Raw genomic sequence first — 72,089 nt, 5'->3', positions numbered from 1 at the left:
ATGTTTTAGTTATTATACACACTACAATACACTACACTCAAGCGATGCCATAGAAGAACCATTTTTGGTTCCACAAAGAACCATTTAGTCAAAGGTAAGCAATAAATGGCTCTTTAAAAAAGTCTTTTTTATGTTATTTTTTTTTTTATTTATGTTAAGTTTTTTATAATCTGAAGAACCTTCTTTGCCACAAAGGACCTTTTGTGAAACAGAAATGTTCTTCAGATGTTAAAGGTTCATTATGGAACCATTTAGACAAAAAGCTTCTTCTATAGCATTGTGAAGCACCTTTATTTTTAAGAGTGTAGTTTTGGGTTGGTAAGATTTTTTAAACATTCTTTCAAAAGTTTAATGCTCAGCAATGCAGCATTTATTTGAATAAAAATACAGTAAAATATAGTGAAATATTCTAACATATATTTAAAAAATGTCATTTATTCCTGCATTTTTAGCAGCCATTACTCCATCATTCAGATAAGCTGATTCGGTGCTTACTTTATTATTATCAAAATTAAAAGTGGTTCTATCTAAAAATGGACATTTTCTTGAATTAGGATTTTTTAAAATTGTTTTTAACTGTCACTTTTGATCAATTTAATCCATCCTTAATGAATAAATGAATTTATTTATTACAACCAAATGGCATAAATGTTGCAACTGTTAACATTTGAAATTAATAGTTATCTCTAAGTCAATCTGAAATTGACAGAACAACGCTGTTGATTCCTAATGAGCTCTTCAGGGGTTTTATTCCCTATAGGATTAATGTCTCTAAGCAGTTAAACTGACAAAAACAGGCGTAAACCTGCTTTATTCAACCTACACCAAACCTTTCAAGTGCATTTCCTCATTTGAAAAAAAATTCAGTGCCATCTTCAGTAGATTTATGTGGTTTGTTGCTATGATTTCATGTGCAGAATTGTTTAATACGAACAGGAAAAAGACACTCCCACTTTTACTGGAACTCGAAAGCTGAGCTGACATCAGGCTCATGTAACATATCAAACATTATGCAATTTAAGACTCAGGGTCAATAATAAAATAAGCTCCATGGTCTAATGGTTGCCTTCTCTGCTCGACTGAGAGCTGTAATGGGCAACAGTGATTTAAAATGTGCTCAGACATCATTCAGCTTAGAGATGCTGGACATTCATCATTAGAGTCTCCAGACATTTTGTGGAAAGTGGGTCATGGCTGAGACAAACGCGTGCAATGGAGACTCACTCCTCACCACACAGATCTACCGTTCACACTGAATAACGTGTTATAAAAAATGTATGTACTTCATACAGTAAATTTTGTTTAGTATGTTGGCCTTTCAAGACAAAATTGTTAAATAATTGTAAACATTATATGGGTCATTCCTGGGATTCTGTAATATTTCAGTCCCCTATAGTTTCTAAAGTGGTGGTTCACCAAAATTAATTGCTCAAAGCTTTTTACAATTTTTTGGTGTGCCCATTTAATATTTTTTAGCATAAAATAATGTCTTATATATATTTTAACCCAAGCATTTTGTCATATCCTGGAGGCACTTCACTGAGTTTGTACTTTGTAAATGTGCATAGTGTCTATTTTTGTCAATAAAAAAAAAAAAAAAAAAAAACCTGCAGTCTGAACTTAGTCTGAACTCAACCACACTAACCATTCTACGCCTGTAATAATTTAGACTTTTCTCATATGTGACATTATTTAGCAGAAATGACATAATTCAGGGCTCTTTAACAGTGGTGCAGAAAATAATTAGTAGCATCACACTTTTTTGTTCATATTTTTTAGGCATATTATATTCAGGGAGGGTTCTGTCAAGCTTAACAATTCAACCCCGACACATAAACTTAAGATGGAAAATTATTATTTTTCAACATTTTATTTTAATAAGTATATACAATGTACTTGTTTTATTGCTGCCATATATGGTCTGATCTCCTAACTACATTAGAAGCAGTGGCCATTTTGAATGAAAAACCTCAACCCCGTCACAGATAGATATATTTTATTGTTACGGGGTTGTAAGCTTGAGATGGGGATACCAAGATCATGACAACTCATTTTTGTTATGAATACAGTTTGATGTAATATGTCCACTTTGACTTGACAAGCATCCTACAAACTTCACCCACATTTGCAGCAGAAAGACAGTGTGTGGCATGCAGATATGTTGACCCACAAATAAGGGGACAACATGAGAAAGAGACAAAACCAAAAAAATCAAATTTAAGCCAATGTATCCCTTCAAATGTGTTACAGACTTCAACCCAGTCACACCTTGTCACATTAATATTTTTAGAAAAATATAGGGAAGACAATTAAGAATGAAAGCATTTCTTGCTGATTACTATCAGGCATGCAAAGGACTAAAATAAAACTTAAACTTTTAAATTAAGAATATTTTATACAAAATAAACAGACCATAGACAAACAGTGTGTATTTTTTAGCTTCAGTCCTGTAAAAATGTGAACAATATGATAAACGTTACATTTGTTATCATGGAATTGTTATCAGGGACACATGAAGTTGTTGTTTATTTTATAACAAGTTCTGTGTAAAATCCTTTTTAAACCAATCCGTTTTTTTCCATTACGGGGTTGAGAAAAAAAGGTGTCTCAATCTAAAAAAAATGAAAGTGGGGAGGTGGGGAAATATGATTTTTTGGAGGTTTGACATGTGCCTAAATATTCGGATTATTTAGAAAATGAATCATACGTAGTTGAAAAAAAAATGTATATTTCAAGTCGAAATGTTACAGAATCCCAGTAATGAACCATATAGAAAGAATTTTGATTGAACTGAGTGATGCAATTGAATTGTTTTGTTCATGAGTATAGCCATTGCTGCTGACAAGGCGATAAATCATAACTAAACAATATTATTTTAAAAAAAGAAGAGCAATTCAACCTGTCAACTTATGTCAGAGGATAATCTTAACTAATAAGCTTTTTACTAGAAAATCCATACAAGTGACAGTTTGGTCAAGCAATAAAAATTTAAGAGAAGTGCAGATTTAATAGCAAACCAAATGCTTGATTCCAATTTTTGCAATTTTGTTTAGTCTCACTAATGGCTCCACCTTAGGCCTACATCATTCTCAAAGATTATCAACTGATATCCTGAGCTGTAAAGCTTCAGTTTTATGGTCTCTTTTATAATTTTAGAAGCAGATCCAACACATTCAAGCAGAATTAATGATCTAGTATCAGACTGACTCCAGATCATGGGCCAAGATCATAATTGGGTAGACCAGGCCTCCTTGTGGAGCCAAGGCTACCATTTAATAATTCCGTTATAATCTGAGCTTCACTCACCTTCATGTCAGAGGTTTCATTCTCGAGCTTGGACAGGTGATGTGAGTTGTCCTGAAGCTCACGGCGCAGGTGAGAGTTCTCCTTACGGAGATCCTCCACCTGCCGCACCAGCTGGTCATAGGAGGCCGTTGGGTAAGACATCATCACTCAATGGGATCCCTGAGAAGGTCAGAAGGCAGGGGTCAGTCAATGCAATCTTGATCACATCTCTAGGATTTATGAGGAATTCAGTGTATACAGTTGGTGCACAGTGAACACATTCATTGAGAACCATGTTCAACCATCTTAAGGCAGTCGATAGTTTTTGGAAAATTACTAAATCCTCTTATGTGATGGGTTACTTTATATTTTAAATCTATCAGTTCGACATATTCTGTTCTTGATAAAAAACCTGCAAAAGGTACTGTACTTGACTGAAAAATAGCTATTTGTTCAAGTTTTTAAGCTATGACAGGGTATACACTTCCTTACTGTTCTACACACAAAAAAAGTGAAACGACTAGGTCAACATCAGAATTTTTTTCGTACACTCTTAAAAATTAAGGTATTTCACGATGCCATAGAGGAACATTTTTGTTTAAATGGCTCCATAAAGAACCTTTAACATCTGAAGAACCTTTCTGTTTCACAAAAGGTACTTTGTGGCAAATAAGGTTCTTCAGATTATAAAAGGTTAAGCAAGAAATGGTTCTTTAAAAAACCTTTGCCTGAATGGTTCTTTGTGGAACCAAAAATGGTTCTTCTATGGCATCGCTTGAAGAACCCTTTGAAGCACCTTTATTTTTAAGAGTTTATGCATCTGCCCATGATCACCCAGGTGTGCAAGGGGCATTTATTATTTAGTCTACCAATTCTAATCAGGTTGATCAAGATGCTCTAACAGACTGAATCTTGGACCAACATCTGGTAGTCCACCTAATCAACCTCGTCAGCCAGTTTGGGCCAGCTAGGACCAGACAATAACTCAAAAATGGCTGGGGTGTTGTCAGGGTCAATGACCTCTCAGGAACAATCCATACTGCAGGCAGCAAATGCCACTAATGTGAATTAATCAACTGTCAAATTTAGTTAAGACCTATTTTATATTTCATCAGTGTTCACACTTGGCCAGGCCTGAATGAACTTCCTGTGGGGCCTCCAGTCAGATTGGCCACTATTAAACAGAAAAGTCATATAAAGCATAAAAGAGCAAGTGAGCGTTTGTAACAATGAATCTGGAAAGACCCTTTTTTTCTTTCTTTCCTTCTTTCTTTCTTTCTTTAAACTCTTTAAAATTATTTTTAAACATGATGGCTATGTCACAGTATCAAACTTACTTAATGTATGCATACCATAATCTGGTGTTTTCTGGAAATTCAGATGAGAAAATAATCAACAATACAAAAACTAATTTTAAAGTAGTAAAACGTACAAATTTTTCTAAAGCAACATTGTCTAACACACTGTAAAAAAAAATAAAAAAAAAATTGTTAAGTCAAATTAAAATAATTTGTTACCCAGCTGCCTTAAAATTTTAAGTTTGGTCAACCTGAAATGTTAAGTTTTACTAAGTAACAACTTATATATTTGAGTTGATTCAACTTACCATTTTAAGGCAGCCAGGTAATACATTTTTTTAGTTTAGTCAACTCGAATATCTCAGTTGTCACTTAGCACAACGTAAAATTTCAAGTTGACTGAACTTAAAATTAAGGCAAATGTAAAATTAAAGGTTGTATCAGCGATTTCTAGCCTGAAACATAAAGTGTCAAATTCAGCTGACCTTTCATCACGATCCTCTCGCTGCCTGCCCCATAAATTGTCTGTGAAAAAAACGCGTCTCTCTGGTCAGCCTAGGGTCCGAGATATGCCAAAAAAACAATCGGCACTACCAACCTTTCCACACATAAATAAACAGTGTTCCAGCCAATCAGCGTTAGGGGTTTGGTGTTGTGGACTTTCGCTCCGCCTCCCTCACATCCCTGCACCAGTAGGAAAGTCCACAACACCAAACCCCTGACGCTGATTGGTTGGAACACTGTTTGATTATCTGTGGAATAGTTGATAGCACCGATTGTTTTTTTGGCATATCTCGGACCCTAGGCTGACCAGAGAGACGCGGTTTTTTCACAGACAATTTATGGGGCAGGCAGCGAGCGGATCGTGAAGAAAGGTCAGCTGAATTTGACACTTTATGTTTTAGGCCAGAAATCGCTGATACAACCTTTAAGGGTAACAAATTATTTTAAGTTGGTGTTTTTTTTGTTTTGTTTTTTTTTACAGTGCAGTGATTAGTCACAGTGTATATCATAAGGGAAATGTGCAAATTGTTCCACAGCTTACTATGTAAAATTGGACATATATCTAACTTTATCTGCATACAGACCGTATATTTAAAGTGTTGTATACTATATAGTGAATGTCAACTGCTTGAGTGTTTAATCATCTCGAAATACAACTATATTACCACCCAAGCTCTTTATATAAAGTTGGACAGACTGTGTAAAGGGCTTTTTCACACTTGAAATAGTTAACCCTGGGTTATTGGGTAAATGGAATCATGGGTTATCTTGCTTCACATTTAAAACTGCTCAATTAATCATTGGTATTCATAAGCTGTCATTTTATACTGTGCTGTTTCATAATGTACATTTCATACAGTACAAGAGTACTTTAAGTATGTCCAAATTTATCTGCATACATACTGTATACCATACAGCAAATCCCAAATGCTTTAATGTTTGTATTGCCTTAAAATGTACACTACACTTTTAAAAATAAATGTGCTTCACGATACCATCGAAGAACTTTTTTCGTCTAAATGGTTCCATAAAGATCCTTTCACATCTGTTTCACAGAAGGTCCTTTGTGGCGAAAGAAGGTTCTTCACATTATAAAAAGATAGAGATGGTTCTATAAAAGAACCTTCTTTGTGGAACCAAAAATGGTTCTTCCATGGCATCGCTGTGAAGAACCTTTTAAAGCACCTTTATTTTTAAGAGTGTATATTATAATCTTTAATCTGCTGAATGTAACTAAGGCATGAATATATTAAGATATTAAAATTGAGTCTTGACTTTAATTAATATTCAATTCCAAAAACAAATACAGCATTCTTTTTTCAAAAAATATAAAAAGCAAAGCCATGTCTGGAAGACATAATGAAACCAAAGTCTGTCTTTAAGCTTGTGGATGATCAAGCTCCAAAAAAATCATCACCAAGCCATCTGTCTGTATGAGCAGAGCCTCCTTGCGGTTGATATGGCAGGTTTGCATTATTCACGGCTGTGTTAATTCTCTCTGTGACTGGTGCCAGCAGCTCCACCAACCCTTTATCACCATCCCCCACTTTAGTCCAGATCAGGGAGACATTAAGCATTTCTCCATGTCACTAGCCTTCTCCACTATCACTTGCTTTTCTGTCTATTTATTATGCTCCTGTCCTTCCAATAATAACACGTACCCTAAGCACATATTTTCATCAGTTGTGGCCATGTTTGTAGTTGAGACTTACAGTATGGAGGAAGAAAACAGATGCCTGTATTTGCGCCTGTCTTCAAACAGAGCTGGGGGATGGGGAGGCTTCAACCTCAAGCATCTTTACAGTGGGATCTACAGCACCAGTGTCATAATATAAATCTGCTGACAATACCACTATAGATCAGTTTAGTATTGCACAACCTTACACTGCTCAGTGCAACTTAACACACCCTAACACAGTCATATGAATCGGTTTCTTGTTTTCCTTTGTCTTTGTGTTACAAGCTGTTTGTGCATAAATAAGATCTGTAAAGTTGCAAAGCTTAAAGTCTCAAAACCAAAGAGATATTTATTATAAAAGTTAAGACTCAGCCACACCTCCCTAAAATGCCTCGTTCAAACACGCCCCCACTTGTTCATATTCGCAAATATTCGAGTGGATGATGTGCATTTCACAGAGGACTGTTTCCTGAACCTGAGAGAGCAGCTTACAATCCCAGCTGTACACAAAGGGTTAAGGCTATAAAGTGGGGCAATTCCAATGTTGCAAGAACAGTCTGCACTTCTGATTGACGGCCTGTAAGTACATTTTCATATTTGTGACCCTGGACCATAAAACCAGTCTTAAGTCGCTGGGGTATGTTTGTAGCAATAGCCAAAAATACATTGCATGGGTCAAAATTATTGATTTTTCTTTTATGCCAAAAATCATTAGGAAATTAAGTAAAGATCATGTTCCATGAAGATTTTTTTGTAAAATTCCTACTGTAAATGTATCAAAATGTAATTTGGGGATTTTGATTTTTTTGCACCCTCAGATTTCAGATTTTCAAATAGATGTATCTCGGCCAAATATTGTCCTATCCTAACAAACCATACATCAATAGAAAGCTTATTTACTGAGCTTTCATATTATATATACATCTCAGTTTTGTAAAATTTAACCTTATGACTGGTTTTGTGGTCCAGGGTCACATTTAAAGAATTCACTGACTATTCAAATGCGAGTTTTGAGCAGTGTAGAGTAGTGCTTGTTGTTTCTCGGTCTACGATCGCAATTGCAGACATAGTGTTATGTCGACGCAACGCAATGCGTAAAAAGACAGTATGAGGTATTATAATCAGTAGTTATGTCCTCATTGGATGCAACAAATGGCTCGTTTATTATGAGTTTTATTGTATCTGTCTCGTTGCGCAGAGAAACGGCATGGTAAGGGTCGTAAAATTTTCCGTCACACGCTTGAGGCATTCGGCCAATCACAATGCACCGGATAGCTGGCCAATCAGAGAACACCTCGGTTTCCATCAACGATGAGTTTTGTAAAAATCAAAGCGTTTCAGAAAGGCGGTTTAGAGAGGAGCAACAATAATGTACAGTATGTGGAAAATAATACGTTTTTTGAACCTCAAACTGCATAAACACATTGCATTACAACAAATACACAAAATAATGCTCTTTTTAGCAACATCATATGACCCCTTTCACGCAACTCAAAACTAACACCTTATAACATATAGTACAACAATATTAAAACAGTGCAACACAACAGACCCTGCCAGAGTCTAAAATATCTTAACACAACTTAAAATAGCTCAACGTAGCTTACCATAGCTCAGCACAGCTCAGCACAAGTAGGACTTCAACAATTATTTTTGATAATCAATTATTCTAACAGTTTATCAATTGTTGAATTTCACAGATTATCAGTAGGCTTTGATTGATTATTCAGCTTTTGCAATTAATTAAAACACTGAGTTATTCATATTCTAATGAATATAAAACAAGTTATAACTGTACCTTTTGAAAATGTCAAACAATTCTATTATTATTATACCATAACAACTATTTTTGTTTAACAACACAAACAAATATTTGGCACACAAAATGAAATGACAGACAGAGACATTCTCTGTCACCATTTTTATAACTGTATGAAAAATTAACTGATTAACACATCATTCTAGCCAACATTTCCTTTGGCAAATCATCTGGATATGGAACAAAACTGGATATAAACACAGAATAAACACAGTGAACCTTTACCAATAAAAATATTTAACATTATCTGGCTTCACACTGGAGAGCTGCTTTATAGTAGAAAATCAAGTTTTTATTGTAACTGAAAGTGACACTGGTACTTTAATACTACAAAGATGCTATAAAGTGGTTACACTGCCAAAAATGCTTTTCTTACTTAGGTTTTTGTCTTGTTTCTAGCCAAAATATCAAAAAATCAAGAAGGATTTTCTAGAGGAGTAAAAATTATTGTCTTGTTTTTAGAAAAAAAAAAACATCAAAATTAAGTGCATTTTTGCTTGAAACAAGCTAAATAATCTGCCAATGAAGAAAGAAAATTAATCTTTATTTCTGTTTGAAATATGTATATATATATATATATATATTTTTTTTTTTTTTTTTTTTTTTTTTTGCCTGGCATTATTAGCTGCCTAAAAATGCCTTGGTGGACACACAGCCTCATACTGTCCAACAAAACTTAAAACACCAACACCCTAACACCGGCCAAAACAGTTACATAACTTAGCATATATTAATGCTACCCTATCCTAGCTTATTATAAGCATGTTTGGGCTTGTTGTTGAAGTCAATAAGATGAGTCACAGATTGTGTTTGTAAGCTTATTTTCATAACACAATGATGAATTTGGACTGCCTAGTGCACAAAGAAGCACAAAGAAGTCTGACTACTAATAGCAACTGGTAATACATCCTAAAACCTACTGTTTGAGCTGCAATCAACATAATGATGCATAAATGAAATAGAGATGTACAGTATTTAATTATTATTGTCCACCCTATTTTTAACAAAAGAGCAGGGATGCGCTGATCTGACACATATCATATCATCTCCTATACTGCCATTCTTTGCCGGATCAGGTATCAGTAAGAAAGGGCCGATCCAAATCCAATATTGTGCATATTATTATGTGTTAACGTTAAGCTGCACAAAAGGCATAAAAGCATTATAAAGCACAAATATGTTTTTGTGGACTATATTCCATGTCTTCTGAAGCCTTCTGAAGTCGTTTCACTAAAGTTTTTTCCACTGCAACTGTCTGTCATTCAAAAAAATGTCTAATCTTAGTGTATATATTTATATATAAATATATTGTTTTGTCATAGATTATGAATATAGATTTATTTTTATTTTTTTATTTAGGGGCTAAGCACCGAAGGTGCGAAGGCACCTATTGTATCCGTTGGAATTCCTATTCTTATTATTTTTCTTCCGCTCTGGAAGTCTATGGCAGCCCATAGGACCGCTTGCAGATAGAGGACAGTCCCAACATTAGCCATAGCAATTTTGAAGTCTCTAACTCAAACCGTTGGTCCGATTTTCACCAAAATGACTCCAATCATTTTCAGACCATGCTGGCAAAAAGTTATGGATTTGGTGTCGAAATAGGAAACGTTTTTCGTTTAACGCATCAACAAATTTGCTGGAACGATGCCAAACTGCATCTAAGGCTGTATCTCTGCAAAGCTTTGACATATTTGCACCAAACTTTGTATGTGCCATTGTCACCTTACACTGACCACTCACATCCATTTGGTAACAGCGCCACCTATTGGTCAAGAGTGATAAACCATTAATTAGATATTAATTATGAAATAGATACCAATTATTCCATAGTCGACCTAACTTTCAACTTTCAACAAAATCAACTCAGATAAATTTCAGACGGTGCTGACAAAAAGTTATGGATTTTGTGTTGACAGATGAAACCGTTTTTGTACAGACCCACTACAAATTTGAGGCATGATGCCAAAATGACTCTGAGGCAAAGTCTGAGCAAAGCTTTGACCTATTGACAAAAACTTCTTGTCTGGCATTGTCACCTTACACTGAACACCCCACATCAATTTGATAACAGTGCCACCGTTGGTCAAAAGTTATAACCCATTAAATTATATTTACTAGTGGTTGTTTTTATGATTTTTCAGCCATTTTGACTAAAATCATCTTAAAATTTCCTCATTTACTCATTGCTTCAGTTGTTCTAATGCTTTCTGCCTTGCTTGCCTAATGCTTGGCCCTGTAATTGCTGCTTGCAGCTATATTTATTTTGATTTTATTTTTTCTTTAGAATGAAATTGTCTGTATTTAGTATTGTCAAAGAATGTAGAAATTCTACATTGATTTAAAAGAAGAAACAAAACTGCACTGGATCGGATCGGTATCTGGATCTGCCAATACTGAACCCCAGATATCAGAATCGATACTGGAGGCGAAAAAGACAGATTGGAGCATTGCTATTTTTAACTTTTAACTTAAATGTGGCAGATCAAATTATTTTACCTGTACAAAAGGATTTAATTATATATATATATATATATATATATATTTGATCTCTTAATGCTACAGTAAATAAAATCAATGATGCAAGCATCTTACCCACCCCCACACACACCCAGACGCCCTAATACAGCCTAACACAATGTAACACACCTCAACACAGCTCAATGCGTCTTAACACAGCACAGTTTGACAGAACAAAGTACATCTTGGCACATGAACACAACACAAAATCTTGCTGAGTGATAATTTCTAATGCATTTATCCATTTAAATAAAGATTTTGGTTGAATAATATTCTTTATGGAGATGCCAGCACAGATACGAAATCCCAAGGCATTCACTGCAATCACGACAATCCTCTAATTGTCTAAATTAAGTCTCTGTAATTCTGCTCTAATAGCCCTCCATTAGTCAAATAAAGATTTACTCACAAACAGACTGCTGCTTTCTCCAGACCCGAACAGATTCCAGTCTCAGCTCGTGTTAAACTACATTACCAGAGCCGGCCAGACCCCAGCACATTCAATCAGACCTCTCTGGAGGACCACGTGCCTTTATATGCTCGGGTGAGGTCCATCTAAGGACAGGCTGGATTATGTAAAGATAATGCACAACCCCAAAATCAATCAATTAAAATTCAGACCCACAGATCAATGAAGAAAACCAATTTACCAGGAACACGATGGCCAGAGGAGCAGCTGATTTTGACTGTCATGAGGACACAGTGAACACAGTATCTGACTGTAATTTTCAGCAGGATTTGGACAGCATGAAATATTCTGGACAGCACAGGAGACCCTAAATTGGAAGCTGCTGTGTCTCATAAGATATAAAAGGAGAGGGGGAGAGAGCTGAAGGATGGAGAGATGTTTGATGATGAAGCATGTGTGACCGTCCACAGGGATTTAAGCACAGCTGGTTCGTCTTTTTCATCTGGCTAGTCTCGTTTCAAATCTAATAGGCTGAATGCACGACCAATTGGGCACCATGCAGACACATTCGATGTTTCTGCATTTTAATTGGCTCCTGGAGGTGTTTCAATAACCGTTAAATTAATGAAGTCAGGAGAGGAAATGGCGATTCCTCCATTTTTTTTAATCTTTTGTGCTTTTTTGCTCTGCCGTATGTGCTGCAGTGGATGCTGGGTAATCTGCTCTAAGATCTATCCCTTGAGGAAAATAACTGGAAGAGTGTTAGCGAGCTGCCAATGCGGGGCAGCAGTTCTCGGCGGTTGCCATGGTAACACCCAATCCCTGCTCTCTTCAGGAGGGAACGCTCTAAAAATCACAGCATCTGATTTTGCATTGTGACGAGACATAAAGTGATACCCAAACGTACAGTTTGTCTCACCGTATGCGCTGATCCTCGGAAATACAGCTGTACAGCACACCTCCCAATATCTCATTAAACCACGTACTGAGGACAGATACACACAAGCCCAGGGCAGTAAATCTGTGCAGTAAATTTTGCACAAGGTGACCCAGGTTCGATCCTAGAGATCAAGACTCTCTGTTTTAAATAAATGCTGTTCTTTTGAATGTTCTATTCACCACAGAATCCTGAAAAAAGTTTAATGGTTTCCTCAAAAATATTATGCAACTTTTACATTAATAATGAAAATCGTTATTAATAATTCTCAACAATAATAATTGAAAATTAATAAGCATCAAATCAGCGTGTGTGGGGCCACAAAACCAGTCTTAAGTAGCACGGGTAAATTTGTAGCAATGGCCAATTTTTTTTTCTTTTATGCCAAAAATCATTAGAATATTAAGCAAAGATCATGTTCCATGAAAATATTTTGTAAATTTCCTACTGTAAATATATCAAAACTGACATTTTTATTAGTAATATACACAGCTAAGAGCTTGATTTGGACAACTTTAAAAACGATATCAATATAACCAAAATGGGAAAATAAGCCTAAAACCAATAAATCAGCTGATAGTTATTAAAAACACTAATATATAGGCAAATTTTAATAATTAATAAATTAAACCATATTAAATATGTGACCCTGGACCACAAACCAGTCTTAAGTAGCACATGTAGATGTGTAGAAATAGCCCAAAAATACATTGTATGGGTCAAAATTATTGATTTTTCTGTTATGCCAAAAATCATTAGGATATTAAGTAAATATCATGTACTAGGAAGATATTATGTAAATTCCCTACCATAAATATATCAAAACTTTTTTAAAGGTAATATGCATTGCTAAAAACTTCATTTGGACAACTTTTTCTGAATATTTCGATTTTTTTTTTGCACCCTTAGATTCCAGATTTTCATACAATAGTTGTATATTGATAGTTGAAGTTGTGAATAGTTGTAAATATTATCCTATCCTAACAAACCATACATCAATGGAAAGCTTATTTATTCATCTTTTAAAATTATTTTTGCACGGTTTTCAAATAGCTGTATCTCGTCTAAATATTGTCCTATCCTAAAAATTGACCCTTATGATTTCTCAAGGATCATGTGACACCCAAGACTGAAGTTATGGCTGCTGAAAATTCAGCTTTGCATCATAGGACTAAATTACATTTTAATGTACATTAAAAGCAGTTATTTTAAATTGTAATATTATTTCACAGTATTACTGTTTTTACTTTTTGATCAAATAAATGCAGCCTTGGTGAGCATTTGTAATATGCTCAATATATGCTAAATGCACTGCTAAATCCTTAGTATTTTGTCTTGTTTTCCAGTATAAATATCTAAAAATTCTTAAATCAGGATGCTTTTACTTGACAGGTAAAATTACTTAAGATATTTTGTCCTATTTTCTGAAAAAAAAAAAAAAAAATGTTGTTAGTTTTTGCTTAAAGCAAGCAAAAATATCTGCCAATGGGGTATAAAAAATAATCTTAATACAAAGGTTAAACAAGATTATTTTTCTTGCCCCATTGGCAAACAGAGAATCTGTGATATTGTGTGAGTGAGAAAAAAAATCCCAAACCAACAAAAAATAAATAAATAAATAAAATAAAATAAAATAAATAATAATAATTAAAAATTTATGAGCATCAAATCAGCGTATGTGACCCTGGACCACAAAACTTAAGTAGCACGGGTATATTTGCAGCAATAGCCAATTTTGTTTTCTTTAATGCCAAAAATCATTATGATATTAAGTTAAGATCATGTTCAATTAAGATATTTTGTAAATTTCCTACCGTAAATATATCAAAACTAACATTTTGATTAGTAATATGCACTGCTAAGAACTTCATTTGGAGAATTTTAAAAACTAATTTTCTCACTATTTTTTTTTTTTTTTTTTTGCACGCTTAGATTCCAGATTTTCAAATATCTTGTCTAAATATAGCCCTTTCCTAAAAATTGACTAGTTTTGTGATCCAAGGTCACATATTACAATGATTTCTGAAGGATGATGTGACACTGAAGACTGAAGTTATGGCTGCTGAAAATTCAGCCTTACATCACAGGAATAAATTACATTTTAATGTATATTAAAAGCAGTTATTTGAAATTGTAATATTATTTCACCGTATTACTTGGGGAGTATTTGTAACTTCATATATGCTAAATACACTGCAAAAATTATTTTTTTCCTTAGTATCTTTGTTTTGTTTTCTAATATAAATATCTAAAAATTCTTGAATCAGGATGCATTTACTTGACAAGAAAAAGTAAAATGACAAGATATTTTGTCCTGTTTTCTGAAAAAAAAAAATATATAAAAATGTGTTTGCTTAAAGCAAGCAAACATATCTGCCAATTGGCTATGAAAAAATAATCTTAATTCAAAGTCTAAACAAGATTATTTTTCTTGCCCTTGTTTTTTCTTGGCAGATATTTTTGCTTATTTTTTGTTTATTTTAAGCAAAAATTAACAAAATTTAGATAATTTCTTTTCTTTTTTTTCAGAAAACTAGACATAATATCATAAGTCATTTTACTTGTCAGGTAAATGCATCTTGATTCAAGAATTTTTAGACAACACTGTACTAGACAACAAGACAAAAATACTAAGGAAGAAAATCCTTTTTTGCAGTGTAAACAAAGCACAATTAGATTATTATTACATTTTTACCACTAACTTCTTCTATAAACTTTGACCCCTGAATATGTTGTGACTCCTGATGCAGGTTACACAATCTCTAAAAATATCAGGAACGATCTCAGAACATTATTTAGGATTAGGCAAGCTTCTGCATCATTTTACAGTATATTTAATTATAGGAAGTGGGCTTCCTGACATATGAAAACTGCAAACATAGACCTTTTAGTAATGAATACAATTATCAAAATTTTCTTAGTTTTTGCTTAAAGCAAAAAAGAAGAAAAAAAAAATCCTGTTTAGCCTTTGAATTAAGATTATTTTCTTGCCCCATTGGCAGATATTTTTGCTTGTTTTAAACAAAAATTAACATTTTTTTTTTTTTTTTTTTTAGAAAACTAGGCAATATCTTATGCCATTTTACTTGTCAGGTATGCGTCTTGATTCATACTAAGGAAGAAAATCTTTTTTTTGCAGTGTAAACTAAGCACAATTAGATTATTACTACACATTTTTTCTTTGTGATTCAAACCGCTAACTTCTCAGAACAAGTAAAACTAGACATTATTTAGAATTAGGCAACTTTTGCATCCTTTTACAGTATATTTAATTAGGAAGTGGACTTTCTGACAGATGAAAATTGCAAAAATAGACCTTTTAGTAATGGATAAGTGCTTCAGTTATAATTTCGCATTATGAATTACAGCACAGAAATGTTTCTGAAAATAATTCTGCCACAGGTTATGGAAAATACAATATAGGGTCAAAAGTTTAAACAGATTTTCCTTTCTCCTTTGATGTTGTGTGAGTGACTTTGGTTCACATGTGTGGCTGTGACTGTGTCCCAAAGTCCTCTGTAACTGTGATATAACAAGAGCCTGAGGCTCTTCAGTCATGCACACACAACAGACGAAAAACACGCTAACAGTACAAATGATGCAAAGGTCAGCCTCACTAAAATAATAAAAATAATCAATCTACTAAAATATCACAATAATATCCCTTTTATCGATTTGTTTAATAACTAGTATATATGTCTGTTAGATATTTTTATATTATATCATATAATACAGACCAGAGAAAAACTAATTAGATAAAAGCGATAGCAATTGAATGTTATGTATTAAACCCCATAATAGTAGTATGACTGAAGAAGAAATATTGCAACCATGTGTTGAGCAGAGGGTTTCTGATGCGATGAACTAAAGTAGGCCACAAGCAGCGGGAATGAGAACAAAGAAGATGGAGGATGCTTACCCTCCTCCCCCCTCCCTGACCACATCTCGCAACAACCATTCACTCCTAGACCGTCTGGTTACCAAGGAAACAGCACCTGCAAAGGAAGGCACCGTGCCTGAGAATCCCGTACCCGAGCCAGCAGGTCATGTGTTTGTTAAGAGACTGCGTTAACCCCACTGTAGCGCAGCTAGCACTGTATTGTGGACACTTTGTATAAAATGGTGGCTGCAAACTCAGGCAATTCACTCATCAGCCAAGAGGGGGATAGGAAGAGATTTCATTGAGAGTATGGTTTTAGATTGTCCTTTATTACCCTTTTCCAGCCAGTACGCTGAATTGCGTGGACTGCTTTAAAATTTAAATGAAGGCATTTCTCAAAGCTGATCCGGTGTGAGGGCTGTACAGTAGTCTCCCTGCCAAAGACCCATCAATCAACAATGTTTTTATAAAGTAAGGTAACTGAATTATTCAGATGACCAAGGGTCTAGTAATATTAATGACTCATCACAATGATTGCTAATAGTCAGCAGAATTTTGCAGGACAGGAGAGGTGCTGCATGAAATATGCAACCATACATTTTTCTGACCTTTGGTTAAACAAAAAAACAAACAACAACTGTGATCCTTCAACATATGCTCATAAATTCATCCTGGAAAATTAAATTAAAGCTCTGAAAATGTACAAGTACAGATCAACACTCTATTACACTCTTAAAAATAAAGGTGCTTCACAATGCCATAGAAGAACCTTTTTTGTCTAAATGGTTCCATAAAGAACCTTTGGCATTTGACGAACCTTTCTGTTTCACAAAAGGTTCTTTGTGGTGAAAGAAGGTTCTTCAGATTATAAAAAGGTAAGAAAGAGATGGTTCTTTAAAGAACCTTTGACTGAATGGTTCTTTGTGGAACCAAAATGGCATCGCTGTGAAGAACCTTTTAAAGCACCTTTATTTTTAAGAGTGTACGATCAGGCTTGAGCAAAAAAGATATATCTACACTGTAAACAAAATCTGTAGAAATTACAGTATTACTGGCAGCTGGTTGCCAGTAACTTACTGTAGATTTTAATTTATGCTATTTACTGGCAACAGTTTGTTCAAAGTTAATTGAACATTAAACATTAACAAGTCTTTATCTTTACAGAATAAAACTAAAATAACAGCCTCATGCAAAGCATTCTGGGAACCAAAATCTGAAGGAAAAAAACAGAAAAAGGTTGATGAAGGTTTCTGGTTCCCAGAATGCTTTGCAGTAGGTTGTTATTTTATAGTTTTATTCTGTAAAGACAAAGACTTATTAATGTTTAATGTTCATTTAACTTTGAACAAACTGTTGCCAGTAAATAACATAAATTAAAAATCTACAGTAAGTTACTGGCAACCAGCTGCAGAACTACAGCAAATTTTTTACAGTGTATATTTAAAATACAACCGACAAGTTTCGTTCCAAAAGAGTTCTCACATGTCTTTCAACAGAAATATATCTTATCTCATGGGACATATCAATCTATGCTGACCACAACCTGACTAAATCTTCATAAAAATCAGCTTGGACTTCATACATGTTGTGTATGGCAACACAATCTCATGGTAATTCATAACTGTTTATGTTTTGTAAAAATCATGCATTATTTGTAGGAAGCACAGGAAATGAATTCATACAAAAACTGACCTTTTAAAATACTTATTTTTCTTTACAAATACACAATCTGATCTCATGAGCAAGCATATTGCACATCAGCAGTTCAAGCCGTCTATTTAAACATAAATAGCATAATAAAATGTTTTTAAAATAAAAGCAATCTATTTTATGAGCAGCTGAAACACCTATATAAATCATGCCTTAAATGGTATATATACCTTAAAAGGTTACTACATAAACAAAACAAGTAAGCAAGCTCTTACACTCTTAAAATTAAGGTGCTACACAATGCCATAGAAGAACCTTTTTTTGTCTAAATGGTTCCGTAAAGAACCTTTAACATCTGAAGAACCTTTTTGTTTTACAAAAGGTTCTTTGTGGCAAAAGAAGGTTCTTCAGATTATAAAAAGGTAAGAAAGAGATGGTTCTTTAAAGAACCTTTGACTGAATGCTTCTTTGTAGAAGCAAAAATGGTTCTTCTATGGCATCGCTGTGAAGAACCTTTTAAAACACCTTTATTTTTAAAAGAGTGTTGGTTCGTAAAGCACAACCATAAAGTATCTTGTCTCTGAACAGCCAGGTTTTTACTAGGAACAACGTCACTCAGTGGCTGTCACTTTCTATAATACTCACATAACATTATGTAAGCGGTTCATGATTTATTTTTATTTTTTTGGGAAACACATCACATCCGTGTCCAGGGGAGGTTGAGTCACCAAGCTGTGCAGGGGTGGTCCAGACATTGGTTTGCAAAGAAACATCTAGATTTAATACTAGTTGGACAAACCCTTAGTGCTTATATCCACAGGTAGAAGATGTGACCTCAATTCAGCCCCATTTAATTTAAGGGAGTTTTATTAATGCAGACACAAAGTCTGCATTATAATTTCACATATTATTTAAAATCAATCCGGTGCAACATTCAGCTAAGGAATATTTTGAAATAATAATGGTGTCCATATACAATATTATATATGCTACATAAATATGCTTCCCAAATAGCTGTGCTCATGTTCTATCTCTTAGTATTTTCTACAAGTATGATAATAAAAAATAAATAAACTCAAATCAATATTTCATATACATGTATTCATTCCAGCAGGATGATGTACAGTAAGCTGGTCATTATAAAATAAACTCAAATAGGATGTCAGTACACTATCCTGCTTTACATTGCCAAGTGGTTGATGTAAAATATAATAATTCTTAAAACCCAGATTCATAAAACGATTTTTCCAATAGTTTTCCTTAACTCCGATGATCACTGAGAAACGTCTAAATCAGAGGCTGGTTTAGGATGAGCTCAGTTTGTGAAAGAAGACTATTTACAATAATATACTGACAAATCTAATAACATGTAATCAGCATCTCGAATAATCGTCACATTTTCTTTGTGCTCATGCAAAATTTACGGTAATGGAGGCCGAAACACATTTGCGGAAGATTCTTTTCTTTGTTTCTGCAGGCATCAAATAGCTTCAAATGACTCGGGAAGCTTTCATCATAATTTTCAATAAGAAAATAACCCTCACACTCGGGTTTCTGAATATTAAAGCCCATGCCTCGGGTAGAGCAGATATCCTTGCTGTTTTATTGTTGACCTTGGCCGTGATGTTTTAGCTACGATATTAGACAGAGGAAAGATTGGATTTTTATGTCCCTAAAACAACACCTTTATTAGCCTCATGCAGTTTAATGTAATCCTATTTGGACTCGTTAACGCGTAAGATTCGTGGGAAAACGCTTGTGGTGAACGGTCCTCTCTGGCGCCCTCATAAATATTCTCATCAGGACCTCACCAAGTCTCACGGACACACAGCTTATACCGCCGTTGGATTTATCGCATAAATATCCGCAAACATGCATATGCTGCGATGCGTCTGTTACCCGTGGTTTAACATATAGCCTAATAGACTGAATTAGTTTAAATCTTACCTCATGTTCAGCAGGGTTGGTGGTGTTTGCTGGGCGTGGAGGCGCTGCTGTCTTTCTCTGTGGGGATGATGCCCTGCATTCAGTGATGCTGCGCGCTCTGATGTCACGCCTCTCTCTCTCCCTCCCACACACATACGCTTTTCTCCTTCTCTCTCTTCTTATTTTTATCTCAAGCATAAATATTGGCAAGAAAATAAGCAACTACCTCAACGTGCAAGAGTAGCCCTGTCGATAAATGCGTTTGCAGTATTATTAATTGTGAAAATGTGTCACATTGTCTTGTATTTTTAATAAAACATATCCTAATAGTAATGTTTATTTTTAGAATGATTTAAAATGCATATATTATATATAGCTGACTCATATGTCCACCATGTTTTATTTTATGTATCTTTTTACAATAGCTGTTGTGTAAATAAGTGAACACAGTAAAACCACGTTCAGTCAAGAGTAAAGGGTGTTATGTGTTATGAATTTATAAGTTGATTTTATAAGTTGATTTTTTGCAAAAACTTTAAAGGTGCCATAGAATGGAAAACTGTATTTATCTTGGCATAGTTATATAATAACAGTTCAGTACATGGACATGACATACCCTGAGTCTCAAACACCACCATTTCCACCTTATATAAATCTGGTGTTTGCAAAAGACCACTGAAAAATAGGTCAATTCCAACATAACACCAACTATTACGCAATAGTCCCGATCGTTAATAGTTACAGCCCCAACATTTACATAGTTGAATCATCAGTAACGTCAGTACATCAGTAAAATAAGGAGAGCTACTGAAGGGACATGGTTAGCTTAATGCTAGCGGTAGCTGTTACATTGCAGTACAAAAGATTTCACTTACCACATAAACGGAGAGATGACTATGCTGATGATGGCGAATGATTTACAGATCCTGAGCATCACTAACAAGCATCTAAACTTGTGTGGTAAGTACTTGTGTCGCTGCATTATAACTTTAGGCAGAGCACATGCGATCACAATAGTGAGAGTAAAATGTAGCCGATTCAAAACGGCAGATTCAACAAACCGCATATTAAAAGCAGCTAGAGCTCCGTAATTAAATATATATATTTCCTCCATGTGCAAGCTATTGAGATGAGCAGCTCTGTGAAACAGCCAATCAGAGCAGAGCCCCTCATTAATATTCACGGACCTTCCAAATAAGGCAATAACAGAGCATTTCATTCTAGGGACAAATCCTAGGGTTGTAAATGGACTTGTAAAACCGTTTTTTTTTTTTTTTTACAATTTTAGCCCTTTCCTATGCCATATACCTTCTATGTAGATATCAGAGAACAATTTAAAATATTGTTTCAATGCATTCTATGGCACCTTTAAGGTTTGTGTCAATACAGAAATTGACTTTTTAAAATCAGTCTGAAGAGTATACATTGTCACTTCCCCTTGGACTGTTTGTGTTGGTTTCTCCCTCTTGTGCCCATATTTGGTTCTTCTTGTTCACGTCCTCCTCGTGCTAATTGTTAATCACCCACACCTGTCTATGTATCATTATCCTGACTATTTAAGTTGGATTCAGTTCTGTGTTGTTTGTCGGATCAAAAGGTTACTTTGGTATGTTTCCCTGCCTGTCTTATGTGGATTTACCTGTTGTGGATATCATTAAAAGGACTTGCATTTCGTCTTGGTGCGCCTCCTTCTCTACACACACCGTGACAGAAGATCTGACCAAAAAAAAAAAAACCCAACAACAACAGTTAAGCGGCGCATATCCCCACATTTTATTTCCGTTTTGTCAGTTTTCTTTTTCTTTTTTTTTTTTTTATGAATATCGCCTCCAAGAAGAAGGGGCAACACCGGATGGAGCAACGATCTTCATCTTCCAGAATGTCAGGGACCTGGAGGAATACGTGGAGGAGTTTATCAGCACACCGTGCCAGCTGCAATGACGTCTGCCTGATGGAGGGATTTTTGTGTGGACTGGATGATGATCTCTGCTTTGTCATGCCCAGCGGAGATCCCTGCTGGACCCTGCATAGATACATCAACTTCGCACTGTGGACACGCGGATCTATGTGCACAGTGGGCAAAGCGGAGGATGACAGCAGCCACGTCCAGCCACACCTCGCAGACGTCTCGCAGCATGACCCAGAGCCCAGCCAACCACCACCTCGCCGAGTCAACCGCAGATGGAGAGCCATGGTGCGACAGAGCCATCGCCAAAGGGAGCAACAGTGCAAAAGATCACCACGGAACCTGAGCCAATCAAGTCTGACCAGGTGCAAGAGTCGGCTACATCGCCCGCAACAGTGGATGTTTCAGTGGGGCGTGAGGGTGCTAAGGGCCATCACTGAGGGTGAGCGAGGTCTGGATCTGGAACTGTTATATGTGAAACAAGACTTGATCACTTTCCATGAGGATGTATGCAGACATGTCTCCTCTCCTGCCTCCATCATTTGACCTCTCTGCCTGCCCTGAACAATCTGTCTGCCTTGAACTGTCTATCTGCCTGAATTTCTCACCCACCCTCTCTCAGTTATCTTCATCTATCATCCCTGCTGGCAGCCCCTCTGCTCATCCTCAGCCCTCCATCCATGCAGTGGGCTCACCGTGGGTCTGCCAGTCTCCATCAGCATCATGGCTGGAGGATCCCTCGTCTTCACCTCCAGCCTCAGAGTCCCGGACTCCGTCTCGGCCCTCAGACCCTGCGGGTCCACCCCGGGTCTCAGCTCCCTTGTCTCCACCAGCGCCAGTTGGCCCACCAGTTCCATCGGGCTCCCTCGTCCCTCTGGCTCCACCTTGGTCGGTCGCTGTCATGCCATCTCCTCAGGACTTCACTCTTCCGGCTGCACCTCGTCACTCCGTTCCACCGGCTCTGTTGGGCTCCTCCCTCCCTCCGGCTCCACCTCAGTCCTTGGTTGCTCCAGCTCCGCCTCGGTTGCCAGATCCTTGGGCTCTGCCTTGGCCCTGCGGATCCTCTGTGTCGCCCGGGATCATCGGCTCCACCTGCTCCTCTTCCGTCGGTCGCCCCCTGGAGTCGTCAGCCCTTCCTTTACCATGGCTCCTCCCTCCGTCGGTTTCTACCATCATGCCTGCGGCCTGGGTCTCGCCTGGTTCCTCCTGCTCCGGGTCCCTTTTGTATCCTCACCCTTCGTCTGATCCACCCTGGACTCGGTTAATCGTCCTCCTCCTGGGTGTCCTCCGCCGAAACCTCCACCATTACATATTTCCTGTTTCCATCCCACATTCACTCCTTTGTCCACCTCTGTCCATCCATTTCCTGTTTCTACGACACAAGGTCGCGCCTTCCGGGAGGGGGGAATAATGTCACACCCCTTTGGGCTGTTTGTGTTGGTTTCTCCCTCTTGTGCCCATATTTGATCTTTCCTGCTTGTCCTCCTCATGTGTGCTATTTGTTAATCACCCACACCTGTCTTATGTATCATTATCCTGAATATTTAAGTTGCATTCAGTTTTGTGTAGTTTGTCAAATCTCAAGGTTACTTTGGTCTGTGTTTCCCTGCCCATCTTATGTGGATTTACCTGGTGTGGATATCGTTAAAAGGACTTGTTATTGCATTTTGTCTTGGTGCACCTCCTTCTCTACACACAGTGACATACATGATAAAGTACGTAAACGTAACCTCACTCTTTCAAATATAGATTTTATTATTATTATTATATTATTATTATTATTATTATTATTATGTTTTATTTTTTATATGTGTTGTCTTTGTTTTTTTTTTTAGTTTCTGTCTTAAAAGTGCATTAGAATGCATTGATACAATATTTTAAATTGTTCTGACATAGAAGGTATATGGCTTAAGAAAGGGCAAAGATTTTCCGGAAACGGTTTTACAGGTCCATTTACAACCCTAGGATTTGTCCCTAGAATGAAATGGTCTGTTATTACCTTATTTGGAAGGTTCATGAATAATAATGATGAGCTCTGCTCTGATTGGCTGTTTCAGTAGCTCACACAGCAGAAAAAAAAACACAGGGAGGATTTAATCAGGGAGCTGCTATTAATATGAGGGGGCATTGAAACTGCTTTTGAATGCACAATCACTTTTTACTTTCACTTTCGAGATTTGCGATCGCACATGCTATGTGTATACTACAGCGGCAGTACTTACCACACATTTTACAAGTTTAGATGCTTGTCAGTGGTGCTCAAGATCTGCAAAAATTATTCAGACACCGGATATAATTTTTGATATTTTTGTACTAGTGGGTGCAGGAAACTATAGTTCATTTATGTAAGTGGGGATAGTAAAATAAAGTAAAGTGCATGTGACATATGATACCAAAAACTTATTCATACATTGGACTACCAGTAAAATTTATATAAAAACTTTGGGACCAAATTTTTACCATGTTTTGTTAAACATATATAAGATGATTTTGTGGTTAGATACACTCTTAAAAAAAGGTGCTTCATGATGCCATAGAAGAACCTTTTTGTCTAAATAGTTCCATAAAGAACCTTTAACATCTGAAGAACCTTTCTGTTTCACAAAAGGTTCTTTGTGGTGAAAGAAGGTGTCACACCCTCAGCACGTTCCCTCAGCCCCAATCACCGTGATCCATCACCAACCAACCAATCACCACTGCACCACGCCCGTGAACCATCACCAGAGTTCTAATCACCCACACCTGGAACCACAATCACCACTCCCTTTATATACTCACCTCTGTCATTCACTCACCGGCTGGAATCGTAGTTACATGGACACCTCTCCTTGGATCTTCTCCTCCTACTCTCGATTCTCCTGTGCTCCTCACGGACTGCATCTGGATCAACCTGTGAAGCATACGTTAACCACTTTAAGGGAAGTGACTGTTACTCTTGCTGGCGATTGCCTATGAACTTGTGTTTACCTTATTGGACTGTGTTTGATGACTCGGATACCGAAGTCTATACTAACCTGTTTGAAGTGTGCACGTCTGTTAATAAATACCTTGAAATATACTTACCCTCTCCTTGTGTGTGTGGACGTGACAGGATTCCAGCCCGGAAAATTACTACAGCTCGCTCATGGAGGCGTCAACGTCATCAGCCACTGCTTCTCCCGATCCATTCGCCGAAATGGTGAATGCCCTCCGTCAAGCTCTGCAATCTGTTCCCCTTACGACCAGAGCTAACACCACGACGATCTCCAACACGCCCATCTCTCGCCCCCTGAATTATTCCGGCGATCCAGGCGGATGTGATGGTTTCCTCCTTCAAAGCTCTCTCTACATTGAAGCGAATGCTCACCATTTCCCTAACGAAATCTCCAAAATCTCCTTCATGGTTTCACTTCTCACTGGACCGGCACTTCAATGGGCCAATGCGCTCTGGGAATCAAGGAGTCCAGCGATAGCCTCACACAATGCTTTCACCTCGCACTTCAAGGAAGTGTTCGGAGCCGCTCTCACTCCCCTATCAGTGCACGATGAACTCATCACTCTGCGTCAAGGTACGGCCAGCATACACGAGTACACCTTGCGCTTCCGCTCTCTAGCAGCCCATAGTGGTTGGAATCAGATTGCTCTCCTGGCAGCTTATCGTCAAGGGCTCAAGCCACAAATTTGTAAACATATGGTCATCTATGATGATAATGTACCGCTAGAGACTTTTATAAAGAAAGCTACTGGTGTCTCGCAGCATCTCTCTGCCTGTCCCTCTACATTGTCTGTGGCTAGTTCTCTCCCATGCAGAGCTCCGTCACCCCAACGAGACAGTGAAGAACCCATGATCACCGATTCCTATCATCTGGATCCTGCAGAGCGGAAACGTCGCATTGACAACCGTCTGTGCCTATATTGCGGAGAAACCTCCCATCTCATCAACGTCTGCCCAGTTCGACCACCTCGTCCAATGGTGAGTACAGTAGCCATTTCTCCTGCCATATCTCACTTACCCCGTATTTCTGCAAACCTAACTGTGGACTCTCGTACTCTCCCCATACATGTCCTTGTGGATTCTGGAGCGGCTGGCAACTTTATCTCCTCACATTTCATTGCCAAGCATCAAATTCCCACCGTTAAAAATGAGATCAAATATCGCATCATTACCATTCAGAACTCACCATTGGGCGACGGTAAAATCTCCCGACAAACCAAAGAGGTAACACTAATTTCTCCATATGACCATCGTGAGAAATTAACCCTTCTCGTACTTCCCCGAGCAAATGTGGACGTCATCCTGGGCAGACCGTGGCTAGCAGAACATCAACCTCACATCGACTGGAGCACAGGAGAAATCCTAGGCTGGAGTACAGGATGCCAGAGCCACGGATACCGTCCTCCCTCGTCCGCTTCACAACAACCTCGTCCCGCTGTTTCCCTCAATGCAACCACCATAGAGAGTCCCAACACTCATTCCACAGTCACCATTCCCACCATCTATCAATCCTTTTCAGACGTCTTCAGCAAGGAACGAGCCACGCAACTACCACCTCACCGGCCCTGGGACTGTAGTATCGACCTACTGCCAGATGCTAAACTACCCCATGGAAAGGTCTATCCTCTTTCTCGTCCTGAGCAGGAGGCCATGAATGACTACATCCAAGAGGCACTCCAACAAGGGTTCATCAGACCTTCCACGTCCCCAGCAGCGTCCAGTTTCTTCTTTGTCCCGAAGAAGGATGGAGGACTCCGACCCTGCATAGACTATCGGGTGCTGAATGAAGCTACGGTAAAGTTTGCCTATCCACTTCCACTAGTTCCAGCAGCTCTAGAGGAGTTACGAGAGGCCCGCATCTTTACCAAGCTCGACCTCCGCAGTGCCTACAACCTGATCCGTATCCGAGAAGGGGACGAGTGGAAGACCGCCTTTATTACCCCGACTGGACACTATGAATATCAGGTGATGCCCTACGGCCTGGCCAACAGTCCATCCATATTTCAAAACTTCATGAATGAAATCTTCCGTGATTTCCTCCATCGTTTTACCATCATCTACATTGATGATATCCTGATCTATTCACGAAACCTAGAAGAACACCACGACCATGTCCGCCAGGTCCTTCAACGTCTCCGTGAATACCAACTCTACCTGAAGCAGGAGAAATGCGAATTCCATCAGCCCACCGTCTCCTTCCTCGGATACATGATCTCTGCGGAGGGAGTTCGTATGGAGCCTGGTAAGGTAGATGCAGTAACCACCTGGGCGGAACCCAAAACAGTAAAAGAACTCCAACGCTTCTTGGGCTTCGCCAACTTTTACCGCCGCTTCATTAAGAACTATAGTCTCCTCTCAGCACCTCTTACCTCCCTCCTGAAGGGAGGACGTAAGGTACTTCAATGGACCCCTGAAGCTCAACAAGCCTTCGACCACCTTAAGTTCATGTTTACATCAGCGCCTATACTCCAACATCCTGACCCGTCAAAGCCCTTCATAGTGGAAGTGGATGCGGCAGACGTAGGCGTCGGAGCTGTTCTGTCACAATGGTCTGGTGAACCCCAATCCCTCCATCCGTGTGCGTACTACTACAAAAAACTCACCCCAGCTGAACGGAACTACGGAATAGGTGATCGTGAGTTGCTGGCCATTAAGTTGGCCCTCGAAGAGTGGCGGCACTGGTTAGAGGGAGCCCAATTTCCTTTCACCGTGGTAACCGATCACAAAAACCTCCAGTACCTCCAACAAGCCAAGAGATTAAATGCACGCCAAGCACGCTGGTCACTATTCTTTGCACGCTTCAACTTCCAAATCACCTATCAACCCGGTCACAAGAACACCAAGGCAGACGCATTATCCCGTATGTATTCACCTGATCCTACTGTTGACACACCTGACCCTGTTCTACCTCCATCTGTCTTCCTAGCACCTATCCAATGGCAACTTGATGAGGACATCCGGACCGCCACCTTCGAGGAACCTGCACCTCCTGAACTTCCTCCAGGCCGTACCTATGTCCCTAACAATCATCGGCTTCCGTTACTGGATAGTACGCACACGTCTCCTGGCTCAGGACACCCTGGCAGTAGGCGAACCCTCTCGCTCCTCCAGCAGAAGTATTGGTGGCCCAACATGACCAGGGACGTGGATCGGTACGTCCGGGGGTGCTCGGTCTGCGCCATCAACACCACACCCCGTCGTTTACCTGAAGGAAAACTCCAACCATTGCCCATTCCCCGCCGACCCTGGACCCATCTAGGAGTGGATTTTGCCACGGATCTACCTCCCTCTCGAGGGTACACCACAATTCTTGTGGTTGTTGATCGTTTCTCTAAAGCCTGTAAACTAATCCCTCTCAAGGGTCTTCCCACAGCTCTAGAAACAGCTGAAGCATTGTTCCAGCATGTGTTCCGGAACTTCGGACTTCCTGAGGACATCGTATCCGACAGAGGGCCTCAGTTCATTTCCAGGGTCTGGCGGGCGTTCTTCCAACTGCTAGGCACCACAGTCAGCTTGTCATCTGGATACCACCCTCAAACAAACGGGCAGACCGAGCGGAAGATACAGGAGATCTCCCGTTACCTCCGGACGTACTGCTCCCAACATCAAGACACCTGGAGCCAGTATCTACCGTGGGCTGAGTATGCACAAAATTCCCTCCGTCAGACATCTACTGGTTTAACCCCGTTTCAATGTGTTCTAGGCTACCAACCTGCACTGTTCCCATGGACCGGAGAACCCTCCGAAGTGCCTGCGGTAGATCACTGGTTCCGGGTGAGCGAGAGGGTGTGGGACTCAGCCCATGTCCATCTTCAACGGGCAGTTCGGAGGCACACGGAGTACGCTAATCGCCACAGGTTACCTAATCCTGTTTACCTTCCTGGAGACCAGGTATGGCTCTCTACCCGGGACATCCGCCTCCGGCTGCCCAGTAAGAAGCTGAGTCCCCGCTACATAGGGCCATTCACCATCCACTCACAAATAAATCCCGTCACCTACCGGCTGAACTTACCTCCACGTTATCGGATCTCTCCCTCGTTTCACGTCTCCCTATTAAAACGTCACACTGACCCTCTGTTCCCTTCCTCAGCAGAACCGGAACCACTTCCTCCTCCAGACCAACCGGAAATCCTCGGTGACGACATCTACCAGGTCCAAGAGATCCTAGACTCCCGGCGGCGGAACGGCCGACTCCAGTACCTCGTGGACTGGGAGGGGTTTGGACCCGAGGAGAGATCGTGGGTACCCCGTGATGACATCTTGGACCCTGCTCTCCTCGAAGAGTTCCACCAACAGCACCCGGAACGCCCAGCTCCCCGAGGCCGAGGTCGTCCCCGTCGCCGCTCTTGGGTGCCAGGAGTCACCCGTGGAGGAGGGGGTGATGTCACACCCTCAGCACGTTCCCTCAGCCCCAATCACCGTGATCCATCACCAACCAACCAATCACCACTGCACCACGCCCGTGAACCATCACCAGAGTTCTAATCACCCACACCTGGAACCGCAATCACCACTCCCTTTATATACTCACCTCTGTCATTCACTCACCGGCTGGAATCGTAGTTACATGGACACCTCTCCTTGGATCTTCTCCTCCTACTCTCGATTCTCCTGTGCTCCTCACGGACTGCATCTGGATCAACCTGTGAAGCATACGTTAACCACTTTAAGGGAAGTGACTGTTACTCTTGCTGGCGATTGCCTATGAACTTGTGTTTACCTTATTGGACTGTGTTTGATGACTCGGATACCGAAGTCTATACTAACCTGTTTGAAGTGTGCACGTCTGTTAATAAATACCTTGAAATATACTTACCCTCTCCTTGTGTGTGTGGACGTGACAGAAGGTTCTTCAGATTATAAAAAGGTAAGAAAGAGATGGTTCTTTAAAGAACTTTTGACTGAATGGTTCTTTGTGAAACCAAAAATGGTTCTTCTATGACATCACTGTGAAGAACCTTTTAAAGCACCTTTATTTTTAAGAGTGTAGTTTGTGGAGGACAGTGCTATGCCATGGGTTACAATTTTAAGAAAAACAACAACAAAACATGCTGATGAAATCATAACTTGATTATTTTTCATTTAGTCCTTTAGATAAAAGTGTCAAATGCACAAATATCAAACTATTCGTCATAATTTTATATTCACACATCTTGGTCATCAAAGGATAAGCTGTACTGTAATTCTTGTTGTGTGAGAATTTCTGTTGAAAATACAATAACACGTTTTATAAATTAGACTAGTGATGCCATTTGTTAAGTCACAAGAAATCTGATAGAGGCCTATATCAAAAAATTGTGTGACTGTAAAAAATGATTGTGTGCAGTGTGTGAAAACGTATATTTAAACAGCCTGCCATGAATTAAATTGCAATGTTGTACTGATGACAGTGAATTCGAATTGAGTGTTAAGGGGCAGTGCACTGAACATTTGATTTGTGATGTCAGTGAGCTTTTGAATGTTTTATGCAAAAGCGTCAAATAGCTGTGAAATGATTGCTTTGTCGATTCATCACAAAACCATTGGAGGGAGACAAATACTAGTTCACCAGTGAACAAAAGGTTATCTGACGACAAGATGAGCACACCTTATAGTTAAGGTGTGTCAACGTGTTGTTGTAAGATGAAAATTGCTAAATGTTGTAATGTTTACGTATTGATTGAATTCTTATATTTCCTTTTTCTTTTTGCTAATATATTTATTTCTTTAAATTAAAACTACTGTCTTAATCGGAAGTAAATCATACAACCTGATTACATCAACAGGTGCACGCATGACAAAATGTGTTATGTATTCTATTATTCAACTGTTACAACCCAATATATTCTTAACCATAGAGAGAGGCGTTTGTAGACTATTTTTACAAGTGCTCCCCTTAAAGAACAGGCCTCTTGTAGACCTACAGCCATACCTAAAAATGTATTCCCTTTAGTTCTCATATTCTACAAAGTCTGAGAGCTGAAAACTTTTTTTTCCATAGCTATTTTAAAATACAGTACTATTTGCATAATTCCAGTGCCTCCATCCATCTCCATCAGTGTGCCCATAGAGGAAGTGTCGCGCACAAAATGGTGTTTTATTAATGTAACATGCCCCTTTAGTGACGGAACAACGTTGTATGATCAACATGGCGTAGATGAGAGCAGTTTAACGGTATAGAGCAGGTGGGGTTTTTGTTCTCGTCGTGTAACGGGACACAGGACGCGGGGGTGAGCCGCATATCGCGTGCTTGCGTGCGTCAGAGAGGACGTGGTAGGACAGCTGGAGCGCGCGCGCCCGCCCGCCAGAAGAGCAATAACAGCATTTTCAGCGACATCGCTCGATTTACGCCATGCAAATAACACGAGAAAATGAAACGGGACTGGTCCGGCAGAGAATGTAAGACATTTGTCGTGTATCTAATCTCCTAATGCTTCCTATAATTTATGACTAACAAGATTTGGGACGTTGCTACACAGTCGCCAGGTAAGAATGAATCGCTTTTCACCAGCTGTACATACATAATTGTTTCAGTATGTGAAGCGTTTAGACAAATGCGGCTTTCATGTATCGATACGCTCATGTCTTTGACGCGCGTCCTTGTAGAATTTCGTGTGACGGACCGCAATAGCATCTTTCGGCGCACAGCGACGTAATGACTTTGAGGATCCTTTGCGTTTTGATATTCATGTGAACGATGCTCTTTTGACGACAAACTAGCGATTATCGACTAAACGCGTGAAAAATCGTTCCGTTCCTTTTAAAAATGACGTTCGGTTCAGTGCGAATTCATGTGCATTACGCGCGGATGATGCATTTGTCTCTGCATGAATGTGAACGCGACATGTGATCAAGTTAAACGAAATTGTACATAGCGTGTTCTGTTATCCACGGCCTCCTATTGCTTCGAAGTGCTTGTTCATTCAGGTTGCATGGCCTATATGTGCTTTATTACCCAACTGGCTGAGAGAAAATAACAGGATGCCTGTTTTGATTGTTGCCTAATTACAGCTTTACGCGCAATATTAACGCCAGTTGTAACAGCAAACCCCGTTGATTAAGAGACGCGGTCCATCTCGGATCTGCATTCCATCAGAGCTCTGAGGGGCTCAGGATTGAGCTTATAGAGTAAGAATTGATGGGCTGTGGTATTTTTAGACATCACATGCAATAGACGTTTGCATGTCTCCTGTAAAAGCCTTTCAGGCCACCTTAGATACACATTTCCTCAAGCTGTAGATTTAAAATATGTCTTTGTAAAAAACAAAAATCCTACATATTGTCATATGAATATAAAAGAAATTCTGAACCCATCTGAGATGACATATTTTTCTTTAGTAATCATTCATCACTATAAATAGTTTCTTTCACCTCAGTGTATGAATAGGCTGCAGTGACGTAAATTAAACCCACTGTTTGCCAGTTGGTTACTAGGGTAACTGACAGACAGATGACATGCAACATTAGAAATATGTTTTTTTGGCTCAGTCTGTCTTGGCTTTCATTAGTATCTCTGATGACATTCTCTCACTCTTGTTTATGCTCGTTCTCTCCATCACCCTATACATGCCCTCGAGGTCTGTTTCCACAGTAACCGGAGAATTCCCAGAGTTCTAAAAACGATGCACAGCTGGGATGTTCCTCAGTAGCTCAGGGAGAATCTCTAGTGTACAGCTTAGGTGTTCAAAGGCATGATGTATCTACTGACATCATGCAAACTGGTACAAACCAGCAGAAAACAAATGCGATACCATCTACAGCGGAGCCTCATGGCCAACCAAACAGACACAGGCTTTGGAATATTAACTGTAGTAAAATCACCGTAAATTCATAGTTTTGAGTAGCTTAATGCTTTACCAAACAGAGCCAGCAGCAAACACCACTGTTCAATACACTTTAAAAGGTTCTTCACAGTGATGCCATAGAAGAACCATTTTTGGTTCCACAAAGAACCATTCCTTCAAAGGTTCTTTAAAGAATCTCTTTCTTACCGTTTTATAATCTGAAGAACCTTCTTTTGCCATAAAGAACCTTTTGTGAAACAGAAAGGTTCTTCAGATGTTAAAGGTTCTTTATGGAACCATTTAGACAAAAAAGGTTCTTTTATGGCATCGTGAAGCACCTTTATTTTTAAGAGTGCAGATAGTTATATTTACTGATATTAATAAGAGTAAAATGGCCAGGTCACGCACGGACTATAACTGTAATGATAATTATAACTCTAAAGTTTTCAAAATAGTTCTAATTCTAGTTGTCCACACCACAACAATAATAAAAATGAGACAAGAAAACAATAAAGTTAGAATCATTTTCTCAGACAAATGATAAAAATATTCTCAGCCAATCATAATCTTTAAGGAGCTCAAGCATTTAAAGCAGAAGATGATGATACTGCAGCGAGTGCTTAGAATAAGCAGAACATTATCATGTGTTGGTGTGGACTTGATACTAAGGCACTTGTATGGAAGCCTATTTCTGAAAAAAGTCATGCAAAAAACTGAAATGATAACATACTAAGTTGTTATGATATGGTATTTTGCATTTGTGAGATGACAAATCTAAATTAGGACACTGAGCATCATAACCATTGAGTAAAGTCATAACAAAATGTTGACAATATGACAGTAAAAAATATTACTGTAATTTGACTTGTATTTTATGATTTAGTATCTTATTATTTTGACTTTTTACATTACAATTATATATTAAATGTTATAATTAAATATTATAATTGTGACTTTTCAAGTGTTAATATGGTTTAGCAAAGTATGATTTTTTTTTCTCATGCCTTCAATACACTTGATCCACAAATGTTTATATAACAATTCTGAAATGTCCACAAAACTTCAAAACAACAACAAAAATTAAATGTAAAAAACTGGTTTTGATATATTTATGGTAGGAAATTTACACAATATCTTCACAGTACACAATTTTTACTTAATATCCTAATGATTTTTGGCATAACAGAAAAATCTGTAATTTAATGTATTTTTGGCTATTTCTACATATATACCTGTGCTACTTAAGACTGGTTTTGTGGTCCAGGATCACATATTTCATATGATTTCATTTATTAATTATTACTATTTTTCTATATATCAGTGTTTTTAATAACTATCAGATGGTTTATTGGTTTTATGCTTATTTTCCCTCTTTGGGATTTTTTTTCTTATGTGGCAGAAATTGGCTTCCAAACACTTGATCCATAAATGTTTATATGACAATGCTGAAATGTCCACAAAACTGTGAATATTCACTTTACTAGTGGCTGTCCTGAGCTGTGATTCACACTATTAACACCACTTCAAAACAACAACAAAAAATGAACTGTAAAAAACATCTACCGTAAATAACTTTGAAGAATAAATGGCTACATTAAATAATTTTTTAATTAAGAAGATGGTGTAGTTGCTACATTTTACCAGCAGGGTAGGCCCACACAAAATAATCAAACTCTGACCATATGGCTCATTCAATCAGTATCTATCACTATAATAACTGCCTGTTTTAGAAAATGTTACATTTGTAGCTCTATACTACATACACCTGAAATCTAGTAGCTGTTATTAAATCTATTGTGTCTGTGGAAAGGACAGAAAGTACAAAAATGGTATCCAGCCTCATCCAGAATTTTGGATCTCTTACAGTCTTGTGCATTAACTCCACTGGACAGGAAACAATAAGGCTCTTTTTAAATAGATAAAACATCCTTAATATTCAAAACTTGTTGTCTGCTGAGATTGCGTCCTATGCTGCCGGCAAACCAAAGAGGAAGTCTTTACTAAGAGGCTCATCTGGTCTCTGTTCATCTGAGTGATAATCATTACTGCTAATTCAGATGTACCGCTGAATTTTCCTCTGGGGCTGAGTAGATGTGAGCATTTTCGAGCTCTTAAATGCAGACAAAGTTCCTTGTTAATCAGATGGCATTGGTCTGGTCTGTGTATATTGATCTGTCATGTGAAAATTAGGCATTTGCGTAAATCTCTAGTGAGATAGTCAGGAAGTGGCTCCTGTCTCCAAATACTGTGAGAATCCAGTAAGGTGCCAGAAATATCTGGTGTGATCTTGCTTTCCACAGGAGACTGAGTCCAACGGCTGCTTCACAGCAAGATAAATGAGTCATTAATAGATGACCTTGATGCTGATGGCAGCAGAGACCGTCCTACTCAATTTACAAAGGCACACAGGCATACACTCTCATGTATACACTCACACACACACAAACATACATTCACATGAGACAAATGCTGACCATTCTCTTTCCATCCTTTCTATGTAAAGAATAATATCAGGCAACCATGTTACCAATGGTTTCATGTGCAGATCTCATGAAAACTGTCAAGAATATCACATTTCACTTCTAAATAGTAATAATAAAAAGAAATCAGCAGTTATGTTTTACTTTAAAACAATGATACCTATTTTTAAGATCAATATTTTTTTATTGCAATATTATGTCCTTCCAAACATCCCTTTATCTCTCGTTGGTCAGAAAATCTGTAAGTCCCGCCTCAAATGCATATTATTGGTTGAGCTGAGGCAGGGGTGTGTTTAGAGTTTTGGGGGCTCCCTCAGTAAAAATCGTGTTCATGGGGGGCCCTCCTGGACCGCGGGGCCCAATGCAATTGCATGGTGCCTAAACACGCTGCTGAGTTGATGTTGCTATATTGAGCTAGTCTGGGTGCTCAGACAAACAGATCAATGTTTTGATAGTGCCACAGTGTTTACACTTTTGGTGGAATCAGCCTACGCTTACTCAGAGCAATCTCTGCATATTAAACTGGGGTACAAAAAAAAAAAGAGTTTTAAAAACAGATTTCCCCAAATTTCTTATTGGCCTGATGCAAAACATACATCATGGTAGTATTTCTTGTACTGACATTAATTTTTGCAGATTTCCTGTAATTTTTGGGATAAAATGTGACTTGTTTTCATGTTCTTTACCCACGAGGTACACCTATATATTATTTGTGACCCTGGACCACAAAACCAGTCTTAAGTCGCTGGGGTATATTTGTAGCAATAGCCAAAAATACATTGCATGGGTCAAAATTTTAGATTTTTCTTTTATGCCAAAAATCATTAAGAAATTAAGTAACATTCATGTTCCATGAAGATTTTTTGTAAAATTCCAACTGTAAACATATCAAAATGTAATTTTTGATTTGTAATATGCATTGTTAAGAACCTAATTTGGACAACTTTAAAGGTGATTTTCTCAGTCTTTTTGATTTTTTTGCATCCTCAGATTTCTGATTTTCAAATAGATGTATCTCGGCCAAATATTGTCCTATCCTAACAAACCATACATCAATAGAAAGCTTATTTATTGAGCTTTCATATGTATAAATCTCAGTTTTGTCAAATTTAACCTTATGACTGGTTTTGTGGTCCAGGGTCACATTTAATTAATTGATTAAGTAATTATTATTATTAATATATTTTTTTAGATAGTTCTAGTATAATCACAGTACTATCTACGGTATAAACAGCCACAAAAATCTAAATGGAAGCACAGTACATTGCGTGAATGCTCACGAAACGTTATTTAACTGTAAAAATTTAATAACGTATGCCAAATATATTTATCTTCAAATTTAAATATATCTTAATCATGTGCACAGTATAATGTACTTAAGAGGGCACACATATAATAAAATTGTTCCCCATTTACATCATTAAAATATGTGACCCTTGACCGCAAAACAAGTCATAAGGGTCAGTTTTTTTTTAATTGATGTTTATACATCATCTAAAACACGAATAAATAAGCTTTCCATTGATGTATGGTTTGTTAGGATAGGACAATATTTACAACTATTCACAGCTACAACTATCAAGATACAACTATTGTATGAAAATCTGGAATCTGAGAGTGCAAGAAAATCTAAATTTTGAGAAAATTGCCTTTAAAGTTGTCCAAATAAAGTTAGTAATGCTTATTACTATCAAAAAAATAAGTTTGATATATTTATGGTAGGAAATTTACATAATATCTTCATAGAACATGATATTTGCTTAATATCCTAATGATTTTTACATAAAAGAAAAATCAATAATTTTGACCCATGCAATGTATTTGTGGCTATTTCTACACATCTACATATTCTACTTAAGACTGGTTTGTGGTCCAGGGTTACATATTTTATATGGTTTCATTTATTAATTATTAAAATTAATTATTAAAACTATCAGCTATTGGTTTTCTGCTAATTTTCCCTCTTTGGTAACATTGGTATCATCAAAATTTCTACGTTTTCAAATAAAAATAAGTTTTTTAAATAGAATAGATTAAAGGTATTTTGATGTCTGGAAATGAGAATGTTTCCGAAATCTCTCTTCATTTGTGAACCTCAAAAGAAAGATATATATGATATACTGTTTTATGTGCATGTGTACCAAATGAAACCTTTTTCCTTTTTCAGATCTCAGGGAATAATTGAGTCTTAACCGCCACATACCCCGACAAACCCAAGCAGCATGCCAGAGCAGAGCAACGATTACCGGGTGGTGGTGTTTGGAGCAGGAGGAGTGGGCAAGAGCTCCCTGGTTCTGCGCTTCGTGAAAGGCACCTTCAGGGACACCTACATCCCGACGGTGGAGGACACGTACCGACAGGTCATCAGCTGCGACAAGAGCGTATGCACTCTGGAGATCACCGACACCACTGGCAGCCACCAGTTCCCTGCTATGCAGCGTCTGTCCATCTCCAAAGGCCACGCCTTCATCCTGGTCTACTCCATCACCAGCAGGCAGTCGCTGGAGGAGCTGAAGCCTATCTACCAGCAAGTGCTGGCCATCAAAGGTAACGTGGAGAACATCCCCATCATGCTTGTTGGCAACAAGAGCGACGAGACCCAGCGCGAGGTGGAGACCAAGGAGGGCGAAGCTCAGGCGAACACCTGGAAATGCGCATTCATGGAAACATCAGCCAAGACCAACACCAACGTGAAGGAGCTTTTTCAGGAGCTCCTGAACCTGGATAAGAAGCGTGACATGAGTCTGAACATGCGCTCCAGCAAGCAGAGACGTGCAGACAAGCTGAAGGCGAAGTGCAGTGTGATGTAGGAGGCTGATCGCATCGCTCGACGTCCAACTGACTCCTCGAAAATGTACATAAGTCCCTCAGCATAAAGGAACAGTACGCACAAAAAACGAAACTTCTGTCATTGTTTACTTATTGTCCTGCCATTTTAACCTACGTGAGTTGTTTCCACAATTGAAATACAATTGTACTTTCCATTGCACTGGTCGCACTTGTCCACGCAACCAAAAAATCTTGAAAAAAGTTGTCCATATGACTTTTGAGGTGCATTCCAAGTCTTATGAGGGAAATCTGTCGAATTGATTCATAAGACTTGGAAAAGGGCACTATTCATATGGACTACCTTTATGATACTTTTCCGTTGTGTGTGTTCAATGAAAGAAAGCGACACGAGGGTGAGTAAATGATGACAGAACTTTCATTGTTGGGTGAACTCTCCCTTTAACTCTCCATCCCTCTCAGTCTCAATCAGGTAATCTTTAGTGCGCATCCAAACCGTCAACCATCTCCCTTTCCCTGTATGTTCTGGCTCCTGTAGTGACTCTGTGTACTATAAGACTATAAGAGCTGACACATGAAGCAGGGAGGACGTCCCACGATTCTCACCCTTGCTCTCTCTACTGCTTTCAGTTGACTTTTTATTGAATTGAAGACAGACCAAATCATCAATGTGGCCATTTTTATGTCAGGCTGTGTCTTTAATGGTACGGTGTCGAAATGCAGACATAAACTGGCTCTGCGTTGTACGGGATTCTCATCCAAAGGAGGAAAAGGCCTGGGCACAGCTGAAGAGGCGACACTATCCGCTCTTCCAAATGACATATACTATAGCAGCACAAAAGAAGCCTACTACAAATTCGGGACGAAGGACATTCTTAGTTAACCGGCTTGCCAGTGATGTAACCTGGTATAACAGAGTAAAGTGCATAATGCATGTCTGATGATATTAACTACCTTCATATTTAATGTGATTGAGATCTTTTCATCGAGAACAGAGCTATACCTTATTGAAGCACAGTGAATAAGTCCTAAATGTGATCATTTCTAAAAGCTATTTTTTTGTGACGGGGTGGGGTTCGGGGTGACGATCGGTGTTTTGTTTTACTCTGTTTTGTTTTTCAAGTGTTGATGGCACTCGGAAACCTTAATATATGCATTTCATCATCTAACTGAAAACATATATCCTGTATGTGAAATCTATGTGTATTATGAGCACTAATGAAAGCCCCTGTACAGCCCCTGTTTTTCTGTCAGTGTCTATATTTCCTCTGATAATTTAATGCCATTTGCTTTAGCAATACATGATATAAAAGCACTTTTAGAATCTTGAGCACATTCAAAACACAGAGCGTTAACCTTTACAAAAATGTTCTTGTCAAACACTCTGCGTTTACAACTTTACTGCAGATAAAGTGTTTATTCAATAAATATTATGTGAGGGACCAGAAAAATAAAGAAGCACAAACAAAAGGGAAATAATTATTGCTTGGTTTCTTTTGTGGTTCTTAACATCTATAGTTTTCACGTGACGTCACACCCTTATAGGAACGCCCACCTGGAGGGCAAAATGAGGCTTTGCTTCACTGACCACTAGTTATTTTTATGTGGTTTGCATTAAGTAGTAGAAATTCAGTATACACCTTATTCATGATGCATACTTTGTACAGGCAAGCAGATGAACCCAGAATGTACATGCAACATACAGTCTTGGCCAAAAGTTTTGAGAATTACATAAATATTGGAAATTAGAAAAGTTGCTGCCTAAGTTTTTATAATAGCAGTTTGCATACACTCCAAAATGTTATGAAGAGTGATAAGATGAATTGCATAGTCCTTCTTTGCCATGAAAATGAACTTAATCCCGAAAAAAAAACTTTCCACTGCATTGTTAAGGCTTCAGGGCATCCAAGAAAGTCTAGCAAGCGCCAGGATCGTCTCCTAAAGAGGATTGAGCTGCGGGATCGGAGTGCCACCAGTGCAGAGCTTGCTCAGGAATGGCAGCAGGCAGGTGTGAGCGCATCTGCACGCACAGTGAGGCCAAGACTTTTGGAAGATGGCCTGGTGTCAAGAAGGGCAGCAAAGAAGCCACTTCTCTCCAAAAAAACCCATCAGGGACAGATTGATCTTCTGCAAAAAGTATGGCGAATGGACTGCTGAGGACTGGGGCAAAGTTATATTCTCCGATGAAGCCTCTTTACGATTGTTTGGGGCATCTGAAAAACGGCTTGTCCGGAGAAGAAAAGGTGAGCGCTACCATCAGTCCTGTGTCATGCCAACAGTAAAGCATCCTGAGACCATTCATGTGTGGGGTTGCTTCTCATCCAAGGGAGTGGGCTCACTCACAATTTTGCCCAAAAACACAGCCATGAATAAAGAATGGTACCAAAACACCCTCCAACAGCAACTTCTTCCAACAATCCAACAACAGTTTGGTGAAGCAGATGTAAAACTGACAGGCTTGCGTTGTAGTTCCATGGATGCTTTAGATACTTTTGGACAAGTCATGCATAAACATTTTTGAATTTCACTGCATTTAGATTCAAAATATTAAACCAAGTGGCATCCTGAAACAAATTACGTTTTAGCTTTTTTTTTCTTTTTTTTTTTACAAGTGATGACATTTTTATTTGCCATTTGTGAATATTTTATACCAACAGGCCTCAGTGTGACTTTCACATGGGTTTTTTTTAATACATAGAACATTATTAATTGGTTTATCATTTACAATTTAACAAACTTCTTTCTGTGACATGTTTTCCTTGAAAAGTTTGCTTATGCTTTCTTTCAAAAATGCCATTTGCTTTGGTAATTCTATAATTTAAAACTAAAGACATTACTACATTTTTAAGCATAACTTAAATGTCAGATACTTTCTGGGGCCACTGTAGATTAGACTGCAGGTACTTTCATATTAGATGTAAACTCTCTGCCCTTATTATACTGGAGTATTCGAGATGGAAGATAATGATAGATACTGAGGGGAATGAGTTTACCTGAAAATGCAAAAAAGAGCATCTGCTGGAACATCTGCTTAGTCAGTCATGGTGTATCTCTGAAGATTTGAAAGTGAAAGCATTAATTAGCAGATAAAATAAAAGCATAGGTTTGTGTGTGAGGATGTTATTAGGTTGTGTCCATGTGATATGCAGTGTTCTTTTCAACTAGGTAATTTTCAACTATCCACTTGAAGAAGTGCCACAAAATGTCACTGAATTGAAGCCGTTCGATTTCAACTTATACGACCAAGATTTTCAGGATGATGTACCGTACACACTGACATATTTATTTTTTAAGAAATAGTTCAGCACAAAAGGTTGCAAAAGCACAATTAATACATCATAAAAGTGGCCCATAAGACCTGCGCTCCATGCTGAAAAAACAAAACAAAACAGCTAAAACCAGCCTAGGCTGGTTGGCTGGTCTTAGCTGGTTTAGGCTGGAAGTAGCTGGTTTAAGCTGGTGGTTTCCCAGCCTGGGAAAGTGGCCAAAACCCCTCTAAAACCAGCCTGCTGACCAGCTATGGCCAACCAGTCTAGGCTGGTTTTAGCTGTTTTTTCACCAGGGCTTAAGTTCTGAAGTTTTTCTGAAGTTGCATAACAACAAGAACAGCAATTTGAGATGATCGATCAATCGGTCAGCAGGCTGGTTTTAGAGCGGTTTTGGCCACTTTGACCAGTATAAACCAGCTAAGACCAGCCAACCAGCCTAGGCTGGTTTTAGCTGTTTTTTCACCAGGGCTTAAGTTCTGAAGTTTTTCTGAAGTTGCATAACAACAAGAACAGCAATTTGAGATGATCGATCAATCGGTCAGCAGGCTGGTTTTAGAGCGGTTTTGGCCACTTTGACCAGCTTAAACCAGCTAAGACCAGCCAACCAGCCTAGGCTGGTTTTAGCTGTTTTTTTCAACAGGATTAAAACATTTGTTAATTTTTAGATGAACCGCTACTTTAAGTGTTTTAAAGCGCAAAACGTTTCCAGGCGTTTTGCTCAGAGAAATGAGATTCAGATGGCTTGAGTGAGTGCTTCAACTTTATGAATAAGGACTGTTAAATTGGCAGAAAACAAAAATAAAAACGTGTTTAAAGTTCAAAATGCGCATAACTACCAAGATTACCTGCAATACGTAGCCTAGGTCATGGCTAAAAGAAGCCTTTGCTCATTTTTCATTCACTTTGGACACAGACGTTAGAGGGTTGTGGCTAGATGGGATACAGCTCCGACCGGAAACTAACAATGAAATTGATTTTTCTACCTATTAGATTGTGTTTTTTAACGTCTACACCTACCCCAACCTTAAACTTAGCCCTTACTATAATAAAAAAAACAGTATTATTGTTGTATAGTGTGCTAAAGTAACGTTAGATTGATGTGGGCATGCCCAGTAGCCAGATAAGTCTCCCTTCTAGTCTAAACCACGTTGAAGGCATATTTTGTTGGAGAGAAGTTCTGTGGCACTGCCCTCTACTGGTAAATAGAGGTATGGCGCATTATTGAACGTTTGATAATAACAAGGGCAACATGATGGCTCAGTGGGTAGCACTGTTGGCTCACAGCAAGACGGTCCCGGTTGGAGTCCTGGAGCCAAGAGGCCTTACTGCGTGGAGTTTGCATGTTTTCCTCATGTAGGGAAGACAGTTGAGACACTTTCTGCTTTTTTCATCACTACACGAAAAGTAGATGCAGAAATGAAGTGATTTTTCACATGATATTTCTTTTGTTTGTGTACTAAAATATCATAAATTGATAGCCATAAGTAGTTTGTATTTTCCACAATTAGCTCAGAAACATAAGGTGCATTTTTGTCTCAATTGAACCCATATAGTGTACAGTTGAAACAGTACCACGGTAGTTGAGACACCCATTCTTAATGTTCTAAAAGCTGACTCTTAATGTTCTTAAAGCTGACTATCCATTGCAAATGTTAAAAATTACAGTTGTGTAACATTTTTTAAATTCTGATTCATTTCCTTATTTAATTTATGATGTTGGCCACCCCTGGTCTAGGCCTACAATTCAGTCTACATCCCATTCAGAAGCTTGAAAAACCATCATTCATTGGAGAAATTCATTCACAACTGATTTATCTAATAACAAAGTCTTCATAAATGAGACTTTCAAATCATTTTGTACAAAATATATTTTTAAAAATACTCTGAAGCAACTGGGTCAGACCCTCTACTAAATTACAATGTTTTGTTTAGTTATTTTTGCTGTTTTAGAATTGTAGAAGGACAAAAACATTATTCTCAATTTATCTAAAAATATGGAACTCTTATTACCTCATGCCCAAACAGAATCCATGCCTGATAGTGTCCCTTAATGTCCTTTAAATAACTGAAATATTTAATAATTTAGTCTTAATACCTATTCTGTATGTAGTAGGCTATACTATTTACAAATATAATCATAGCCACTAATGTAAACACAGAAAAAAGAAAAAAACAAAATTGGTAAGTAGTCTAGGTAGCTAGACATAAAAAAAAAAGTTTAAATTGAGAAATTTGAACTTAAATAGTAGAAATGATAGGTTATCCACTTTTCATTTTTCCTTTGGACAGGTTTTTAAAGGCACGTTTTGTTGAATGAAAACAATCTGAGCATGCCATCTGCTGGTGAAAAGTAGTATGTAGCAGAATTTAAAATATTGGAAGAAAATGGTCCCCAAGTAATGGTGCCTCTAGATCTACAGAAATAAAGGTGCTACTTTATATACAGATATCATGTTAAAATCATGACATAAACACAGCTTAATTAAAGTGGTTAATTAAGCTTTTTGTGAAGTTGATTTCGATCTCAGAGTTAGAGAAATGTTACCTAGAGATAGAAAGAGACATGAGGTGAAAATATGAAAAAAGGAAGTGGTATTGTAGCAAGCTAAGTGCTTTTTTATACTTGAGAACAGTCTTAGCCTGTTTCTTGAATCTTCTAATGAGTTCAGTGCAGTTCCAGTGACAGCCTCAGTTTCAGTGCTAAGAATTTGATGACAAAACACAAAAACACTGTGAATTGGTTTGTTACACTTCCAGGGGGGTGTTCCATAAACCAAGTTTACCAAATAAGTCAGGCTTATTTCAGTTAGTCTGACTTATTGTCACTTGATTTGGCTCAAAATAAGTCAGACTAACTGAAATAAGCCTGACTTATTTGGTAAACTTGGTTTATGGAACACCCCCCAGATTTTCCATGCATTCACATGGGTTTTAAAAATCCATTAGAATCCATTAGACATGCTAGATCATTTTCGAATGGAAATTTTCCACTGAGGCAAAAAGGTCATTAGGAGACATTAGTTGCCACAGGAGGCAGTATGTGCTGCATGTTATTGATTTGCTCACGCCATTTTTATTAGTCTATTTATTGAAGCTGATAATGAAGTTACAAAAAACACTTTATGTTAGGCACACTATACTGTCCCAAAACTATAGCCAAGTACACAAACATATGATTAAAACAGTGTCAGCATGTTAAAATGTTATTCTTTTTTTGTTTATCCTCAAACACACGGAAACAAGAGATAAGGTTTAAATAATAATAATATGCATTAGAATCATGTGTATTTAGCAACACTCCACTCTTCCACTAGCATAAGCTTCGGTCCAGTTTTTTCAGGGCTCCAGTACAGACTGGTGGCTTGATTCCCTGTAATAGAGGTACACAAGCTTTTTAATAAAGCTGATGAGGATGTGCAATAATTCAGCAATCAGAAATGGTAAATGTGAAGAGACACGAGCATACTTTGTACAAACTGCATACAAGGTTGAAAAGAGTGGACATGGCCTTATCTTCCAATTCACTGGTGTATTCCTGAGGTAGAAAAAAAAAAAAGCTCAAATTCCCACACCAGACATATTTCAGCATGACAGATGTAGATTCGTTTAATAAGGCCTCACTCCATTGATGGTGATCCAGGGAACATGAGTGTGTGCCGGTTTGAGCGCTCCAGTCTTCACTGCATTCTGATGCATCAAACTATGACCAAGCTCTCCTCTGGTACAAGACTCAATGGTCTGCCATTTAACAAATGGTGCATAGAGCTGCAAACACTGGCAAAGAAACAATGACTCATAATAGCTCTTCTTCGCTCAAAAAAATGCTATAATGAGGGACAGTAAAGTTGGCTCAGAGACAGAGATGCTTACATGCGTAGCAGATTTTAGTACATCTGCAGATGACTCCATGCAGTAAATGACAGGAAATGCTGCATGATTGGCTGCATATAAAACACATGCCTATTAAGAAATAATAATAAAAAAAATTAGGAATGTTTAACTAACTAGAGAAAGAAACTAACTATCAGCTCATCCACAAAACCTAATGCCTTTGCTGCCTTCACAAACAATAATTCAAGTGTAATACACAAACACACACATATTGGATAAAATAGTTTAACTATATTATGTAATGAAATATGTGAACCAGTCTTAAGTAGCATGGGTATATTTGCAGCAATAGCCAAAAATACATAGTATGGGTCAAAATTACGATTTTTCTTTTATGCCAAAAATCATTCAGATATTAAGTAAAGATCATGTTCCATGAATACATTTTGTAAATGTTCTACCACAAATATATCAAAACATAATTTTTGATAAGTATGCATTGCTAAGAACTTCATTTGGACAATTTTAAAAGGCGATTTTCACTACATTTAGATTTTTTGACAACTTCAGATTCCTGATTTTCAAATAGTTGCATCTTGAAAAAAATATGGTCCCAACAAACCATACATCAGTCGAAAGCTTATTTATTCAGCTTTCAGATGATGCATAAATCTCAATAATAAAAAAAGACCCTTATCACTGGTTTTGTGGTCCAGGGTCACATATACTACGTTGCCACTTTAGTAATTTTCATGAGTACAAATCCTAATGTTCAAGCATATAATGATATTCTAGGGGATTGTGTTCTTCTAATTTAATAGCAACAGCTTTGACAAGACCCTTTTCTATTCTAACATGAAAATGCATCTGTGTATAAAGCAAGGTTCAAAAAGAAATGATTGATTCAGTCAGTGTGGAAGAACTTGACTGGTCTGCAAAGCCAAGTCGTAAACCCAGCTGAACACCTCTGGAGTGACTTTAAATCCAGACTTTGAGCCAAAAACTCATCACCAAACAGCAATGTCTTGTACATAAGGGTACAGTCATTTTGGACACTTCCAAAACTGTTGCAACAGAGATGGAAATAAAATTTATAAACACATGGATTGTTTCCATCTTTGTTGCCACAGTTTTGGAAGTGCCTTTTTCTGATCTAAAGTCTAAAGACTAAAGTCATTGGTGTTTGGTGACGAGTTTTTGGCTCAAGGTCTGCATTTAAAGTCACCCCAGAGGTGTTCAGCTAAGATTAGGACTTGGCTTTGCAGACCAGTCAAGTTCTTCCACAATGACTGAATTAATCATTGCCTTATACACAAAGGCATTATCATGTTAGAATCAAAGAGGGTCCTGTCCAAACTGTTGCTGTAAAATTAGAAGCACACAATTGCCTAGAATATCATTATATGCTTAAACATTCATTCAACATTGTTCATTAGGGGGTGACTCAATACTTCTGGCAATATAGTGTATGCATATTTTATTTATACTGTAGTTAACATTGTTTGCAAACTCACCTCAACCATGTTAGCGTAGCACTCTGGTTCTCCATGTTGACATGAGAATGAATTCTCTTCAGGAAGCTCCTTAAATTACAAGTTAACAGTCATAAAAACAAGTAATATCATAACATTTTCTTCATTACAGCTTACAGACTCTTATGCATAGCTGTACCTTAGCATTGCCGAAAGGCACCAGGTTGACTTTCATTATATCTTTTAGTAAAGTCCAGGTTGGGAAGAGCTGTTCTGTTAGGAACGCTCTGCAGCCTGGACACAGGCTCTCGTAATAGAGAGAGATCTCTACAGGAGGAACCACGGGGTCTAGCCGTGTCGCATTCAGTTCCATACACTGTTTCCGTACCTATTCAGATGCATAGAAAAAAAAACCCAACACCACAAAACATGGAGTAGGAATATAGAAAGTTTGGCCACTTACACTCTTAAAAATAAAGGTTCTTCAAGATGCCATAGAAGAACCTTTTTGTCTAAATGGTTCCATAAAGAACCTTAACCATCTGAAGAACCTTTCTGTCACAAAAGGTTCTTTGTGGCAAAAGAAGGTTCTTCAGATTATAAAAAGGTAAGAAAGAGATAGTTCTTCACAGAACCTTTGACTGAATGGTTCTTTATGGAACCAAAAATGGTTCTTTTACGGCATCGCTTGAGGAACCTTTTAAAGCACCTTTATTTTTAAGAGTGTACAGTAAGGCTACACATGCAATATGACTTTATGACTTCAAGTCATACAAATTGCATACATTTTATTTGATAGCACAGAAATTCACACAAGTAAACAAACAGACTCAAAAGTTAAACTAATTCTCTAAAGCTCATTTTTAAACCAACTATTTACAGAATTTCTGAATTCGGAGTATAACATACAGTTGTGGACATAAGGAGGCTCATCAAACTCATGATGTGAAGCGGGAAACCTCGTGGTCCGCTTAATTGGAAGCTGTTTGTGTTCAAAAGCATGACAGTAATTTACAAGCACAAAGAAGTCTTTGAAAGTGATGTCGAACACAGCTTCTTTGCAAGAGCAGTGTACCTGTGCAATAATAAAAGTCAATATTCTAGACGGCCATTAACACACTGAGGAGAGGAAATTAACATAGGCTATTATATTGCATAATGCAAGGGAAAACAGATGAATAATTCTGTATTTTAGGTTACCTTCACAAATTATTACAAATATGATACTGATACAGAAATGCCTGTAAAATGCAATAAAGTGCAATAAAGAGAACTTAATTGTTTCAAGACTTAAATCAACCTCTTAAACAGACTTACCCCACATTCTGTAGCAATCTCCAGAGAACTACACCATTGGGATGGAGGGTATCCACATGAAGGCTTTGGGTGAGATTTACACCAGATTTCATAAACTCCAAGGAATATGACATGAAACAAAAAGAGCACACAGAGAGCATTCATGCTGATTCCCTGAGCTTTCTGTGAGCAGTATGAGAGCTCGAGTTTGCTCTCCTCTCATCAAAATAACTTCGGCGCTCCAATCAACTGTGAGCAGCTGCAGCTGAACAGAAACAACACTCACTGATCTCGGCTCAGTAAAGAAAAGCTGCTCATGAGCAAAGAGGGTTCACAACTGAGATTAGTGTTATGGCTTTGTCAATATCACAATAATTAAATAACTATACAGAAATACCTAAATAAAGCCTTTAAATATCATTTAGCTTAAGTTGGTCACACCAAAATAAATGCCTAAAAATCCAACAGATAATTTTTTTCTAAAATTTACATTATTCATTTTTTAAAAAGCGAATTTTATGAAAATAAACTATTTGACTAAAACAAATATGTATTTTAAAGGTGCACTTTTGATTACATTTAATCAAACCAATTGAGAAAGGAGGAATTTATACTTATCAATTTTTTAAAAAATTCCAAAGTTCGGTCATAAAACTTTATATCAGAGGTCTTCAACCCTGTTTCTTGGGACCCACTATCCTGAAGAGTTTAGCTACAACCCCAATCAAACACACCTGAAGCGTCCAATCAAGCTTCTCAAGACTGCTTGAAAAGGAGGCAGGCAGGTATGCTGAAGCAGGACACCATTTTTATTATTTTAGCTGTTGACCAAAACATATTCAAGTTACAGTTATATAATAAATATGGACTTAAAGTGCTTAAAGAAATCTGAGCTTTAATTTAAGGGTATTCTTTAAGGAATTACAGCTCTTTACGTACCTTGCCCTTTTTTGACTCAAAAGCTGTTTCATGGAAAGTTGTGTATTCCTTTATTTTTTCTACATCAATTAAGCAGGTAAAAGGTCTGGAGTTGATTCTAAGTGTGCCATTTGTATTTGGAAGCTGTTGCTCTAAACCCACATCATGCAGTCAAAGGAGCTCTGCATGCAAGTAAAACAAAATAAATCAATCTGAGAGATAGCAGTAACATTAGAAGTGGCCAAATTAACAGTTTGGTACATTTTGAGAGCTCAGCAACTTACAAAAAGGTCTGGATGTTCATAGAGGACAACAGTGAAGACTTCACAAGAGCAAACACAGAGGGTTCACCACAAGATGCAAACAAGGAAAGATTAAAACAAACAAAAGGCCAAGAAAAAAAGTATGGAGAACACTTGGAACAGCTCATGATCCGAAGCATACAACATGATCTGTGAAACATGGTGGAGCAGTGTGATGGCATGAGCATGCATGGCTTCCAGTGGCATGGGTTACCGGTGTTTAGTGATGATAAGACAGAAGCAGCTGGAAGAATTCTGAAGTGTATAGGGACATGCTCTCTGCCCAGATTCAATCAAATGGAGCAAAGTTGATTGGGCGGTGCTTCATAGTACAAATGGACGTGGACCCAAAACATACAGCAAAAGCATCCCAGGGGTTTTTGAAGGTAAAAATGTTGAATATTCTGCAATGCCCAAGTCAGTCTCTTGATTTCAACTCGACTGAACATTCATTTTACTTTCTAAAAACAAAACTAAAGGCAAAAAGACCCACAAACAACATCTTAAGTCAGCCTTAAAGGAGTATTATTACAAAATTACAATTTATATACTTTTTAACCTCAAATGCTTGTCTTGTCTAGTTCGGCAAGACGAGCGTTTGAGATTAAAAAGTATACAAGTTGTAAATGTTTTTAGAATATAACCGATCGTTTCATTAGATAAGACCCTTCTTCCTCGGCTGGGATCATTTAGAGCCCTTTGAAGCTGCATTTAAACTGCATTTTGGAAGTTCAAACTTGGAGGCACCTTAGAAGTCCATTATATGGAGAGAAATCCTGAAATGTTTTCCTTAAAAAACACCATTTCTTTATGACTGAAGAAAGAAAGACATGAACATCTTGGATGACAAGGGGCTGAGTACATTATCTGTAAATTTTTGTTCTGAAAGTGAACTACTCCTTTACACATTATCTATAAATTTTTGTTTTGAAAGTGAACTACTCCTTTAAGGCCTGGAAAAGCATCACAAAGGAGGAATTCCAGTCTCTGGAGATGTCATTGAGTTCCAGACTTAAGGCAGTAATTGCCTGCAAAGGATTCTCAAAATATTAAAAACGAACATTTTATTTATGATTATATTTATTTGTCCAATTACATTTGAGACCCTGAAAATGTGGGTCAGTGCATAAAAGTGGTTGTAATTCCTAAGCATTTTATGTTATTTCTATGTTCAACCCCTTGAATTAAAGCTTAAAGTCTGCACTTTTTCACTTTCAAAGTCTGCACTTGATTGTTTTATTTGAAATCTATACTAGTGCCATAAAGAGCCAAAATTATGAAAATTGTGTCAGAGTCCAAATATATATGGACCTGACTGTATATCAATGACAGTTATGAAATGACTTAACCCTTGTGCAACCTTATGGACATTTTTGTCCATTTCAGTTTTGTTTTTTGTTGTAAGTTTGCCTGTGTTAATGCCAACTGCATACATTTTGTCTCAGGTTTATTTTTATTGAAATTTTTAAATTTCACCCTCATTTCCTTCAAAAAATCAATTTTACCCTCCGTACAAAAAATACTCACACTCAGGACCTTAAAACTGCAGTTTTTCAAACCAGGGCCATTTGACTATAAAATGATGCAATATTTGCTAATAGGCATTCATTCTATCGACAAGGCTTCAAATTTTTAATTTTTACCATTTTTACTAGATTGTGCCATTTTTTTTTCAAATTTGGCATAACACTACATAACAAATATAAATGCCTCAAAATGAATGTTGTTGTTCTTCACTGACACACCCAAGAATCTAAGCAAAAAAAATAAATTCTGCTTAGCATTTAGTATATGGAAATTAACTACTATTTTTCATTTTTTTCAATAAAAACACCTGTGGCATTATGTAAACAAACCAGCATTTAAAGGGTTACAATTTTGAAAATGAATGAATGTTTGGTATCTATGGATAGAACAGATGCTGGTTAAAAAATCGGCATCAGTGAAAGCGGAACAAATATTAATAAATCATATTTTTATGACAGTTTTCGGACATGGACATTTTTGTCCATTTTGCACCTATGTGTAACTCTTTTTTTGAATGCAAGGTTAAATTATATTTTGCTAAGGTGGGTGCTGGGGTCTTATCTATCGGATTGCAAAATATATCCATTTGTTAATTATCGTTATACATAGTGCGCGTCTAATTAGAGTTAAGCCAATCGGCATGGTACCCAGGCACACATACTGTAGATAGTAATAAATGCAGTTAACATGGCTCTTCGGAGCAGCAGCAGTACATAAGTCTTGGACATTACCATGCTAAACCTTCCGAGAGTTTTCATGATAGAAATCCAAAGTTCTGTCTTGAAACTCTAGATCAGGGGTGTCAAACTCCGGTCCTGGAGGGCCGTAGCCCTGCAGAGTTTAGATGCAACTTTAAATAGACATTAAGATTTGCACTAATGGAAAGTACTAAAGTAGCCAAACCTGTTCATTAGAAGGGGGTGTCCAAATACTTTTGCCAATATAGTGTAACTTTTTCTGAACGATTTTTGATATGTATCCTTTGCTTCACTATGACTACCTCTATTATGTATGTGCAATTCTGATGCCATTTGAAAGTTGCCACTGGCAGTCAATAGAGTTTTTACCCAATTTTGTAACCTGTTGACAAAATGTATAACAAAAAAATTAGAATTGCAGTAATTTAATTACTTTGTTATCACCAAAATTTGATCTGTTTTATTGATCATTATGCTGCCTCAGGGTCCACCATACCACCACTGTGACTGGTGCAAACAATTCCCTTTATAATTGTAGAAGTCATAAAAGTTTAAACAATGACAGTGAGTAAGTGATGACGTGAACTTTCCTTAAATACAAATTTCACATTTCAACTTCTAATATGATATCACTAAACTAAAGATTGTTGTGCACATATGTATAGAGACACAAGGAGGGCCTATTTGTCAGACACAAAAAATGTATCCGTACTGTATATTACTGCAGACATCCCACCCTGCAAAAAGTAATTTCAAGGAGGTTGCATCACTAATCCCCTAACCCCCAAGCTGTGTTAACTGCGTTGATTCAGTAGCGTTCGTGCATCGCACTCTTGCGAAAGTGATGTAAAGTGCAAAGAAATCAAAGCAGAAGTGGTCCAAGGAGACACATTCAAAACACTCATGCTTAACAGGTGGGAACGGTAAAGGCATCTTGGCTGACAACTTGTTTGAATCACTGAAAACACACTTTGATACCTTGTAAACAAGGCTTCTCTATCTCTCGCTCAATTTACGGTATCATTTGTGGGAGTCAGGGAGCTGCTATTAATATGTGGGAGACCTGAACCTTCCTAGAGTGGTGAGATGTGTGTTATCATGGTCTATATCACAAAAGAGAGGTACACTCTTAAAAATAAAGGTGCTTCACGATGCCATAGAAGAACCGTTTTTGTCTAAATGGTTCCATAAAGAACCTTTAACATCTGAAGAACCTTTCTGTTTCACAAAAGTTTCTTTGTGGCAAAAGAAGGTTCTTCAGGTTATAAAAAGGTAAGAAAGAGATGGTTCTTTAAAGAACCTTTGACTGAATGGTTCTTTGTGGAACCAAAAATGGTTCTATGGCAACGCTTTGAAGAACCTTTTAAAGCAGCTTTATTTTTAAGAGTGTAGAACTAAGCTGAGGTGACAGAACCAACATGTTGATCAAAACACATTTATTTACAATTGCTGTACCAATCTTTTTACATTCTGAACATGAAAGAGATTCTCACAGATTCTCTACAGGTAAATCTAACTAACTCCAGACTGGAATATAATGATCAGTCTGAACATACTGAATTACTGTCACAATGGAACTCTTATTGCACACTTTATTCATTGAAGTATAATTCAAAAGTAATGATTTTAGCATATATCTCTGAATATCCAAATCTGTCAATAATCAAATCTCAGAAATGTACAAACAATTCAGAACATTAATGATCCGTTTTTCTATGTTGTCAGTTTGGTCTTCCAGAAAGGGCTCTGTAACGCAAGCCTGTTAAGAGAAAAACAGTAAGATACTCGATTTGTGCAAATACACAAGAAAAGGCACAGTTTTTTTTGATACACACTTCATAAATTGACCTGTTAGGTTGACATGGTGAAGTTCATAGCTTCAAACCCCACAAGATCAACTGGTGAGGAAATTTTCTTTTTGTAGAAAGTTCTCTAGAAACGACAAAATTATTTATTAGCCTACAGAAGCAGGAAGGCAATAAGACATACTATATTTGAAATTGAACAACCTCTGGAATTTTCACTCTCATGTCAAAGGTCTCTGGTGAGGACGCGACAACTGTGACAGCTGCCTGACGTTCTGGGTTTTTCTCATATTTCTGGTAGAAACCCATTACATAAGATAGGCCAGGTACATACTCCTGAATTCTGAGGGAAAGTTAGGTGAAGATAGATAAATCTTACAAAAACTAAGAATATCATACTGTTTTTTAGGAAAATCATAAACATAATGAATTACCTTTGACCAATCATTGTGAATACTGATGGCAGAGCTCCCCAGTTGATCTTGGTATATATGGAACGTTTAGACTCTGGTTGGCATGCTGCGGACACCCTCATAGATATATCATATGTTTGACACTCTGCACCCCATCTGAGATGGGCCTAGAAACATAAGAAGAAAATCAATAAGGCAATAAGGAAACTGATGAGAATGAGTTGCACCAGAAAGCTCTAAAGACCTCTCTACCTTTGCTGATGAATGACTCTTATCTACATTTGCATTGGCACACATTTTCCAGTTTGCTTCTTCCTCAACTTCAGAGACTATCATTTCAATGTCATCTCTTTGGGCTGTTGGCAGATAAAAGGCTACACCTTCATAGCCCAAAGGTTTTGCTGGTGGACTTAGGCCAAGCACTTTTACTGTGATTGCAGGTTCTGGAGTGGCATCTAAATCCTACAGCACAGAGAAAATGAGTTAAATGATAAGATGACTGAGCAATTCCTAGATTACTCCATTACTCTAGCAATTTCTAGTTACCCTGTAGTACTCTGATCATGTTAAGTTACTTTTGCATGGCAAATTCTCCTCTGCTCATTCTTCTTCTACAAATTAGGTGTACAGCTATATTCTGTAGAATCTTTTGGATTTGAATTAATTTACAAGCAGATTCAAAACATACATCTCAGGATGACCTGAAAAACTTTGTAGAACATTACCGATTATCAAGCTACAGTGTGTCTGTCCAAGTATACAATTGATAATTGAACATTTGATTAATTAAACCCTCCTTTTCATTTGAAATAATGACTTCAGATGTTTGTTTTGCACCTGAGATGCTGCAAATGAGTTGGATAAATTGTTTTCCCCACAGGAAGTGACCTCGTCTCTTGTGTCCTACACAGAGGGAGCATGTATAACAAAATCGTCACATTAATTCTGAGTTCACGACTGGAAATCATTAGGCCACTGTAAGTGATAAAGAGTTATGGCTGAGTCATGGTACCTTGAATACTCTGCGGCTGAGATTCATCATTTCACTGACACCTGGAGGGTGTTTTCTGCCAGCAGAGACCTGAATCTGAATCTTTTCAATGGGTTTGGCACCCTTAGCTTCGAAACAAGCAACAGGTTACTGCTAGGAATATTTAAATATCCTTTTTGGATTATATCAGTAATTAATGTGCTACCTGGTTCTAGTTGATATGAAAAGCGAGTACGTCCCAGGAAGTAATACAGAGGATATTCATGAAGGTAGTGTGCTCGTTTGGCCTCTGCCTCAACGCAGATCGCAGTTCCATAAATCTTGGCAGCAGCACATTGCCTGAATTTGACCGCTGAGTCTTCAGTCTGCCTCAGAAAACACAGCCGTTAAGTCTGCAGGATTTGCCAAATATCTCCAATTTGTTTTAGTATTGTGAAGGCTGTTGTACCTGATCATCCCTTGAAGTTGGTAACATCCTGGCCAGTGGCAGACCCTGTTGAGAGTTCTCTGTCTCCGGCATCATGGGAGTTATTTTGAACTCATTTGGATCCTCAATATTTCTCAAAACAGCGAACACATTAGAACTGTTTGATGAAGAGTGAAAAATCATCAGGTTATTTGGTGGCACATTCAAAGTATATCAGAATGGTGCTGTAGAAATCATGGAAAACGTACTTGACTGAAAATAATTCAGTGACTGTTTTGGTTGGGGTCAAATTCATTTCATACTTTTGCTCTTTCATGTTTATTCTCAAGTCAAATGCCCATGGCAAGGCAATTGCCATCTTACTCTTCAGCTCAACACCACACTGAAAAAGATCTGTGTTGATTCCATGAAAGACAAAATGATCTTTTGTCACACTGTAAGCAGAAGGAAAGTCAGCTTTCAACACAAAGAAATGTGAAATGAACACAAATGAAAATCTGACAACTAAATTCTAACACAAAGCTATATATTATTTGACTTAGACATTGTGGAACATATAGTGTTCATGCACAACCACTGATATTAAAATGGCTGTTATATCAGTAGCCTAAAAATGCTGTTTTAATTTAGACCAACGGTTCCCAATTCCAGTCCTCGCAACCCACCGCTCTGCACATTTTGTTTTCACGCATCGCTTCCGACGTTTGTTCTATTCCAACGTTACTGCCCTTCGAAGTGGACATCACAGGATATTCCGCCATTATTCATTAGTTCGAAGCGAGCGTATGTGTTCCATTTGAAGGTCATTAAAGCGTGGGAGACGTAAATTTAAAATGCATTCATTTACAGATGCACTTATGTCACACTTCTCTAGTAAGTTTCATCTGTGTGTGAAGACGCTACATGCGGTGACGTAGCGCAAATATGTGAATGAATGTTTCGAAGTATAGTAAACAGATTTCCCCCACTTAGGGAGCAGGGAGCAATGAACACTTTGCAGGGACCATGTCAATCGGATCGCAGTTCCTGCACGGACCTCACTTCTAATGAGCTGGTTATCTGAATCAGGTGTGTTAACTAAGAGAGACATGCAAAATGTGCAGAGCGGTGGGGCGAGAGGACTGGAATTGGGAACCGCTGATTTAGACTGAGCAGGATGTCTCATGAAGACTGAGCTCACATGATCTCCAATTACTCATTTCAGTTACCAGGAATAAAATCATGGCTGGCTGCAAATAACAAAATTATACAGTGGCATGGGTACTATTGATTTTGCATGTTGCTACATCCACACCACTAGGTATCACTGTCTAGTTAATAAATAACTTTTCATCATTACCCAGCAAAGCCATCTGTATGCAGGGCAATATCTGAGCTTAGCAGCTCACCCAGATGTTCCTTGGGAGGAGGATTAATTTCCGCTTTAGCTGTAGAGATAAAATATATTATCATTTTTGTATTTAGCTCTATTATCCCCAGAACTACCAGACATCTAATTAGATAATAAATTGTAGAAGAAAACTTATTACCTTTCATTGTAACAGCATTTACCATGGAGAAATATTTGCTGATTTCAACTGGGAGACCAAGACAAGTTGGCTGTATAAATCGAGCTTCATACACAAGGTGTGGCTTGGTCCAGTGCCAGGAAGTTCCCTTTTGAACATCTTGAATCTTTTCCCAAACCTTACTCTCCTTCCCTGCAGAAGGACTAAATGACTGAGCAGAAAATAAGTGCATAATGTTTTAGTTGAATCTACAAAAAAAAAAAATAATAATAATAAAAATAAATAAATAAATAAAGCATGAAAACAACAAATCCTCTACAGTGAGGGGAAAAAAAAGTTTTGACCCTCTGCTGATTTGGTACGTTTTCCAACTGACAAAGAAATGATCAGTCTATAATCTTAATGGTTTATTTGAACAGTGAGAGACAGAATAACAACAACAAAAATCCAGAAAAATGCATTTAATTGCATCAGTTTAATGACTGAAATAAGTATTTGATCCCCTATCAATCAGCAAGATTTCTGGCTCCTGGGTGTCTTTTATACAAGTAACAAACTGAGATTAGATGCACTCCCTTTAAAAGAGCGCTCCTAATCTCAGCTTGTTACATGTATAAAAGACACCCGGGAGCCAGGAATCTTGGATCACCTGTCCAGAGAAGCAATCAATCAGATTCCAAACTCTCCACCATGGCCAAGACCAAAGAGCTGTCCAAGGATGTCAGGGACAGGATGGTAGACCTACACAAGGCTGTAATGGGCTACAAGACCATCACCAAGCAGCTTAATGAGAAGGTGACAACAGTTAGTGCGATTATTTGCAAATGGAAGAAACGCAAAATAACTGTCAATCTCTCTTGGCCTAGAGCTCCATGCAAGATGGAGTCTCGTGGAGTTTCAGTGTGGAATCAGCCCAGAACTACACGGGAGGATCTTGTCAATGATCTCAAGGCAGCTGGGACCATAGTCACCAAGAAAACAACTGGTAACACACTATGTTGTGAAGGACTAAAATCCTGCAGAGCCTGCAAGGTCCCCTTGCTCAAGAAAACACATATACATGCCCGTCTGAAGTTTGCCAATTAACATCTGAATGATTTGAAACTGATTTGAGAACTGAGTGAAAGTTTTGTTGTCAGATGAGACCAAAATCAAGCTCTTTGGCATCAACTCAAATCATTTGGAGGAGGAGGAATGCTGCCTATGACCCCAAGAACACCATCCCCACCATCAAATATTATGCTATGGGGGTGTTTTTCTGCTAAGGGCACAGGACAACTGCACCGCAACAAAGGGGCGTTGGACAGGGACATGTACCATCATATCCTGGGTGAGAACCTACTTCCCTCAGCCAGGGCAATGAAAATGGGTCATGGATGGGTATTCCAGCATGACAATGACCCAAAACACATGGCCAAGGCAACAAAGGAGTGGCTCAAGAAGCAGCACATTAAGCTCCTGGAGTGGCCTAGCCAGTCTCCAGACCTTAATCCCATTGACAATTTGTGGAGGGAGCTGACGGTTTGAGTTGCCAAACGTCAGCCTTGAAACCTTAACGACTTGGAGAAAAAGGATCTGCAAAGAAGAGTGGGACAAAAACCCTCCTGAGATGTGTGCAAACCTGGTGCCCACCTACAAGAAATGTCTAACCTCTGTGATTGCCAACAAGGGTTTTGCCACCAAGTATGAAGACATGGTTTGTGAAGGGTTCAAATGCGTATTTTACTCATTAAAATGCAAAACATTTTTTGAAATGCATTTTTCAGAATTTTTTGTTGTTATTCTGTCTCTCGCTGTTCAAATAAACCTACCATTAAAATTAAAGACTTATCCTTTCTTTGTCAGTGGGCAAACGTATAAAATCAGCAGGGGATCAAATATTTTTTCCCTCACTGTATAACATGTTAAAAAAAGATGGTGGAATACCTTTATGATGTTCTGAATGTAGTCTCCGCTTACATCCATTAGAAAGGCTTCCTGTCCAAATACGCGTACAAATGCTGTTAACAGAGGTCTATCTTTTGGAAGGTTCTGCCAGTCAGAGAGCTTTAAAAGATCAGTGCACAGCCATTAATCTAATGACTGACATAAGTCAAGAAAAACATTTCATAAATTCTAAAACTGAAGATCAAACTTGATCCTGGAGGGCCGGTGTCCTGCAGAGTTTAGCTCCAACTTGCCTCAACACACCTGCCTGGAAGTTTTAAGACCTTGATTAGCTGGTTCAGGTGTGTTTGATTAGGGTTGGAGCTAATCTCTGTAGGACACCGGCCCTCCAAGAGTGTGGTGACACCTGCGGAAGATGCTCACAATTTTCATTATAGTGGCGTAATCTGTGATTCCTAAATCTTTTTTGAGTTGAGGGATTTTTCCTGCTAACAGCTCTCTGAGTCCATCTGCACGGACACCAAGCTGGAAATACATGAAAGATTACATATAAAACATATATACAGTACGTATACAGTACATACAATTACACTGAACTTAAAGCTTTTGTTTGATTACCTCAAGAAATTGTAATATTCTCCCAATGAAATTAATTTTTCCTTTAAGCATAAGTTGTGTGGGTATCAGAGTTTCATTTTGCAGCATATAAATGTCAGTAGATGTTCCAAATAAAAAGTCATCTGATGAGACAAGAAACAGTGTCAGACCATTCTCAGCATCACTGAAAGATTGTACAACAAAGATAGCAAACCAAAAAGATGGTGCACATAATGATGATTATTGAAAAGCTCCCTGTTCTCTGGTATTTTCCTATGTATTGAGAAACACTGTCTTTCTAATGTAAACCCACCATGGAACCAGTCGAAATGCAAATTCTTGCTGTAGCGATAACTCAGGTGGCCAAGTTTGGGGGTAAGAATCTTCATGGCAATATTGCAGGCAGTGGATCTTTTTTTTTTTTTTTTAGAAGACAAAATAATAATAATGAGGACACTTCAGATGTTCTGAAAGCAGAGGAAAGGAAAGTAGAAGTACACAATTGGGCATGCTTACAGATGTTGATTATCAGGGGTGCGGGACTTGGCAATGCCTTTCAGTAGAGAGTATGAGAAGCTGGCAACCTGCTGGTCAACCTCCTCTAAGAGGACCTCGCTTATTACTGAGATCAGAGCTATGGATGGCTTGGTCTCTAGAAGCACCATGCAGGCCAGAATGCGGATTTCAGCAGGAAGAGTCCTTTGCACAAAGAGGTTCAAGACAATATCCTGTACCTGCACACATATAAGACGTAGAAAGATGGTCAGCATCTGCTGAAAGTAGTCCTTGCTAATGAAAACATTTGTGCTCATGATTTTACCAAATGTTTTTTTTATTTGGTCCTGGAACAACATTCTTGCTAAGCCTAACCAGTGTGGGAACACTAACCTTTGAGGAAATATCACATTGAGAATCTACACCCTTAAGCCAGTACTCAAGGCATCCCTGCAGACCTTATGTCACGTTGGCTGATGACTGTCTGTGGACAGCAATTTTCATGTATTTCCAGACTTGTTTGACTAGGATCAATTGCATGAACTGGCTCGGCCACTTAAGTTAAGGCACTTATACATTGTCTTGTGTTTAGGGTGATTGTCCGTCATATCTGTGCCTCAACATAATGCTGTTTTTGAGCTTAATGGCTTGGTTTTTTTCTCTGATATTCATTTGTAGCAGTTAGACCTTATACAGATGTGTGTGACTTCCAAATCATCTTTAATCAACTGAATATGGCACAAGTGGACACCATTTCAAGTACAGCAACATTGCAAACATGATCAAGCAAAATTTTAAGTGTCTGAATACTTCTACAGGTGCATCTCAATAAATTAGAATGTCGTGAAAAAGTTCATTTATTTTAGTAATTCAACTCAAATTGTGAAACTTGTATATTAAATAAATTCAATGCACACAGACTTAAGTAGTTTAAGTCTTTGGTTATTTCAATCATTGACACCCTTCACAAGGAGGGTAAACCACAAACATTCATTGCCAAAGAAGCTGGCGGTTCACAGAGTGCTGTATCCAAGCATGTTGTGGAAGGAAAAAGTGTGGAAGAAAAAGATGCACAACCAACCAAGAGAGGTATGTCAAGCAAAATCAATTAAAGAATTTGGGTGAACTTTACAAGGAATGAACTGAGGAATTGAAATTATTTAATACACAAGTTTCACAATTTGAGTTAAATTACTGAAATAAATTTCCACGACATTCTAACAGATGCACCTGTATGTGTGGTATTTTTTTTTTTTTCTGTTTCAATACATTTGCAAAGTTACTTAAAAATACTTATTTATAATATAGTACTTACATTGTGGGGGTCCCTGCTTGCAAGCAGTCTGAATGCCTGGACTGCAGCACCCTGTACTCTGGTTGGAAGTTTTTCAGCTCCAGCTGTGTAGCCTGGAAGGAACTTCAGGAGAGTCTTGATGCTGGAGGGATGAGCTGCATTTCCCAAGGCCTTCAGTGCAAGGACCATACTCTCCTCAGAGGCTTTACTAAGTCCAGTTGTAGCCATATCCATCAGTGGCTGGACAACATTGTTTACAAATGACATGGAAAATATAAATATCAGAGAATTGAGTTCCACATTAAACATATTATAAAAATTGATATTTGCACTAATCATCTGGCATACAGAAGTAGAAGACCACAGATACCTGCACCACAGTAACGGGGCAGGGATCGTTATACACACAGTATCTGTATACTAAAGAACCATACGCCAAAACTACAGTGTTCCACAGTAGAGGCGGGGATTTGCTGAAAGGAATTGCCAGGAACTCCTGGAAAACAGTAAAGAGCATTAGAAGGCAGACATACATGACATGAATGATTATTGATAATATTTAACTAAGGTCACCAGCTCACCTGAGCTAATGCTACTGACACAGGCTCAGCAGACAAGTGGTTAAATGCCACTACTAGTGCCTGTCCTGCCTCATTCGCTGTAATGTCTCCAGCTTTAAATCTGGCTTCAAGGAATTTAAGGATCCTCTCATCTGTTACCTCCACAACCAAGTCCAGAAACCACCTCCTGGAGACCAAAAAAAGAAGAATCAGTAGGATAACATCTGAGATTGCATAGTACTAAGACAGGTGTAAGGAAAATACCTGTGCTCATCATTTCCTGAGACCTGCTTCCATAACTGCTCTAGATTGTCAAGTGTTGCCACACGTAGCAACTGAATTAGCTTCAGGATATCTGTGCTGCTTGCGCTTTCCACACGATATATGTTATCCTGCGCCAAGCGCTTGATTAAATCTAAAATCTGTTAGAGTACAGGACAGATCAAAATCTACAGTACAGTACAGATCAAAATCGGTTTATGAGTTTATTCAACATATCTGTTTGAATGTTCATGAGTGTATGGTCTTGGCGGTTTGCCTTTGGCACTGGTTCGTTCAGGTTGATCATCACAACGGGAATTGGATTGAGGTCCTTTCCTGTCTTGTACATCAGGTTGCCTCTGCTCTGCATCTGTCCGGTCACTATTTTGTCAGTTGTGTCTGAAACTTTAAGAAGCTCGATGTCCCGTCTGGAAAAAGGAATACGACAATGTCATGCACAATCTGCAGTCTTGCAACAACATGTTAGCTAATGACAAAGGCACTTACAGTGCTAACATTCGGGAGTTTCCTCCCTTCACATTGAATGGAGAGAAGTATTGACGCTCCTGAGCAAATGCTTTAGTGATCAAACCGCCTTCTGCTGTGGACTTAACTGTGTAGGTGTGTTTCACCGTTGAAACAACATTCTCACCCCTCTGTAAGTTTGAACAGCATTCAGATCAGTTCAAGGTTGATCTTCAACTTTTTATCTTCAAGTTTATAATCGAAATATAATGAAACACACCTGTTTGCTAAGTTTGTCTTCAGGGGCGAGAGCCATACCTCGGTATAAAGCAGCTGGCTGTTGACAGTTGCTGATATCAATCATTTGGGACACTATCAACTCTTTGGCATTGGAGTCTTCTTCAACAGTGTAACTGCTTTGACATACACCATGAATTCCCAACTAAAGAAATACAAAAAATATATTTTCATATTGTGTTCTTACTATAGAATCATACTATTGTTAAAGGAATAGTTCACCCTAAAATTAAAAATTGATGTTTATCTGCTTAACCCTCCCCCCGCATCCAAGATGTAGGTGACTTAGTTTCTTCAGTAGAACACAAACAAAGATTTTTAACTCAAACTGTTGCAGTCTGTCAGTCATATAATGGCAGTCAATGGGCACCAAATCTTTGAGAGTAGAAAAAAAAACATACACAGACAAAACCAAATTAAACCCTGCGGCTATTGATGATACATTGAGGTGTTAAGACGATCAGTCTGTGCAAGAAACTGAACAGTGTTTATATGATTTATGATTATATTTATATGATTATTTACCTCTGATCCACCACAATGTTCAACTGTATTGAGTGCGTTCACAACAGCCGGCGCGTCACGCGTCAACATGCTCTGGCAATGTAGTCACTGAAAAGTCAACACTCCCGATTATGAACTGAGTTCACACAAGGAAACGTAATCTTCTAGTTTTTAATTGGTTGTCAGGATCAGGATAAGCACAAGTAATTAGCATTTTGAGTAGCCGCTATGCACTGTGTAAAAAATGAGTGACGTACATGCGTGACAGTGTATGCGCGCATACATCTACTATGCAAGATCATGTTGCCGCGCCTAGCACCGGCTGTTGTGAACACGCTCAATACAGTTGAGCACTGCGGTGAATCAGAGGTAAATAATAATATAAATACTGTTCAATTTCTTGCACAGACTGATCGTTTTGTGTCTTAACACCTCAATGTATTGTCAATAGCCGCAGGGTTTAATTTGGTTTTGTCTGTCTATGTTTTTTTTTACTGTCAAAGATTTGGTGCCCATTGACCACCATTATATGACTAACAGACTGCAACGGTTTGAGTTAAACATCTTCATTTGTGTTCTACTGAAGAAACAAAGTCACCTACATCTTTGATGCCCTGATGGTAAGCAGATAAACATCAAATTTTCATTTTTGGGTGAACTATCCCTTTAAGGACTGTTTTGTACAATTAATATGTAGATTTCATACCTCCACCAGTTCGTAAAAACTTTGTGTGGTTTTGACTGTGACTTGTAGAAATCCAAGGATCCCTCTCACAATATTTACTACTGCGTTTGGGACTCCAGGTGCCGTGCGAATGTCAGTAATTTGTCCTTTGGAGAATTCAAAAACGATTGGCTGGCTGAACTCGGCAGATAGACGCTTAGTGAGCTTTTGGGAAGGGCTGAAGGCACTTTTCCCGGGTATGCCATTAAAGTCTTCAACGTCTACATTTGAGATCTTAAAAAGACAGTATATAATTAGACGTTATCTAATTATTTTTACTATCTGATTTATAAATAAATATATTACATTGCTTAGCTCAGAACAGATTGAAAAAAAAAGACAGTGTTGGTACCTGAAGCACAAAGGTTTGTGGCGATTCACCAATGATTTTAAAAGTGCACCTCAGCTTCAGTGCTGACTCAACCAAGTCTTGCAGTTCTCGTCCCACTCGCACCAGTCCCTCATATTTATACTCATATGTTTTTTTAGAGTTCAGGAAAGGCTCTAAAATGTTGGCCATTGATAAATTTCAGAAATTTGCAATTAAGTATTATCTAATATATATCTGAATCCTAATTAACTTTAAAACCTTTATTAGTGACATACACATTAAGTACAACAATAAAAATAATGTACTAATAAATCTTACAATAAAGAGAGAATCTCCATAGGCTTATAGGTAAATTATAGTGTTTACATACCGTAATTGACAGTCTCGCTGGCTAATAGAGAGGAAAATTGAAACATTACTATTCTCCTTTCATATGAACCAGCATTGAAGTACACATTTACATGGGAAAATTCATTGTGCTCAGTTCTAAATAATATTCAGCCAAGGACATGTACTTACCAGCCAGGCCTACCAGGAGACAGAGATAGAGCTGCCACATGGTGAAGTCCAGAGGTGGTGTAAGCAACTTGGACATCATCTTTTATAACAGGGAGCTGTCTCTCCCTCCTACTCCCTTATCTCATGCAGTTAGTGAGGTAAAGTGACCCTATGGTACCACATTTGTCCTGTATTCTAAAACACTAAAACTTTGTGATCATACAGCTACAATTTGTATTCAATGATTTTGACTTTGTTTAGTGCCTATAGTTAGCTGCAGCATAATATGTCAATGGACACCAGCATTTTTGTATAAAGAATACACAATGGAAAGTATAAATCAAAATTCCAAACCAATTGTGTAAATATTGTTAATTACAGTAGCTATACATAAATATATATATATATTTTGTTACCTTTTATATTATGTAAAATGTTAGTTAATGAGAAATTATTTTGTAAATGCTGGAATATAAGAATGAATCTCACTGGTTTGTGTTAATAGTTTGAGTAAACAGGACTAGAGGACAAAGGTGTGAGACAGGTCAGTGTGATCATAGACTGTGTCATCACAACCTATTAGGAGAGCATGTGACCTGCTAAACAAATAACAAGATCAAACTTTAATGAACATCTGATATACAAGCATTAGTTTAAATATAAATAAACACACAAATACACTTACCTAAATATGGTTAGGAGGCATTTCCTACTCTGAAACCTTAAAATTATATATATAAAATATATATTTTGTAATATTTTCTTGATTGCCTGTGACAAAAGAAAAAACAACAACAACAACAGCATTCAATTTAGTTAGTTATTTACCCATCCCCATGTAATTCCAAATCCCTAAGACTTTTGTTCATCTTTAAACAGCACTTATTTTAATTTAAGGGTTTAATTCAGGTAAACATTCATGAATGCACATATACAGAGAACATCAAACTAGGTAAACAGAAGCTCAGACTTTGTGCTTGATGTGTACAAATATAGTTTACAGAAAAAAGTACAACTTTCTTTCTTTTGTGGAGCTCAAAAAAGGACAATTGCTTTTTTCCATGCAATTACAGAGAATAGTGATTAAAGCTTTCAAACTTCTGAAGGAAATTAATATAGGCTTGTAATTTCGGCTAAGGCTCATCTGACCTCAGGCCTTAATACCCCACGTGATGGCCCCCGCCACATTGCCTGAAAGCAAGTCCACGTTGGAAGGAGGCATGCCATCCGGGGCACTGAAATGTCATGACAGCGTGTCGGGCTTGCCATTCTTGTTTCAAATTTTGAAAATAACTTTGCTTCCCTCAGGATCACCAAAGACATAAGAGTTTGTAACCATTATGTCATTAAGCTTGTAATTATCAATGCATGCAAAGATCCATCCTTGTTCTTCACAAATAAAAACACCCCACAACAAAGAGGAGGAATGGATGATTATGGCCACATCAGACTCAGATATTTCTCTATTGTCACCTATTGGAGAAATATCTGTCTAGAACAGACAAGGAGAAAAGCCATCTGGAGGTGTAGAAATGCCGGAAAGGAGGTTGACTGACTGGAAATTGTGGTACATGGCCAGGTCTCGTGACAAAGCAGTCCACTCCAACTGCAACGCAAAAGAAGAAATAGCAGAAGATGGTGCAGATACAAGAGAGTCTGCATGACAGAACAAACTACAAAGCAAGATAGTGTTGTTTGCCCAGGTAATACAGGTATTATATAGGAAAACCCAAGGATTGGCAAAAACAATGGAGATACAGGAGAAATTAAATCTAACCAGACTCACCAGGACAGTCATTTGAGTGACAAACATCAGATGTTGGTCATTGCGGGAGTGGGCCATAAGAGGAGGTCTGCTCTCCCCCGACTCACCATCATGGACAGCACTGTGGCTACAGTAGAGTCATTCAGATTCCTGGATACCAACATCTCTCAGGACCTGAAGTGGGACAATCACATTGACTCTATTGTGAAAAAGGCCCAGCAGAGGCTGTATTTCCTCCGCCAGCTGAGGAAGTTCAACCTGCCACAAGAGCTGCTAAAACAGTTCTACTCTGCTGTCATTGAGTCTGTCCTGTGTTCCTCTATAACTGTTTGGTTTGGTTCAGCTACCAAAACAGACACCAGAAGACTACAGCGGACAGTCAGGGCTGCTGAGAGGATTATTGGTATCCCTCTACCTAACCTCCATGATCTTTACACCTCCAGAGTCAGGAAAAGGGCTAAGAAAATCACTTTAGACCCCTCACACCCAGCCCACTCTGTTTTTGAACTGTTGCCCTCCGGCCGACGTTACAGAGCGCTGTGCACCAAAACAGCCAGAAGACAGTTTTTCCCCCCAAGCCATATCCCACCTGAACCACACTTAACACACCTCAGTACTGGTCATGTGTATCAACACACAAACCTATGCACATATGCACATTCTAGTTCTGTCTATGGACATCTTTTTCTGTATTTTTATTACCATTGTTATTTATAATTTATTGTATATTCTTTTTTAATATTATTGTTTTACTACCTTAACTTTATGCATGTCTGCTATGTTTGTACTTTCTGTATTGGAAGCTCCTAACACCAAAACAAATTCCTTGTGTGTGTGAACACACCTGGCAATAAAGCTCTTTCTGATTCTGATTCTGAAACTTTTGGATGGGAAAACTCATATGGCAAGCCCAGTCAGTGTAGTTAAAATTCCCCTCCACCCTGATGAGTGTAGTGCTGTCAATGACCACTGACACAGGAAAGAAAGTTCGCTTGCCAACAGATAAGGAGACTCTTGCGAAAAAAGCGATCTTTGACTCGTGACTCTCTCCATCTGATGTGTAGGTCCAATTCTAGAGTAAGAGTATATCATAGGTGGGGACTCTGGATGGAAGCAGAGCAACCATGGTCAGGTCTCAAAGGGACTGGCTGTGCATACTGGTAACAAGTGTTGCTGAGAATGCTTTGCTCCCGTCTGTATTTCATGAAAGCAACCAGGCTCATGCCACATGTGGTTCATGAAAGCTCATGAGGTAGCATGAAAGCTCAGATCATCTCCATCTCCATCGAAGCAGGTAAAATGCAATACGCTCCACCTCTATCACCTACTTACAAGGCGGTTGGAGATTGAGACTTGTGCTGTTGCCAAGTTAAATATCGAATGACCGGCTGAGAAGCAGGAAGCCCACCAAAAATGCAAACTAGATGAGCACTTATTGTAGAGCCTCGATGTTGGGGCTTACCGTTCTTTCCAAACCTCCACACTGAGGTGTTGAGGTCATGGAATTAGTCATTCTCCTCATGTTTTCCAGCCCCAATGTTTCAAATTATGTATCGATTTTGGGACTAAGGGAGAATGGCTATAGGGCGATGCCTAGTGCCCAGGCTCACTTGATGTTGCTTCATCCCTAAAGACCTACGATGTTGCGCTGGGCAACTGACTTGTCTCTCGTGCCACTAAGGAGATGACCTGCACCATCAGCTGCTACACATCAGCTCTGGTGGCTATGGGAGACACTTTTGGCTGAATCTATCTGGCATCAAGATGTGACACTGCCACAGTAAAGCCTGTATAATAGTTTCTCGCGAGAGGTAAAAAGTTTGTTTATAACAAGTTTGGGGTAAAAAGTTCAGAAATGTTTAAATATGCCTGGATGCGAAGGGTTTATTATTTTTAACCGCATGATATGTTGATCTTGAACATTAACATGTACAATTTGGTGAGGGGGAATGATGGGGACTTTTGTTGGCTGCTAAGAACTCTTATTTTGATGGGCCTGTCTATAAGAGATGAAGGGCAGCCATTTTGAAAGTAGGTATGTTTGGTGAGGAAACACAGGTTAAACTCAGTTAACTGCCCGGTGGCTTCAGTGCTGGAATTCCTTTTGAAACATTTTTCTGTCTGTTTATCCCTATCCACTTTAAGGTATATATGATGGCCATAGCAGCCTTTTACACATTGTTAGGCGATGGGTCTTTAGGAAGACTCTAGCTGGTAACCCTTTTCCTTTGTGGCACTCAAAGGATGAGGTCTGCGGTTTATACTAGTGTCCTGGCCTGAAATCTGGCCGTGGTGCCCTTCAAACCTCCTAGTCTCCTCTCCTTAAAGATGGCATTCTTGCTCGCTATCCCTTCAACACACCAATATGGACCATGGTTATGTTGTAACACAGCACCAATCGAGAGAAGTTTTTGCACACTAATTGCATTCCCCAAAGTATCGTAAATTTCTGACTCAGTGTCTCATTCCCTTCTCATGCAACCATGGTTACATTTATAACCATTAACAATTCTGTTTTGTAAAATCCAAACTTGGGTTGACATTGACACATCAAAGACAGAAAATGTTTTTATTAGTCAAGAATACAGGACATATACAATCATCTTTGACAATCAATCATCAGATAGAAAAAAAATTATTACTGACTGTAAAACTTTTAGCTACTGACTGCAATTAGTTATGAAACTTTTAGATCATAGCATGCAGTAAACATTTTAGTTAATACATTTCTCTCAAAAATAAATATATATTGGAACTTTGTCACAGACTTTCCTAAGTACATCTTTATAGTGCTTATATTTAAAGCATTTGCAGGCTGGTGCTGTAGTTAACTTCTTTTTGATAAAGTTCATCGCAGACACTCAAAACAACATGGAATATTCTTGAATAATCTGTAGTACTCCTCTTGGATCTGATGATAAAAGTGAAAGCATTTGCAATTACTGGTGCAAAATGGTAAACAGTAATGCAAAATAATATTTCATGAAATATACTGTACAGAGTGTGAAAACGTACCCTTCTGGATAGAACGCAAAGGAATATGAAAATGAACATCCCTTGGAACACGTTGGCAAAGGTAAAGAGATACGCTGTGAGGGTGGTCTCATATAAGATGTGCATAACACCAAATGTCCAGGTAACTCCCAAAACAAACAGCAGAGCAATGGCTCCTCTTGCACAAGACCTGAGGAATAATTATTGAATTATAACTAAAAACTGTTTGCAATATTTATGTGCATTTCAGGCTGCAGTTTGATTAGTAGATTTAATATTTAGCTACCCAGCCTTTTTCTAAATATTTTGAGATACACAATGGAATCCAAGTAACAAATAACTTCACATGTAACAAATAAACTATGCAAACACAATAAATCAGAACATTATCGAGGATGAGAATGCAATTTGAACACTATATTAAAATGATAAGAGACTTTCTTTACCTGATATTTTCATAGTGACTGATTTCAGGTTTCTTTACTGCAGTATGACGAAAAACCTTATAGAGGATCACGGCAAATGCCAGCAGATTAACCTGGGAGGGAATAATTGGCATAACGGCACTGTTACATTCATATAAAAGCACTGTTTCTAAATGTTACAATAACACAGGAGCAGATACTCACCAGAATGATCAGACAGGCTGGTCCTATGAAACTCCAGATGAAGTTATTTTCAGTGCTCAGCCAACACCTTAACATATTAATAACATGAGATAATAATTATTGTAAAACTAGATTTGGATAGTCTGAAGAAAATGTAAATGGTGCAAGGCTTAAATACGTTCCACCTTATTTTGCAAAAAAGTGGTTGACACCACAAACCTTACATTCAAGTAAAAAATATCCGCATTTACGTTAAAAATTAGATATTAAAAGGAATAGTTGGAAAGTAATAGTTATTATTTCTTTAGCAAATATCATTAAATTAAATATGAATAACTTACACATTACTGGTGCCATAATATTTATATCCAAGTGTTGCAGATATTGCAACAACCACAGCAGGACTCCCATAACCAAACATGTAGAAATTCCGGTGGAGAAAACCTTTGTTATAGATGACACCAACAACAATGAGATATAAATGGATTCCCTCTATACACATCCAAGCAAACGCAGCCAAGAAGAAATAGTGCAGCAGGCCAGCAATAAGAGAACAGAACCACTGAAACACACAGTGAACAAACATGTATCATCATTACATTAATATAGGATACTTTTGTATAGGGTTTATATGTCCATCTGACACAATAATAAAGTGTGAGGAGTGAACCTTGTGTGCGCTCTTGTTAATCCCAATGAGAAAAATGAACTGGGCCATGAAGAGGCTGCAACACAAGTTCTTGTGGATTGTGGTTCTGGTGTTCTGGATGTCTCGGAAGAACCAGAAAGTGAAGATACACATGGATAAGCAGATGATGGAGATCACCATTCCCAGCTGCGTTATTCTCGTCAGAACATTATAGTGTGCAAGCAGCTGCATAGAACAGAGTAGGAACAGGCATTTAGGAATGTTTTGATGGAAAGTTGCATTTTTTGTAACAATGTAAAACAAATCAATTTATTTAACTTTGCTAAATTAAAACATTGAATTCTAAAAAACAAAAAAAAAAAAACATCTAACCCACAACTTTTGAACAGTAAAGTAGCATTTAAACGCTGCCGGAAAATTTAATAAATAACATAATAATAAAATAAAATCTATCCACTCTATTTATGTTCAAACTGAAAGTGGGCATCTCAAGTAAAATTACTACATTTTACTACTATTATTTTACCATACCTTTTTACACTTATTTGAGTATTTCAGGTCAAATTACTTTCAGTAGTCACCTTTGCAAAAAAAAAAAAAGTCCCACAAAGTAAGGTTAGTTCTGATAAATTGTCAAGCTAGATTATTAGTTTGTAGTAGCCAATTGACCATATGCACGGAGCATCTTTAGAACTTCCACATAATGATAAGTCAGCTTGTAAACTTCTCCTCTACTGCCTCGTTCTTATCAGAAACTGAGAAAAATAATAATTGCAACATTGTAAATAATGATAGTGGCATTAACATTCAGTTTTATATTATTTAACAACATATAATTTCAATGCAAGCCTGGTAACTGTATTCTTGATAATCAGTAACTTGAGATATGAACACATTTTCATGTAATGAAATCTTGTAATGAAATTTTAAAGCCTTTATTATTTTTCAACTCCACAGCTGTGCAATAAAATTCACTTCAAAGACTCATAATTCATAATGACGACATCGAAAAAAATGTATTCTTACGGAAAACAACGTCTTTTTAATATGAAAATGACATGTAATTACCCATATAACCAGAAGATGGCAGCAGAGGATCAATCATTGGCTGCAGCTGTCATTTCAACTCTAGTTTTTTCGAAACGTCTTGCTTTTGGTTTTATTATAAAATTACTAGTATAATAAATTGTAGTACTTTTACCGCACCGAAGTATATCTTATACCAACTGCAGAAAGTCATTAAAATAAATAAATAAGCTCAGACACAAACAGCCTATAAGGGTGAATTATTTAAATACTTCTATATATAGTTCATTTCAAATTAAATAAGTTAAATATTAATGGTATAAGCATTAAATAATGAACTCAATATGAATCGATATAAATTTGAAATATTTTATATAATTTAATAACTACATCATTTGAGCTTTATCTTGAACTGTACAAGTTATTACATAGCCTATATTTAACCAACACAAACTTGTTACAGCTGTAGTTTTGTTAATGTGAATTTAGTCTGAATCATTTAATGCACAGCTCTTTTTTTTGACATCAGCTTGTTGGATGTTTCGTCGGTTATTACTGTCAATCATAGCAATGACTCACACGTATTTAGACGATTTACTTGCATATTTTATTTTTAAATCGTGTTTGTCATTCTTGAAATGGTATACATGGACCTTTGGTCCTCTTAGACAAACAAAACTTTTCTTTGATTGTGAATGGATTATGTAGAGAAAACAAGCAAAGTACGCTCCTATTACGGCACAGTACAGTTGACCGGAAATGACTGAGCTGGCTTGTCTAAAACAAGGAAGTAATCCGTGCATATGGTCAATTGATTTTATATTTTAGTATCTAATGCATTAATTTTTTTTTTTTTTTTTT

General features: G+C 37.9%; 4 protein-coding genes across 5 annotated transcripts in view; 1 reads left to right on the top strand and 3 right to left on the bottom strand.

Annotated features, from left to right (window-relative positions):
- Nucleotides 1-30,926: 30,926 nt before the first annotated feature.
- diras1a (DIRAS family, GTP-binding RAS-like 1a) lies at nucleotides 30,927-39,569 on the top strand. 2 transcript variants are annotated; one of them, XM_073825944.1, is made up of 2 exons: nucleotides 30,927-31,164; nucleotides 37,197-39,569. In XM_073825944.1, the coding sequence occupies exon 2, from the start codon at nucleotides 37,252-37,254 to the stop codon at nucleotides 37,837-37,839; it is 588 nt and encodes a 195-aa protein (XP_073682045.1). In that variant the 5' UTR covers nucleotides 30,927-31,164; nucleotides 37,197-37,251; the 3' UTR covers nucleotides 37,840-39,569. The 2 variants fall into 2 exon arrangements, with proteins under 2 accessions (XP_073682045.1, XP_073682044.1); XM_073825943.1 differs by having other exon boundaries at nucleotides 30,932-31,251.
- A 4,604-nt stretch (nucleotides 39,570-44,173) lies between these two features.
- On the bottom strand, nucleotides 44,174-47,906 carry ifi30b (IFI30 lysosomal thiol reductase b). The gene is made up of 7 exons (XM_073826086.1): nucleotides 47,706-47,906; nucleotides 46,588-46,776; nucleotides 46,431-46,499; nucleotides 44,956-45,045; nucleotides 44,707-44,859; nucleotides 44,552-44,620; nucleotides 44,174-44,455 (listed from the first exon to the last, which is right to left on the bottom strand). Exons 1-7 carry the CDS (start codon nucleotides 47,847-47,849, stop codon nucleotides 44,396-44,398), a joined length of 774 nt encoding a protein of 257 aa, XP_073682187.1. The 5' UTR covers nucleotides 47,850-47,906; the 3' UTR covers nucleotides 44,174-44,395.
- A 4,644-nt stretch (nucleotides 47,907-52,550) lies between these two features.
- Nucleotides 52,551-64,308, bottom strand: vtg3 (vitellogenin 3, phosvitinless). The gene is made up of 28 exons (XM_073825966.1): nucleotides 64,208-64,308; nucleotides 64,059-64,079; nucleotides 63,710-63,861; nucleotides 63,340-63,591; nucleotides 62,113-62,274; nucleotides 61,875-62,023; nucleotides 61,645-61,795; nucleotides 61,371-61,528; nucleotides 61,128-61,293; nucleotides 60,917-61,042; nucleotides 60,568-60,786; nucleotides 59,274-59,491; nucleotides 59,071-59,168; nucleotides 58,779-58,900; nucleotides 58,584-58,685; nucleotides 58,200-58,319; nucleotides 56,295-56,484; nucleotides 56,105-56,192; nucleotides 55,014-55,199; nucleotides 54,787-54,922; nucleotides 54,544-54,703; nucleotides 54,360-54,466; nucleotides 54,185-54,250; nucleotides 53,600-53,809; nucleotides 53,369-53,514; nucleotides 53,139-53,277; nucleotides 52,978-53,061; nucleotides 52,551-52,888 (listed from the first exon to the last, which is right to left on the bottom strand). The coding sequence occupies exons 1-27, from the start codon at nucleotides 64,284-64,286 to the stop codon at nucleotides 52,981-52,983; spliced, it is 3,804 nt and encodes a 1,267-aa protein (XP_073682067.1). The 5' UTR covers nucleotides 64,287-64,308; the 3' UTR covers nucleotides 52,551-52,888; nucleotides 52,978-52,980.
- Nucleotides 64,309-68,501: 4,193 nt separating this feature from the next.
- adgrl4 (adhesion G protein-coupled receptor L4) overlaps nucleotides 68,502-72,089 on the bottom strand; it is a 14,505-nt gene continuing 10,917 nt past the window's right edge. Inside the window, exons 11-16 of the mRNA XM_073826209.1 lie at nucleotides 70,224-70,427; nucleotides 69,895-70,115; nucleotides 69,575-69,641; nucleotides 69,392-69,483; nucleotides 68,967-69,135; nucleotides 68,502-68,862 (exon numbers count right to left, since the gene is read on the bottom strand). Coding sequence (XP_073682310.1) covers nucleotides 68,800-68,862; nucleotides 68,967-69,135; nucleotides 69,392-69,483; nucleotides 69,575-69,641; nucleotides 69,895-70,115; nucleotides 70,224-70,427 — 816 coding nt within the window. The 3' untranslated portion in view covers nucleotides 68,502-68,799. The remainder of the gene's footprint in view (nucleotides 68,863-68,966; nucleotides 69,136-69,391; nucleotides 69,484-69,574; nucleotides 69,642-69,894; nucleotides 70,116-70,223; nucleotides 70,428-72,089) is intronic.

This window comes from Garra rufa, chromosome 20 (genome assembly GCF_049309525.1).
Source record: "Garra rufa chromosome 20, GarRuf1.0, whole genome shotgun sequence".
Classification (NCBI taxonomy): Eukaryota; Metazoa; Chordata; class Actinopteri; order Cypriniformes; family Cyprinidae; genus Garra; species Garra rufa.
This window is presented reverse-complemented; position numbering and strand designations above follow the sequence as displayed.

Excerpts from the sequence above, each read along its gene's own strand:
- diras1a (XM_073825944.1), top strand. The coding sequence starts at position 37,252 with ATGCCAGAGCAGAGCAACGATTACCGGGTGGTGGTGTTTGGAGCAGGA.
- ifi30b (XM_073826086.1), bottom strand. The coding sequence starts at position 47,849 with ATGAATGCTCTCTGTGTGCTCTTTTTGTTTCATGTCATATTCCTTGGA. Across the intron at positions 44,621-44,706 it reads CCTGGATCACCATCAATGGA|GAATACACCAGTGAATTGGA; the intron begins GTGAGGCCTTAT and ends TTTCTACCTCAG. Across the intron at positions 44,456-44,551 it reads TTGTATGCAGTTTGTACAAA|GGAATCAAGCCACCAGTCTG; the intron begins GTATGCTCGTGT and ends CCTCTATTACAG.
- vtg3 (XM_073825966.1), bottom strand. The coding sequence starts at position 64,286 with ATGATGTCCAAGTTGCTTACACCACCTCTGGACTTCACCATGTGGCAG. Across the intron at positions 61,043-61,127 it reads TGTCAGTAGCATTAGCTCAG|GAGTTCCTGGCAATTCCTTT; the intron begins GTGAGCTGGTGA and ends ACTGTTTTCCAG. Across the intron at positions 54,467-54,543 it reads TTCATATCAACTAGAACCAG|CTAAGGGTGCCAAACCCATT; the intron begins GTAGCACATTAA and ends CTTGTTTCGAAG.